Source organism: Tiliqua scincoides, chromosome 5, assembly GCF_035046505.1.
Source record: "Tiliqua scincoides isolate rTilSci1 chromosome 5, rTilSci1.hap2, whole genome shotgun sequence".
Taxonomy (NCBI): domain Eukaryota; kingdom Metazoa; phylum Chordata; class Lepidosauria; order Squamata; family Scincidae; genus Tiliqua; species Tiliqua scincoides.
In genome coordinates this window covers 121,378,770-121,438,020 of record NC_089825.1, presented here as the reverse complement: position 1 = coordinate 121,438,020, position 59,251 = coordinate 121,378,770, and the positions used below count along the sequence as shown (strand labels likewise).

Here is a 59,251-nt window from a genome sequence, read left to right as displayed (position 1 = left end):
ATCCAAGGTGATAGCCTCTCACTGCTTTTAATGAATAATAAATTGCCAGGACTCAAGGACTTGGGTGTCATTTCGGAGCCGCTATCAATTTATCTTGTTCTCCCCTGACCCAGGTGACCGGCAATGGGGATGGGGGATGGGAGTCAGAGCCAAGATTTGAACCATCACCCCCCTGAGAATAGACCTCAAAATCCTGTTCTCCCTTGGGTGCCTCTCTCTTCTCCAGGCTCTGACCAGCAATCTCATTATCCCTTACAAGTCATTCGGACTGGGTTTGGGCAGGAAATCCATCCCTAATGAAGCCTCTAATCCCATTGCCTTGGGAAGCTTATCTGGACGACTAGCCCTGGCATTTCGCCATCATGTCATAACCCCAGCGTTTTCTGGTCTATGGGGGAGCTGTGATTCTTGAAGCATCTGGGAGGAGAGGGAGGACAAGTGGTTGCATCAGAGAGAGGGCCTATACTGGGAGCCAGGATATTTCATTGACAAGCACTGAGGCTTAGTAGCATAGTTGTGAGTACTTTAGAGAACGGACAAGATTAAAATATCCAGAGTTTACAATATAGTGAATCAGAACCATTTAACCTGGGAAACAGGTCACCAGGGGTCTGTGAAAGGAGAGTGAGGCCTTGTGTTCATATCTATTTGCAGTACAGTATTTATTAGAGTTGGCGGAGGCGTGCTCTGGAGACTATGATTCCAGGCTTCTCTCGGGACTAAGGGCCAAATCCTATCCAATTTTCCAGTGCTGGAGCAGCTGTGCCAATGGGTGTGTGTGTACTGCATCCTGTGGAGAGGAGGCAGTCACAGAGACCTCAAGGTATGGGAACATTTGTTCCCTTACCTCAGGGCTGCATTGCTGGAAAATAATTATTATACAGTATTTGTTCTCTGCTGCTAGGTTGTGTTTTATTGCCCTGTCGTCTCAAGTATTTCATTATTTGGTGTTTTTTTAAAAATTGTTATCACATTGTTTTTAAGTTTCTGCAAGCTGCCTTGGACACCTCCCCATGGATGGGGAGAGGCAGTATATAAATATTTTAAATACATACATATAGTTATACCTCCCACAATGTGGCAAGTACGTTACCAAAAAAGTGGAGTGCTGTGTGAAATAGTGCTATAGGAGACATAGGCCCAAATCCTAACCAACTTTCCAGCACTGACATAGCTGTCCCAGTGGGATGTGTGGTGCACCCCACAGTTGAGTGGCACTCATGGAGGCCTCCTCAAAGTAAGGGAATGTTTGTTCCCTTACTTAGGAACTGCATTGCCCTTATGTCAGTGCTGGAAAGTGGGTTAGGATTGCACCCATAGTTAGATAACACAGAAAACTGGTGCTGATTGCACTGCTCCCATTGGCTAAGATAGCCTTTCAATCACACCAGGACAAAGAGCACTCAAGTGAATGCAGCAAGGAAGAAGCATTATGAGAACTTAGAGTCACCCATCTACTTCATTGGGTGACTCCAAGTTCTAGTGTTATAGGAGAGTGCCCTTCTCTGTCTCATCTCTACACACTATTAACAATTCCATAAATCTACCATTCCCCTTAATTTCATAAACCTACCATTTCCTAAACTAAAAAGCCTCAAATACTTTGGCATTTGGCAAAGTATTCCCTTTGGCAAAGGGAAGGTGCCTGAAACTGCCGAAACCACTTTAGATCTAGAGCGTTCTGGCCCCCCTAATGTACTCTGGAACTTTCTGAACAGTTACACATCATTCAAAAGTGTTCCATATTCATTTTTGTCCATCTGGACATCCACATCTGAGTATGTAGCCCAGAACAGGCAGGTTAATTGAATGCACTGGATCTGATTGAGTATTTTCTGGGCAGTTTAGCACCATTCAGAAATGTCTTGTAAAGGATATCACAAAGCTGCAGAAAGCACTAAAAAGAGCAAATAAAATGATCAAAGGCATGGAACATCTTCCTTATGAAGAAGGGCTTAAAAGGTTTAGAAAAGTGACGACCAAGCCAAAGGGGGATTATAACATTCTAAACATCCTAAACAGAGTGAGCAGAAAGAAATTATTTTTCTTTTTTTCCCCCCCTCAAAACTCTAGAACTCAGGATCATCCACTGACAGTGACGGGCACAAAGTTCAAGCCAAAAACACTACCCCACAGCACACTAAATTAATGGATGTAATCCATTGCCTCGAGATGTGGCAACAGCCATTTTAAAAGGATGACAGTAAAATTAGAGAGGGTCAGCAGATCTATTAATGACTTTAGGGCAGGAAAAATAGCAAATAAATTCCCATATTCATAGGCAAAACAACAAATTATCAGGTGGAGGGATAAACAACAGGGAGTGCCTATCTCCACGCTCTGCTAGTGAGATTCCTAGAGGAATTGGGTTGGCCTCTGTTGACGTCTGAGTGCTGGACTAGATGGGCCTTGATCTGATCCAACACTGCTTAGTGATGGCAATACTGGTTCAGCATGTGACTTGTTCCTGCTTGGAGTGTTGAATGAGATTTTGTGTATGCATGGTCAGTGTTTGGCAGGCATGGCACACCCACCAAGCCAGCTGCTTTGGCACATGCACAGAAGCACTTTTGATTTTAACATTAACACCTTACTGTCAATTATACTTTCATTGTGAATTATGTGAACTACATGATCAGACCAATCAATCAAGCAGCTTTTTGTTTGGCAATTATTTGGTATTTGGGTCAATTTTCTTACTTGCAAATGTGTATGTGTCCCAGATCTAAATCTGCCTCTGGTTCCTGAGCATGTTTGTTGGCAGGGGGAGAAAGTGTTGAATTTCTAAGTATCTTTCTGCCATGAATGGTGGTGTGATTTGTGTCCAGGCAGGTGGAACCAAACTACAAGTCTAAGGAAAGCATTGTGATAATGAATTTAAGCATGGCAGTACCCATATGGGTTCACCAGCATTTAAAACTGGGAGAGCTCATGGGACACTGACAAGTTTTCCCCAAATATGTTCTGAGAAAGCTTGCAAATATTGAGCCAATTCTGAATCTAGCTAAGAAAGTTCGCCCACCAGTAGCAAGACTGTTATTATTAATTCAATATGTTTGTGAGTGGCTCAGTTTCATCTCTGATTTCTCAAAGTGCAATCCAAAGCTGAAGATCCACTGGCACAGCGTCACAAACTTGCCTTACAGCATGTTTGCACACTCGGAGAGTAAGCAGCACCGGTGGGGAGTCCTGTACTGCCCCATTGATGCTGCATCCAGGCCTGCTGCTGGACAGCACAGGTAACGCCGGCTGAGAGGTGGAGGAGCAGTGGGACAGTGGTTCAGAGGCGGGGAGGGGACATTTTGGGGTGGGGAAGGGCAGAACAGGGGCAGATCAGGCCTAGGAGGGGGCAGGATCAGTACAGCAGTTCTCCGCTGTACTGAAACACCCTTTCTGGTCCTGTCGGTGTTATACCAGGCCATGCAGATTTGCGCATATTTAGCAGACGCGGATCCAAGTAGCCCCATAAGGCAGGCTGGGGCATTATTCTGGGTAAGAAGGAAAATTCTCTTTAACTGAGATGACCTCCAGCCTGCTTCTACACTGTGTTGGATACTGAGGAAGCCTGCTGCTTCATTGCAGCTTAGGACTGGGCTGCTCTTTGTAGAAAGAACTTGGATATGTTTAAGTATTGCTAGGTAGTTCACTTTAAACTTCTTTGGGTGATAATCACTTCTTGCATGTTTGGTTACTGCAGTAGTTTTCTAAGGATACTCCTGGGAACTCAAGTTGTTCCCAGAAGCTTTTCAGACATTTCTCAGTAAAAAGCTGGGTAACAGCAGAAAAAACATCCTGAAAGAGAGTTTATTCACCATTACCCATCTTCCCGTTCAATGTGACGTTTCAGAGCATCTCCCCACCTGCAGAGTGATGGCTAAGCTCAAGCTCCCAACAGGCCTGGCCAGCTCTTGGTGTGAACTGAGTGCACACCTTAAAATGTGCTTCAGTGTCCTTGAGTGCTGGCAAGCATATATATGTGGGAAAGGTCCCCAAGGGAAGCAACTTTGAAAGTCATTGGACTATAATTGTACAGTATTTTTCCTCACAGGATAATTTGCCCCAGTGTCAAATTGAGGGATGTCCAAATTTAGCTGGGTTTTCAAACAGATGCATCCATTCCCTCTCCCATTCCCTGGACATTTCAGACCATTTCTCTTACCCTGAGAGTCTAGAGAAAAAAAAACTTGGTTTGAAATAAGTCTTAAGAGCTCCACAATTTGTGCACAGAAAGCCAAATCAAATTCAGTTCAGCTTCTCTTTGTCAAACTCTGTCTCCCACCCACCCCCGCCCTCCTGCGGGTGACTTCTCTTTTGAATAATTTACACTCGCACTTAGCATGACAGAAGGTTGCTAGTCTGACAGTTCATAGGAATGAATGATGACTTTCATTATGTCAGGGTGGACTGCAAGAGGAACATGCCCCTGTGAGACCTCTTGCCTCCTCCCCTTAGGGCAGCACCCCCTTCCAAGTGCCCCCCCACTCCTTCTGCCCCTTCCAGGGTCCTTCACCCTGCTTGTCTGCTTTGTGTATCTCCTCACACACAGCCCCTCCCAACAGACGGCGTGACAAGTGCGGTTCTCATCTTGCTAGAAAATTTCTAATTAATTAGGTTTATTTATAACGAGAAACAAACAAACATCGTCCAGAGAAGAACAGGGCAGGGCATACGAGATTTGACAAACTGTACTGAGAGGCAGATGGTGCTGAGGCTGACAGCCAAGACACTGCTTTCTCTTGGGAGGCGACTGGTGGCCTGCAGCAGGAGTGGGGGCTCCCAAGTTTGTGGGGAGGGGAGCTCGAGTAGGACTGAGAATACCTGGGGCAGGGAGGGAGAACTCCTTGCAGAAAGAAAGGCTTAACGGGTTGGTGCAGGAACCAGGAGCCCCGAGTCCTCTGAGATGGATCGGAAGTCTCGTAGGTTAGGCCTGGTTTGCACATGTAGCAGGCCTGGCACCTTCAGAAGGGAGGAAAAGTCCATCAAGGGTTACACATCATGATAGGTGTGTGCAAGCTCCAGGCTTTAGAAGTAGGCTTCTCAGAATGCCAGATGCAGGGGAGGGCAGCAGGATGCAGGTTGTGTCTTGCTATCTTGTGTGCTCCTTGAAGCATTTGGTGGGCCACTGTGAGATACAGGAAGCTGGACTAGATGGGCCTTTGGCTTGATCCAGCGGGGCTCTTCTTATGTTCTTAGACAGCTGCCCAGGGTCCACTACCAGTTCTTGAACATTCTGCTTATCTTTGTGCAGCAGAAGAACAACTTTCTGAGGGAATTTTGGCAGGTGCAGTTTTTTAAACTCTTCCATGTTGAGCTGCACCTGCCCGAATTCCCTCTTCTATACAACGGTTAAAGGTTGTATAAGCACTCTGTTGTATAAGCACTTTGTCCACCTTTGCACTTGGTAACCCTATCCAGAGCACCATCGGGGGCAGGTAGAGCCTACTGTACCCTTGAGTGCCTGGGAGGGGGTAGTATAAAGGAGGAGACAGAAGTCCAGTTTCCTGGGTGGGTCCTCTGAAAGTGAGGCAGGATCCTATACAGTCTCTCCTTGGCCCCACTGTTTACAATTTGTAAGGATTTGCAGTGCTCTGACACTAACAACAGCATGGTAGGATGCAACAACAAATGGATGAAGTTGTTCTTATTTTGTATTTCCAAGTCAGGGAGGAGGAGACAGTACCTGTTTGATGTCTACCCATCACACAGGAACAAGAAACAGCAAGAAAAGTAGAGAGGGGAAAGTTGCTCTCTCCTAAAAGAACAACTAAAGCAAAATATCCATGAGAAACAGTTGGAAGTTCAAAATGCGCCACAATATTTTTTTAAAAAATGAGTATTTGATAGTACCTTGAGATGCTTTTGTCTTGTTTTGGCCACAGGCCGGCACAGCATGCTCGTTTCTGGACACAGTTTTAACAAAAGAGAGGCACCAGTCAGGAACCAACATTGCTGCCCCGTTTTGTGGGAAGGGTGTAGGGCCCAATAGTGGGTCAGGGCTGAGGGACTGAACTCCTGGGTTCCACCCCCAGCTCTGGGAAGCCTTAATCTGATTTGTCCATTCCACAGCCCAAGACCCTTATCTCTCAGCTACACAAAGCTAGCGGCTGCTTGGGCTTTCCTGTGCAGTTAATACACAAACCTCCCCCCCCCCTTTTTATGGGAGATTAGTACAAGGATTAAAGTCACATCACCTCCTACCTGCCGCCCTCCCATGTTCCCTAAACAGATTAAAAATGACCAAACCCCCTCTCAGCCACTGTTCTGAGCTCCTCCACAGCACATTCCCACCCAATGGCTCCCGTCACACATCATGCATTTTCTCCCCCTCCGCATCAATCCCATCAGGGGATTTTCCTGAGTATTCTCCCTCCCCCCTTCCCAGGACCCTCTCTTCACAGGATGTCAACTCCTCCTGTGCACCCCAGCACTCGCCCTCCCTCCTTTATTTGTTCCCATCCAAGGGCCAACAGGTCTTGTTTACTCATCTAGGAACAGAACATCTGGAGCAATTCGGTGCTTAATTACCGCACTTGTCACCGGCATCACCACAGATACGGGGGGGGGGGGGGAGTGAAAGATGGCCAAGAGAATGAGATAAACAGATTAGTGTGAGATGGAATAAAAGGGTATAAAAGGACCAACAGCACCCAATAAACATACTTCTCCCCCCAGATGTTGGTGTCCTTTAGCAATGGATCAAATGCCGTTGAAGAACTGTATCCAGTCCCCTGGCATTGGCTAAAAAGGATGCCAGCAGAGCTTATGCATTCAATTCTGAACCTCTTCTGAAAGTTGTTCTGGGGTGCAAACCCAAAGGACATTCAGAGCTGAATTCATAAGCCTCGGTGGAGAGCTTGGAGACTGAACTTCTGGGTTCTCTGGAAAAGCAGGGGGACTAAAAGTGGGCAGGGGCTCTACCGTCAGTTCTCTGGGTGATGGTTTTTGACTCCCAATTGTTGAACAATATCAACATTGAAAAGCCTTTGTTTCCCCTTCTAAATTAGACTGCTGAAAGGAAAAGGCTTTGGAGAAAACTGGGAGTGGATTGTTGTGTGAAAAGACTGTCAGCTCGGTTCCTGTAACAAAGTCCTGGCTAAGCATGTGCTCAGAGATACCCCGGTCCTTAATTCTAAGTGGATGCCTGGCTCCAATTAATGGTCCTCAGGATTTAAGTAAAAAACAAAATGGACTCCACAAGCCTTTAGTCCACCCACCCCTGGCCTAGAGAGTTTGGGGAAGCAGCTTAGCGCCTCTCCTGGGATCTCTGGCGAGGACTGCGAGAGAAGGAGAAGGCTTGAAGGCAGAGCTAGGGGGTTCTGGTTTCTCTGCAAGTGAGGTTTGATACTCTGTTACATTAAGGCAGCCTTGCTTACTTTTTCAAAATCACCCAGTCCACCTTTCCTTTCTAGGCCTCTTCAACTCACAAACCTCATTAGGTTTACCTGCTTTGCTCCTGTGTCCTTCGAGTTGCTTCTTCCCTGCTCGCCTGACTCCATGTACCTTGGTGCCATTTCTTTTACCTCATACATCTCCCTTTCTCCTTGCACCACTGCATCTTGGGCCTGAGATAACTGGGCCAAGTGCATTTCTTCCTTTCAGTGATCCCAGTGGAGTCACAGTCCATGCTTTGGGAAGCCAGAGCCTGGATTCTGTATATTATTAGTTTGACACATGCCTGTACCCCCACACCTTTTGCTTTCGGGCTGCCACAGGCTGGCCCTCTAGTTTGAGAAACCCTGGAGGAGAGAGTAGTAGAAGGCTGGGAGCCAGGATTCCTAGTTTTCCAGGAGTAGGGCTCCCACCCTTTATCCCAGGCATGGGTCTTTGTGAGAGGCACACATTCAACAGGTGATGCTTTTTATCATGTGAAGACACAATTACGACAGATGTTTCACCTGTTGACTTCAACCTGCCGTCGTTGGCAAAAAAGGCACAAGAGACCTGCCACGAAGAAAGGTGGGAACTCTGTGTGTGAATTATGTGCTCCTGGATTTAACTCCTTTAGTAAGCTAAAGACGACTCCTGGGTTCTTGGTGAGGAAAATGCAATTAAGAAGATTTAAGCGATGGGGGAAACGGTGAGCTGGGGTTTCTGGGTTCTCATGTAGTCAAACCTGAAAGATTAGAGCAAGGATGGGGAAAATGCTTGTAGTCAGGAATCATGGGTTCTCCACAAGGAGAACCAGACGTGGCAGGCAGTTTAATTTGCATTGTGCCTGAAGCTGTCGAGGGTCCCACCGGTCTAAATGGCTAACAGGAGACTGACGTCACCATAGCAACCATTACCGCCTGTCATTTGGGCATCTGACACTCTGTGTGTGTGTGTGTGTGTGTGTGTGTGTGTATGAGAGAGAGAGAGAGAGAGAGAGAGAGAGAGAGAGAGAGAGAGAGAGAGTGTGTGTGTATAGGTCTAAACCTGATAGTGTACATCACATGCAGCACATCCATATTTATCTGTGAGTGAACTGCAATTTGTGGGTTTCTTTGTATTTGTGAACCCTTGGGTTTTCCCATGTCTTTTGTGTCCACCTGCAGTGTCAGCTCCAGCTTTTGGGGCTCCTTGAATCTAAAGCCCCCAGTGGTGCACCCCCCCCCATGCTTTGGAAAGCACATGTATGCACCAGTTACTCCTCTCATGGTGCCTGGGAACCAGGCTGTGAACAGGTGACCATCTGCTCCTCATCGCCTCCTGGTAAGCCTCCCCCTGGGCTCTGGATCCTTGACTGGCTGGCTGGCTTACCAAATGATGGTGGGGAGCAACAGCAACAGGATTTGTGAAATGGCACTGAAGAAGAAAGAGAACGGTCCATTGCTTCTGCTGTCCCTACTGCCCTGCAGTAGGCCAACCAGGGACACAGAACCCAATGGGAAGGCTTACTGTGAGGCAGCAAAAGGCCGACAGCAGCAGAGGACCATCCCCAGTCTTCTTTTGGTGCTACTTAATTCATAAGTGCACCAACAGAACAGAACATCTGGGAATTGTAAAATGGCACTGCAGGAGGAAGATGGCCTGCTACTACCACGGCCACTTACAATTGTGCCTGGTAAACGACTCAGTGGACTCTGGCTTGCCTTGCAGCAGGCTGTCAACAGCAGGCTGCCTGGACCCAGGCGTGGGAGCTTGCATGGACATGGGTCCCCGGCATGTGACCCATCAGGCCCAATTGATGGAGCCACCTCTGTCCACATGTACACAATTCCGCATGGAGAATGATTGGCTCAAATTTTGGGAGAATCAGGAGGATGACGGGGGAGTGAAACCCCACCCCAGTTTAAATTATTTCACTGCTTCCTATTTTGCAGTTGCCCACCTCCCAGTGACAGGAGCAACAGCAGCATCAGTGATGCTCTACCTGTCCACTGGCAGCCACCATCTTTTAACCTCTTTGGCTCCCTGGTGAGCAGCATTATGTGATGATGTGCCAATGTAGGGGGAAAAGTGACAACTGCTGGCTGCTGAGAAGAGCCTCACTGCTGCTAGTAATGCCCCCTTTTGCTCTACTGAAATTTCCCCCAGATTTGTCCCTTGTAAGTGGAGCAGCAAAATGCAGGGGTGGGTGAGACTTCCATTCAGCCATTGCATGCCCAAGCCTATTAGAAAGGTGTACTTGAGAAGACACATAGATTTGTCAGTCCATAGCAGTACCCTAGAGCTGATATGCACAAAAGTTTTCTAGTCTTCTTTCTAGGTTGTTTTCCAGTGTGCAGATCAAACTGATTAGAGATAAATACCCACACATTTCCCTTCCCCAGACAATTTCCCTACCCATTCCCTAACGCACTAGAACATTTTCCCCCTTCCGCAGAAAAACTGAATAACCCTGTCTACCTGCTGTCATCAGAGAATATAACACTAATTCAGAGAATATAACACTAACTTCTAATTTTACCATGTACCCCCTCTCTAAAATCTCTCACAGATCATTTGTAGATCAAGGTCTAGCACACAATACCACCAAGAAATGCTGAAAAGTTGGTGGGTTGGAGGAAACCAAAATATCCACTGGTGACCCTTAATTAATTGTCCTCAAAGGCTGGTCAAATCCTACTCTTCCAGGAAGGAAATCTCCAAGAGATTCATTGGAGATCCTTTTCCCCACATCCCCAGGATATGGGGGGGATTTCCAGAAGCTGAGGTTTTCTTACTAACTGGCTGGCTGGGGGCTGGTAAGATGAAAGAAGCAGGGATCAGATTAGAGACTGAGATCAAAGAGAAGAGGGGAGAAGGGAGAGAAAATTGTGAACAGAGAAAGGAACCCAGGAATCCTGACTTCAAGCCCCTGTAACTTTAGCCCTATAGACCCTACTCTCAGTTTAAGAGCTAGAAGGTATTGGAATACCACCATTGTTCTGACTTTCTTTTGGCACTTAGAAAACTAAACTAATTATTTTAGTTTCAGCTTTTGTGAACTAAACTATAGCATGAGCTACAGTCTAGTTCATTAGATGCACAAATTGTTGTCCTGAATTTGCAGGTCCTGTATACTTGTATTTATAGATATAGAGGAAAAAAGAGGAAAATGTAAATAGTGAGGCCAAAAGGCCATGAAACGCAAGAGAAAACATCTGTGACAATTTTATGTAAATAAGTAAAACTGACAATTCACTATTGCAGTAACTAGTGATAAGAAAATCTTCCTAGCTCCATTACGTAATGTGATAGGAGCCGATTCAAGTCTCGATTCAAGTCTGTGCAAACAGATTCCACTCATCTCCCAAAGAACGCAGGAACCTCATTCCCAAACCTCACTGCTCTAGCCTTGACACATCATGCTTTTCATTTAAGAAAATGAGAACAAACCTTTTGTACCTACCTACCTAGGCACTTTTATCCTACTTTTCTATTTTAAAAATACTCAAAGCAACTATTTCCTCAAACGACATTTAATAAACAAATACAAACACCTTCATTTAAAACTTTGTCACAAAAACAATAGCATTTGCATCAAAAGACCACCTCAGCATTCCATTATAATATACAGTAACTATCTAATCAAATAAAATGCATCTGAAAAGGCTGCAAGAGTAAATGTTCTTCACTTTGACAAAAGGGAGCAAAGAAAGAGGCCAGAAGGCTCTCCTTGGTGAGGGTGTTCCATTAACCTTGGTAACAGAGGGCCCTGCACCTATTACTGTAGCTCCAGTGGCAGAGGGACACACAGCAAGGCCTCTTGCAGAGCAGTGTTGACCTCCACATCTGGGCAGGTTCACAGAAAAGAATTTTTGTTCTGGGCCTTTTAGGTCTTTAAAGATCAAAAACAGCCCTTTGAATTTGACCTGGGAACAAACTGGTGGTCAGTGAAGGTGAAGTAACACAGGAGTTGTGCAATCAGACCTGCGCGCACTAGCTAAGAAGTTGCTTCCTCAGGTGTCAGGAAGTCTTTGGCCCTGCATGTGTTAATAAAGAAAAAGAATTTTGGCAACAGCACTGTGACAGGAGAAGCCAGGACACTTGTAAAGGGACTGGAACTGTGCCTTCCTTTGCATCTGGTCATTTGACTTCAGCAGAATTCCCTTTAGAAGTGTCCCGTTATAAGTGTCCCTAATGCCTTAGAGCCCAATACAAATGCTAAGTAAAATAAATGCGTCTTCAGCTGCCATCCAAAGACAGGCAGAGAAGGAGCCTGTGGCAAAATTCTGCTACTGTCTGATATAAGGGAACTCCTTGTTAACATGGACTTGGAGGCTCCTTTTTAACCTGGAAGGTGGCCTTCTGTATGGGCTCCCTAATTTTGGCTGGTGATAGCAAGAAATATCTTTTCCCTGTCCATTCCCAATTAAAAAAATGAGACAGGAGGTTGGGTGCCAGTAGCTACCTAGTAGGCATTGCACCAACCCTGCCCTCTGCCTCTGTAAAGGTAGTTAATCTGATTTCCAAAGGCAAGGAGTTCCATATACAGTATACAGTGCTGCCATGGAACAGATCCCCTCCCGTTTCCCCACCAGTCAAACATCTGACAGCAGCACCACCCTAGGAAGGCTCCCCACTCACGAACCTCAGAGGATGTGTTGTTCTATTGGGAAGGCAGTCCTTCGCATATCCAGCATGGAACCCTGCAGTGGCTGAGTGGCATGGCTGTCGCCATCCAGAGCGCTCAGCAATGACGTCGTTGTCATTGCCAAGCTCTGGAGTGCCAAGAGGGAGAGCAAAGGGAGGAGAAGGTGACAGAGACCAGAGTGGAGACTCAAATGCTGCTGCTTACATGGTTCAGCCTGATCAAGCCCAAGCTCATTGGCTGTCAGCCATGGAATTGTGGCTGAACCAGAGATACTGGGCTGCTGCCATCGCCATTGTTCCTGCCCTGTTGTGGTGGATGGCAACCTTGTTCAGTTATATGGGGCTTCCATTACAGCTGCATGGCCACACAGCTTACAGGGAAGGCTGGTGATGGCCACTAAGGGAGTTTATCTAAACTCATGGAAAAGAGGTCTATCAGTGGTTGTTAGTCCTGATGGTTCTATGAACATAAGAACAGCCCCACTGGATCAGGCCATAGGCCCATCTAGTCCAGCTTCCTGTATCTCACAGCGGCCCACCAAATGCCCCAGGGAGCACACCTGATAACAAGAGACCTCATCCTGGTGCCTTCCCTATGGAATGCTGGAAGTGTGCCAGCTCTAGGGAGCAATAGAGCAGGTGGGTTGTTGGCCTGATGCTGACTTGTGGGCTTCCCAGAGGCAGGACCCTGGACTACATGGACTTTTGGTCTACCCCAATGAGGTTCTTCTTATGCCTTTTACCATAGATGAAGTTCAAAGTTTCACGGAAGGAGCAATAACCTGTCTCTCAAGAAGTTTCCTAAGGAAACAACCCACACATTTTAGAACTTACCTGGAAGCTTTTTTATTTGTGTGATTATGTGACACCTCACTGCAGCCTAAGGTTTGGCAGGTGCATTGATATCACTGGGTGAAATTCCATCACGTCCACTCCACTACCTAGCATTGGTCTCCCAGTATTATAGCATTTGTCCTGTGTTCCCTGCTTTCTTGCCTGTCTTTTGTCATGTTTAAACTGCATTGACTTTACATCTTTATATGGCAAATGCTAATTCTTAAAGGGATCTTGGAAAATGTTGCTTTCCATTTGGAGATATTTCTGTTCCTTGTACCATCACAGCCTTTCGCATTCTCACCTTATAACAGCTATTCCTTCTCTCACAATATTAGAACCAGAGGTCATTCTGTGAAACTGATTGATAAGAGATTTCATTTGGAAAAAAAAGGAGGGGCTTCTTCACACAGTGCATCATTAGTCTGTGGAATGCATTGCCACAAGATGTGGTGGTGGCCGCTACCTTGGATGGCTTTAAAAGGGGACTGGACAATGACATGGAGGACAGGCCTATCAGTGGCTACTAGTCCTGAACGCTATGTGCTGTCTTCAGGGGTTCGGCAGTGGTATGCCTATAAATACCAGTTGCAGGAGTGCAGTGATAGGTGAGAGGTACGCCTTTCTCTCCTGCTTAAGGGCTTCCTAGAGAGAGTGGTATGCCACTGGAAGCAGAACACTGGACTTGAGGGGCCTTTGGTCTGATCCAGCAGGGCTTTTCTCGTTCTTATTCACTCACTTGGGACTGCACCCTACGCTCCAGTTAGTGTCTAATTTTGAACGCAGTTACATTTGGAACTGAGCAAGAGCTTAAGAGCCAGTGGGCATTGGTTCTGTCTACGGACTCACTCAAGCCAAGACATTGGAAAAGGGTGGTATAAAAATGTGAAAAATAAATAATAATAAACTCACCTTTTCCCCAGTTTGCTGAGGCTTGCACAAGGCCTTCCACTGCTGTACCTCATTCGCTCACCATGAAAAGGCTCTAACTCCTTCCCCCTCCTCTCCAAAGCAGAATTGTGATAATGGAGAATTCAAATAAATATTGAAACAAGCAAATGGTGGGATTGCTCAGGTTATATATAGGAAGCAACCAATTAAAGCGCCACTCGTAGCTAGGACCCAATAGGAAATGACCAATTGAAGGGTCTGTAGTCAGGATAAGTGGACATTTGCTGAATGAGACCAACTTCTGAATAATCATACACATCCTGCCTGCGAGGACAGGCATTGTGGAACTGTTAAGGGGGGCATATGTATATATACATATGGTGCTATATATATAGTCCTATATTAAATGTCTTGTGGAGTCTCTTGTTCAGTTCTACTTACTGCTGATAATGGAAGTGTAGTGACTCTGTGGTTTCTGAATTACCTTAGTGTGGAAACAAGCTAACTACTGTACTGTATTCAGAAATAGAGCAGTACGTATATTTCTGCTTGTTTTAGCTCCTCTTCGTGAAAGCAGTATGGGAACTACAGTCTTGACGTTGTTGCTTTGAAGTCCCTGTTCATGTGAACATGAGCAAGAAACACTGCATTAAAAGTGATCTAGAGAAACAATCCATTGAGTCTGCGAAAACAGAACCTAGATCCAGAGTGTCATTCATGGAATAATTAAAAAAAATAAAACCCTGATGTGATTTTGTTTTGATATTTATTTGAATATCCCTAAGGAGTAAAAATTAGTGCACAGGCACCCTGGGAAAAAACGAGAGTGTTGATCCCATAGATCATGGCAAGATAAACACCCCGTCACACTTCAGTATCTTCTGCAATTGATTCTGAATGGAAGCGACAAGCACTGCAGGAAGCCCTGACCCTTTATTCATATGTGATACGTTATGGTCTTTGTCCTGCCATGCCCAGAGCACTCGACAGCCATACCCAGCCCTTTCTGCATTCTGTGGCACCAGGCCAGATCCTTGAATGATGGGAATGTGGAAGGCCTTCTCCCCTTAGGGAAGCACAGAAACTCCACCACAGTGGAGGTCAAAGAGGATGAAACTGTACTGAGCCCTAACACAAAGAGATCCTTTGCTAGGCATCACTGAGATGATGCAGCCACCTCTGGAGTCGGGTGGGGAGTGGGGCGAGTAGAGAAGAACCACTGTTCATACAAGGCTTCCTAAACCAGGTACTGTGATGCAGCCAAAGTCTACAAAAGGGACTTCTGGTAGCCTGATATCTGACACAAGGTCTTGGATCTCAGCCCCCAGTTCTGACATTGATGGGGACAAAACGAAATTACCTGTCGCTCAGCTTGGAGGTGTTCATTAAATCCAGAGGAAGGAGTGAAAAATCCACTGACAGGTTGAGAAAGTAAGAGAACTTGTTAGAACTGAGGGCAGCCAGTAGGCCAGGCCTCTGGGGAGCTCTTGGAAGGGAGTGAAGACTAGTGGCACAAGAATATGGACAGGGTGAGACACTGAGTTTCCAGAAATGTCTGATAGGTCAACAGAACACAAGGGCTGGGAAGTAGAACTCCCCGTGTTTGGGGGGAGAACAGCAAGGAGAGTGAGGGTCCAATCCTATCCAACTTTCCAGTGCCAGTGCAGCAGCAATGTAGCCCCATTGGGCTAAGGGACTTACCTACATTTCCTTACCTGGAGGAGGTCTCCATGACTGCTCCCCCCACTGCAGGATGCAGCGCATGCCCTATTGGCACAGCTGCACCAGCGCTTGAAAATTGGATAGGATTTGTCCCTCGGTTAAAGAGGAAAGTAAGCTTGGCTCCTATGTTGTCGGTGAGGGCAATATGTTCTCATGGGGTAGAGCAAACATACCAAAAGTCAAGGCTCCTGGATGGCTTGTGTGTTTGTTGAAAGGGGTGTGTGGTGGTGAAGGAGTTGCAGTATTGCTCAGAAATCCATGCATGACCTAGATTCTAGGCATCTTCTCTTTATGATTTTTGATGATGCTGTTTGATTATTGCTCTGTTTGTACCTCAGCCAGCTTACGCTTTTCAGGATGTCACAACTGCATTGTGTGCCCTGTTTCTCAATCTGCTTATACTGGGCTCACTTCAAAGAATGGAGATGGGTTTAACACTGAAACCAACACATCTTGATCTGAAGCTCCAATGGTTAGTGCTTGGCTTAAAACTGGAATGAGCAACAATATTCCTAACATTACCTCTTCTGAGGAAAAGCAAACCTTCTAACACAATTTGTGGGTAAATTTGAGATAGAGATGTAGGGCTAGAGCAAGGGGCTGTGGAATGAGGTGGAGTGAGGGCAGCCAAGCAGAGTAGGTCTCAACCCACTGCAATGGCACAAAGTATTTGGGGGCACGTGCTCAGTTTGTGAATTCTGCTTGTGAACTTGTTTACTTTATACAAACTGAATGTGCATCCCAGAATCTTTTGCATCATCACGTAATGTAGAGCGGCTATCCTCTGAATTTGTCAGGGATGGGCAAATCCAGTACTGCATGACTCCAGTCAAGAGTCTCCACTCCCTGAGACTCAACTTGAAAAAAGTCAAAACAGGGGCACTTTCCAAGTTGCCTTTTCACAACTCAAAAAGACTTGAGTCACGAGTCTTTTTGATACATGCGTCAGGAGTAGAAAACAAAATGGAGCTGCTGTCAGTGTGTGTGTGTGTGTGTGTGAGAGAGAGAGAGAGAGAGACGGAATCTTCTTTAAACACTCCTCTTCTGCCCCATCCCATCTGTAAACAAGGTGAGGGGGTGGAATGGATTGTGAGAGAGCCGGGACAGAAGCAGCAAGAGGGAGGAGGGTCATGCGCAGCAGCTGGGAGGCTTACCAGGACGACCCAATCCTTTGCAGCACTACTCAGCAGTAGTCCCACTGCAGCCAGTCATTCAATGGGGCTTCATCCCCCCCAAGTAACAACGGAGCTCACAGCAGCCATGTGATTGGAAAGCATGATTGCTACAAACCCCCCTCCCCTTTGTGGCTTCCCCGCCTCCCTTTTCTCTGGGCTTCTCCAGCCAGTCTTAAGGCAAGAGCCCCCTTGGGCTCCTCCTCCTGCTCTTTCTCATCCAAAGAAACACACCAGACTGCCCATCCTTCACCCTATAATCATTGGTTCCTTCCTATCAGAGACAGGTAAGAGATTGCACTCCAGCCTCCCCCCCCCCCGCTCAGATGCGTAAGCAAACAACAACCCTTCCCTTCCTCCGGGCTGGAACTTCCTTGCTGCTCACCCAGTTGGAATGATGGTCCCAGAAGGTTTTTCATGCTGCGAAAACAGTAAACAAACTCACCCAGACACGGACAGACTCGAGTCTGCATGCATGGGGATGAGTGCCCAGTCAAGGGGCCCTTGACTAGAGTGTTTTGCCGAGTCTTCCACTCGCATGACTCGAGTGTAAATGAGTCAGCGAAAAATGCTGATTTTTGTGACTCGGACTCAAGGCACCTGACTCGTGCTTCCATCCCTGGAATTTGTAGTGGGGGGATACCAGGAGTAGAAGCAGCATAAGAGCATTATGTGACCACTTCCAAAATAGATATCTAGTTCAGAACCCAAAACCAGTGTCTGTACAGAGTAAATCAGTACCACTGGAGCAAATGGAGAAGACCCTACACGTCTGCCCCTCACTCAGTAACCAGGGTGAGGGCCACACTGTGCCTGCTAAACCCCTTTCTTGGCTGTTACCAATGCCCTGCACTTTCCTCTGCTTCTCCCTATGACTGCTGATGCCTCAATTCTGACCACCATATTTTCTTATTATGATATCATGTATGTGTATACAAAATCCACACATAATATAATATGCCCCACTATGAAATTGGTTCACAGGATACAAGGGCTGGGGAAGGATGGGTTCCGGCATGGGAAAGCACCCCCCCTCCCCATTTTGGGCTGTGCCATTTAAGTCAGGAAGCTGGGCTTTCGGTAGAAGGAATTCCTTTCCTGGGTTCCTGGCAAGCAAGAAGACCTTTCTTTGTTCTTCCCTTCCTGGATGAAGGACTGATGCGAAATTAAATACATTTAGCACATGCCGTTTGCATAATTAGGGCGCTGATGTGTATATTATGTAAATTGTTTGGGCCTGAGGGTTAAGTATGTGGGCAGGAGAGCTGAGATGTCTGGGTTCTGTATGGGTTAGGGCAGAAAAGGGAGGTATCGCATGTGTGCATGTGGAAAGTCAGGATACATGTGCTCAGGGAGGGGAGAGCGGGTCCCATTGGCTTGAGCAGGAAGGAGGACCTTGGGTGTTCTTTCCTTGGCAGCACGCCTTCCGCTCCTTTCTGGATTTTTTGCTGTACCAGCCAAGGCACCAAGCAAATCACGTTCCATCATAAATAACCGAGGCAGAGGAGAAAATAGAAAATCAACACCAAGAGCTGGGGGTAGGGGGATGGGTGGGAATGAATTGGGAGGAGGCGGTGAGTCTCTTGATTGCCTAAATAATCAAGGGAGGGTTTTGATTATTGTGTGCCCCCTTTCAACACAGAGGAGTAGGCAGGGCTGGCACATGTATGTGCATTTCCCACCCTGTGTAGCAAAGCTACTCTAACAGATCCCCACGTATCTGGAATGGGGCTGGAGCATCCAGGCCCTACATATGGCCAAAAGTCTTAGGAAGAAGAGTGGGGGGGGGAGGGCTGACTGGCAGATAGCAGAGCTCCTATAGGCCTCCCCAGGGCCCGCCACTTTTCTCCAGGGGCCTGCCTCAGGTTACCTGGATCACTGCAATGGTTTACACGCTCCGAATGTGTGAAGCCAAAAGTGCTTAGAGCAGGGAAAAAGCCGGATGAGAAGAGAGCTCTCTCTCCGTATGTTGCAGAAGGCAGATGACAGATTGTGTTTGGCTTCACCCGCGTGGCGTGTTTGCCATGCTCTGTATGTGTATGTGTGAGACAGAATGAAAACAAGACTGCTTTGGAGTGAGACCTAATGGGCTGGTGCTGAGGGGCCTGGGAGCCAAGATCCCCTCTGGTGTCCCTGCAAGAGGAGTAGGATTGCCCCATCACTCCCTAAGCCTTTAATAGTAGCACGACGGGCAGCAGTTCTCAGCACTGCACCACCATCCCAGGGAAATGTGCTTCTTTACATGCTTATATTTTTTCTGTCGTTAAAGGCTCAGAGGTCCTGTCAGAGGAAAAAAATGAAAGCCAAGCTTAAACAGGAGCAGAGATCTGGCACCTGGACTCCTGGGGTCCCTAGGTGAAGAACCAGACACCGTGTGTGTTTTCTGGGTGACCAGGTAGGTAAGAACCAGGATTTTCAGGTCCGGATCCTAAGAAGGTGCTCATACTTTTCAAGAAAGGGAGAGTATCTGCAGATGTAATGAGATCGCTGCAGTGGTAGAATTTTCTCTTCCAGCCACGTCTTAAATGTTCAGGAGGCTGCCCAGGCCGAGACCTCACAACCTCCCCAAGAATGTTCTTGACAGGAAGGTTTTGTCAGATTTCATGCTGGGTTCCAGAGTAGAAAAGGGATCAAGACATAAGACCGCTGATAGTATATTGTCCTTATACAAATGTATAGTGCAGCCACATTGGAAGTACTGTAACCTATTCTGGTTGCCGCATCTCAAGAAGGACATTGTACAACTGGAAAAAGTGCCAAAGAGAGCAATCAAAATGATCAGAGGGCTGAAGCACCTTTCGAGGAAAGGCTACAGTGTTTGGGACTTTTTGGCTTCGAAAAAAGTGATGGAGGAGGAATACGACTGAGGGCCCAATTCTATCCAATTTACCAGCCACAGGGCTGACCTGACCTTTGTTCCTTTACCTTAAGGAGGCCTCAGTGACTGCCCCCACCAGCACTGCAGGATGTAGTACATGCCCTATTGGCAAGGCTGTATCAGCGCTGGGAAGTTGGATGCAATTGGGCCCTGAGACTTATAAAATTATGAATAGTGTGGAGAGAGTGCAGAGAGAGTTTTTCTCCCCACTGCTAGAATCAGGGGATATTTAGGATGGACAAAAGGAAGAGATGCTTCACACAGCACATAATTATCCTAGAATTCATTGCCACAAGATGTGGTGATGACCCCTAGCTTGAATGGCTTTAAAGGGGGATTGGACAGTCATGGATGTCATGCCTCTCGTGGGCTATTAGTCCTGATGCCTACGCTCTACCTCCAAGCTCAGCAGCTAGATGATTCTGGATTACTATTTGTGGGGAGCAGTGGTGGGAGAGAACTATGCCTGAACTATAGTCTGTCTTCAAAGTGAGTAGGGCCTGAAGAGTTAAAACAGAGAGGGGGCTACTGAGAGATAACATCCTCCCCCCCACCCCATCCAGTGCTGCAGCAAATTCTAGTTCTGCTTGCTCAGCATCACTTTCTGAGTTCAGAGGCAGGTGACAAATTTAGGAAATAAGGAGATGGAGGGACAAATGGCTCTGTTGCAGATTACTGGCAATTACCCTATATTAGAGGGCCTCTAAGTGGAGATGCAGTCAGTGCTGAGCCAGCAGCTGCCAGGGATGCCCGACTCTTTGCTGTGGAGTGCTGACGCTTTTCAATCCTAAACTTGCAACCCACTGTCCTCACCCAATAGTAGCTTCCCTGCTTCCTCGCCCCTCTCTTATTATCTCTTGAATGGAATCTCTTTGGTTTTCCAGTCCACTCCCCCCCACCCCATCTTTGCATGGCGGCTGCAGTCTGCGTTGACATCTGCTGAATATTTCAGAGGCAAAACATGAATGTTTAAACACAACAAGTTGCTCCTCTGCTCCGGTGAGACTTGTTGGGACCCTGCCAGTGTGAGGGGGTGGAGGAGGCCAAATGCTGTGAGGGGATGGGAGCTGCCCTTGTTGTAATGGATGCCTTTTTGGAGGCAGAGGGGAGCTTGAACAACATTTGGTTGCTGGTAAGCCATTTTTTTCCTCTGACAGTCTCTCTGACCTGTCAGTGAGGGGCAAAGTGGAAGGAAATTCAATGGGCATTGCTTTTCCCTGGCATGGCGACTCCAAGTGGGGAAGAATCAGCCTCTGCCTTTTATTCATGTTAAGCTCATAAGAGCTGCCCTACTGGGTCAGATCAAAGGTGCATCTAGTCCAACATTCCATTTCCCAAGAAGCTTCCAGCAGGACATGGAGGCTACAGTCCTCCCCATGCAGTTTCCCCTCCAAGTGTCATTTATGCCCCAGTCCTACAGCACAAGCAGCCAGCATGCTGGTGGGAAGACCAGAGCCACCTGGGAGTTTAGGTAGGATTGGGCAAAGCATGAATCTTTTCTGCATCCGAGACTCCATTTTGCAAGGGTGGGTTTCCATAGCTATATTTAATTCCCCTTTAAAGCCAACAAAGCCAGGGTCTGTTGCCACATCTTGAGCTAGCAATTCCATAAACCAAGCACGCGTTGTGTGAAGACATTGGGATGGGGCAATAACTCAGCAGCAGGGGAGCTGTAGATGCAGAAAGCCCCAGGTTTGAGCCCTGGCATCTCCAGGCAGGACAAGGAAATTCCCCTGCCTAAAACTCTAAAAAGCCACTGCCAGTCAAGGTGGACAGTAGCCACACAGACCAGTTTGTGCCCAATGGCAGCTTCCCTCCAAGGGCAAAGAGCAGCTTGGGGTCATGTGTTGTGAGGCTGCAGTGTGAGGGAAAGGGGTTGACCCTACTGTTGCTATTTACCCCTGCAAAAGACAAAGGACATCTAGTTTGCCCCTGACTCAGGATAAAGTTGCTTCTTTTTGTGTTGCTTCTGTCAGAAAAAGTTTGCAGACCAAATATGGTGTGCCTTGTCAGCTGTCAAAAAACTGATGGGGGTTCACATCTCCCAATGGCCTTGCTAATAACTGACCCTCCCTCAAACTCCTGTGGCGCACCTAGGGACCATTTGTGGCACACCAATATGCCACGGCACAGTGGTTGAAAATCCCTGCTAAGAAGACTAATCTAGACTTAAGAGGATTTGAAGAAAAAGGGTTGGTGGAGGAAGGCAGGGGTTCTGGTGGGGTTCTGGGATTAGAGTGACAAGAGGAGGATCTAGCAGCCAAAACCTCGGGATTCCCAAGTTGCCAACTGTCCAAAAAACAAACCCCACCAGGCCTGCTCCTGGGTCTTTATCAGTAGTCACTTTTACAGGAATCAGGAGGTGATGCTTTTCAGATCATGGAGATAAAAACAACCACCTAATTGCTACAGATAAAACCACAGTTTGGCACAGGCTCACTAAGAACTTGGCAATCACAAATAGGAGAGAGGACAGTAGATTGGAGGAGGGGTGCAATGGGAGCTGAACCCCTCAGGTTGCGAGTGAGAGCAATGTGGAATTGAGTGGGCCAGAGGAAAGTGCTAGGCCTGCTGGGTGTTCTCTCTCTCTCTCTCTCTCTCTCTCTCTCTCCTTTTCTGTGGGCTGCTCTGTCGCTGCAGCGACCGTCTGGAACTTTAGAGAAAGTTCATTTACATAGAAATGAAAAATTAAATTAGTGCAAATGTGTAATTCAGCCGTAAAATGTGATTAACGAGATGCGGGACCGGGGAAAGGGAGAGGGGGAGCCAGGGAGAGCAGGGTCTGCAGGAAACTGATTTTCCTGGCACACGTGGGCCAAATGCACAAGCTTGCCTGAGCACAAACATGTAGCCATCTCTCCATGCACACAGTCAGAACTGCAGGCCCCAAGAGATGCCACAGCTGGAGCGGCACACCACATTGACCAGCACTAGCCTGCATTTTCACACACCTTGCTGGGGATATTGCTTCTCTTCTCTTCTCCTCCTGGCTGTTATTTGAGGCTGCTGGCAGACGCAGGCAAACAGACAATGCTTATGAGCGCCTGTGCTTTTGGTGTTGATCAAAAGAAAAACAACATTTTCCTAGCCAAGGGATGGGGGAGAATCTCTACTAAGAAAACACATTTTTCATTTTATTAACAAAAAGCCAAGGCTCTGCTGTCTTCCACAGCCAGGCATCTAGACGAAGACGGATAACAAGATGAGCTTAATCAATCCATCCCATTGCCTCCTCTGTTGCTAGTTGAGAAGCGTTCTGTGCCCTCTCCCGACCCCTGCCTTTCCTGGGGTCCCTTGATGTGTTCATCTTCTTGATTTATGCTTTCCTCATCCTCTTGTCTGCCCATTAGGCCTTCCCTTTTCCCACACACTTAGAAAATCAAAAGGAAGAGTGGGAGTCAGAGGATTCCTGGATTCTCAGGCAAGGAAAGGGCCTGGAGACTGAGCAGAAAAACAAAGTCTGGAAGACAGGACTCATTTAGGAGGGCAGAGTTTCTTGAGTGAAAGATTCCCATGTTCCTGTCTAGTCTCTAGTTTCCGGAGATACGACTTAGGGCCCAATCCTATCCAATTTTCCAGTGCCGGTGCAACTGTGCTAATGGGGCATGCATTGCATCTTGTAGTGGGGCAGCACTCACAGAGGCCTCCTTAAGGTATGGGAACATCATCATCATCATCATCATCATCATCATCCTTTACTTACGGTCACAGACCCATCATGTATGGGAACATTTGTTCCCTTACCTTGGGCTGCATTGTAGTTGTACCTGGGCTGGAAAATTGGATAGGATTGGGCCCTTAGTTGTCAATGCTGGGTATGTATTTATGTCAAATCAACACACAGAAGTGTAATGCGCAGTACAATAGGACACCACAGGCAAGACTGCCTTGTTATGAGTTTGGTGTCTCAATCACTGTGAATGGGCTTATCACTGAGCATTGTGAACAACTAATGGGTGTTCAGGGACTTAACAAGAGAACATTAATGTTCCTCGGTGGCTGGAAATATCATTCTTCTGCTTTTGGAAGATGATACCTTTCAGCTAGAGGACGAGAAAGGGACATTGTTTGAACCAGAACAGAGGCAGAATCAAATCCAGAGTTTTTAGCTTGGAATGGCAGAAACGGACATGCCGTTTTCCTTTGGGAATGTGACGCAGGTGAGTGGCTGGGCTGGCTGCTTTTAGAATCTGTATGCTTCCAATACGCTCTCTGTATATTTGTAAATAAGTAGATGTTACAAAGACACCATCAGCCTCCAGTGCTCTCTCTTTTGCAGGAAATGATACCCTAAAGAGGTCTGCTCCTGGACATCTCACTGCTGAAGCAAGTGGGGAGTACCTTGCGGTATGCCTGCTGCACTGAATCACAACTCTGCAGCAGTGTCGTTTGTGTCCTGCCCCAAGGAAAACAGAGGTCTGAAGACTGCATAATTTTGGAAACCAGACATACTTGCAGGTCTTTACTTGTTTTGCAAAACTTACAGCCCACTCCTCTGCCTGCTTGCTCAGAAGTAAGTCCCAGAGAATTTCTTTATCAATTTTTATCCTGCCTTTCATTTATCATCTCAAGGGGTTCTGTGGGACTTCCATGGGAGTCACTGTGTATAAGTCTGCGGCCTTAATATAGATCAATGCCACGCTCTCTCTGTTTTCCATTTCTTTTCTCATTTTTCTTATTCTGTGGTTTTGCGGAATGGGGGTGTGTGAGAGTCAGAAGGGAGGTTTTCTTCATGACAATTAGTACAGGAAGAAAAATTGCAAAGAAAACACTGAATTAAAAATAAATACTACAGTGCACAAAAACACAGAGAAACCACACCAGGGCAAAGTCTGAGCGGGATAAAAAAGCCTTTATTTCTTATGAACTCCCTAAAATAGTATCGAAAACCCCAGCCCCTCCCCCCATCCGGATGCCTGGGTCCCTGCCCCACCCAAACCCTGCCCCATTCTGGTGTGGGGCGCTGCCCCATGGTCCCACTCCCCCCACCCACTCCAAGAAATACCACCCCCACCCACCTACCCCGCTCCCTAAAACAGCATTTCTAAAGTTATTACTAAATCGCCCCAAAAATAGGAAAAGGGACAAAGAGACACAAGGAAAGAGAAAGAGAAAGTGAGCGCAGAAGTGGGGGTGGGAGGCTGAGATTGTGGGGCTGTTTGTGGTTGTGTGTCTACATGTAAGAGAAACTGCATGTGGGCCTCATTCTGCACTTACAGTTTAATCTTTGTTCATGGGCTTATTGGAAGGAGGGGTGTTGTGAGTGTGTGCTTGCACACACACACATTCCTCTAAGCCCCTTCAGTGTGTATTCTGTTACATATTGCCATGTATGCAACTCTATGATATTCATGTATATCTTTGATGTCTGAGCCATTGATGGAATAACTAAGTAAGCTGCCTACAAACCTGTCAGATGCCATCACAGCCTTTGCTGCTCAGTGCTAGGTTGCTGGAGGCCCCAGCAGCAAAGCCTTGCACTGGGCCCGCCGTGACATCCACACCTATAGCACACTTGGTGCATCTGGCACCTATGGCTGCTACAGGTACTGAGGATTCAGGGGTTAACCTCTCTGATTGGTATGGGGCCTTGGCTAGTGTCTGACAAAGCCAGCTGACCTTCACCTCTTGGCTGCTAAAGCAGTCTGCTTTACACATGACATGGGTCTGTGTACAAGCAGCAAAGCAAACGTCTTAGCCACGCTTCACATGTGACCGTGTACAACATGGTTATCTCCACACATTGTTTGTGATGCAGCCGCAACATGGCTGCTCTTTGGGAATTTGTCTTTTGACACACTATCTATAAATATGTATTTGTGGGTTCCATTGCGATTCTGCGAGTATGTGTGCAAGAGAGACAGCAATCCTGTTGACTTGGGTCCACAATGGAGGCTGTGTGCTTGTGGTGGTCTTCAGCTGTGGTACCTGTTTGCAGTCTATGCTTCATTAAACTGCACTTGTATGAGAGATAGTGGCTTTTACTGATGGTGGCGCATTTCTCAACCTTTTGGCATGATTGTTTGCAGTGTGCTTGTATGCCTTTGTGCTTGAGTGTGGCTCTGTGATGCGGCGTGGCGGATAGTTTTCTTGCAGTTCAACATTGGCAGTGTGTGCACCTGCTTGGGAGCAACAATGTGTTTCGGGAGGCATGCACTTTGGCACCTGGGGTCGTGCTGCTCTTCCTGCCACTGTATTGGAGAACTTTTAGAGTTGGGAGGGACTCAACAGACCCTCAGATCCAACCCCAGCCCTGAGACAGGACATTCTGGACACATAAAGCATCTTAGGTAGATGAAAGGAGACTCCACAAGGCCTCCTGCCAGCTTGCTCCATTGCTGAAAGGTGAGGACGTGTCCCAGGGTCAGCTGGTTTTCCTAGAAACAGTCTGGACTTTACCCTGGTAGTATCCTTCATCCTTGCAAGAAAGCTAGTACATCATGGAAGAGGGAGATTCACTTCTGCCACAGTGTTCCTACCATTCATGAACAGACAGGGCCAAGTCCATCCCTCCCTCCTTTCTCGCCTAACAGTCCAGCAGCTCCAGTTCAGTCAAAGCCCATGGTTTTGTCACCCATGTCACCTTCCTGTACTCTAATTTCATTGTTTGCCATCTTCTCAAGCCCCTGTTCTCTCTCTTCCTTCTAACATGCTTTAAATATTTGAAAACTGTCAACATACCCCTTCATCAGCTTCCTTCGTCTTATTTTTCTCTAGGCTAAGCAGACCCAGTTCCTTCAGCATTTCCATGTGCGACTTGCCTTTCAGACCTTTGATCATCCCTGCAGTTCTCCTCCGAATCTTATTCCATTTGTCAACATCCTGCTCAAGCTGAGATGCTCAAAACCAAACACAGCACTTCAAAGAGGGCCTTGCTGGGTGAGTGTTCCCTTACTAGGAAAGAAGGCAAGGCAGTTTCAATAGGTCAGACCCACAGTCTGGGAAGCCTAGCATTACCTCCAGGCCTACTTGCTCTCTTTGCAAAATGAAAAACTGGACCACGTTTTCTGACTGCTATGTCAAGAAGTTAAAATCTGCAATCATTTTAAATTGGGTCCACAGGGAAGGACTAGAAGCCACTCAGGCACTTAACCCCCTCCCTGCCTGCAAATTTGATTGAGTGTAGGAGGCTTCTCCAGAAATCACCTACATATTGCAATGCCTAGTTTGACAACCATAAGTGCCAGAAACTTGAAAGCTCAAGTTTTCAGAATGCAGAATCTTGTGCCTAGTACCAAATGCTACACTTCACAGAATGGTGGCAACACACTCACAGCTCTGCTTATGTTTCTGCGAGTGGCCAGTGGAAGACTGTGGAAGTCACTGTGTGGCCAGTGAATCACTACTGGCCCAACAAGGCTCTTTCCTTGACACAGTCTCTTCGGTTTCCCTGCAGGAGCCTTGAGTTAAAATTGACGTGATAGCCTTATGACCCGGAAAGTGGGTCATGCCAAATAAAGCTGAGGAGAGTAAAGAAGTAATTTACAAGTGCAACATGGGAGGGGGGATGTTGAACATCTCCCTTGACCACGCCTCCATCATTGTATCCTCCCCCCCCCAAAAAAAAAACCCTTCTTCTCCCCATCTGTTTGAGTGGGGAAGATTAAGTGTGGGTAGAGAAGGGTTCAGCATTCCCTTCCCACTGTTTGTCTTAAATCACCCATTCCTGCTGCTTTTTATGACTTTGGCAGTGACACAAGTGTCTCACATGGGTCTGCCACCACCACATCTACTTTGCCCTGGAAACTTGAGTTAACCTGAAATGCTGCCCAAGGGTTTTACATTTCCTGCCCTTGCTTTAGAAAAAGTGCTACAAACAAAATAGTGTTCCCATTATTGTCTTCCAGGCTCCAGGTCTCTACAGTTTAAGGCCACACCAAACATCACCCTATGTTATCACCCCTTTTAGCCATTTATATTGCTGCCTTCCATGAGCTTATCTAAATCTTCTTTAAAGTTCATTTTTTAAAAACCCACCTTTGTCACTGGTGGTAGCCATATAAAATTTTAGACTCCTAGAGTTGGAGGGAACCTTCAAGGTCATCCACTCCTGCAGCACTCCTGTGCAGCAACTGTTACCCTGCACATGCCTGATCTTGTCTGATCTTAGAAGCTAAGCAGGGTCAGGCCTGGTTAGTACTTGGATGGGAGACCGCCTGGGAATACCGGTTGCTGTAGGCTTATACCATAGTCTTTCGAGACTGAAGGTTGCCAGCCATCTACTCCTGCCCACTTAAAGCTTAAAGCACCAAAATCCTCCCAACAGCATCTCCAAAAGGTGATTGTCATTCCTCTATTTGAAGACCTCCAGTGAGGGAGAACCCATCACCAATGTTCCCACTAAACTGCAACTGCATGACTGTGCAGCTCAACCGAGCTTTGCGCAGCTTGGAGCTTGGTTGAAGTGGAAGTTGGTGATGATGCAATAACTGAATGCCAGGAATATGCTGCTGTGCCACTGGACAGACATGGGAGGGCTCCTCACAGCAGCACCCATTTTTGGAGGAAACTCTGCTCATCATTTCTCTTGGTAATCTGTTCCATTGCTGAACTACTCTTACCATTTAGAAATTTCTCCTGATATTCACCTGGAATCTCTCCTCCAACAGCTTAAGCCATTAGATCGAGTCCTACTCTCTGAGGTAGCAGAGAACAAATCCTTGCTTGGTTTCCTGTGAGAGCCCTTCAAGTATTTGAAGAACATTATCATGTTCCCCCCCCCCCCCTTAGCCTTCTCCAGGCTAAACATACCGAGTTCCTTTCCTCAACCTTTCCTCATAGGATTTGTTTTCCAGACCTCTGATCATCCTCGATGCCCTTTTCTGAACCTGCTCCAGTTTAGTTGCATCCTTCTTAAAGTATGGTGACTACAACTGGACACAGTACTCTAGATGAGGGCTGACCAATGTGGAGTAAAGTGAAACTACAACTTCCTGTGTTTTTAAAACTGTGGTTCTATTAATGCAATCCAGAATTTTTGCAGACACATCACACTGCTGGTTCATGTTCAGCTTGTGATCCACTGCAACACCAAGATACCTTTCACACATCATGCTGCCAAGCCAGGTATCTCCTATTCTATACTCTTTCTATACTTGTGCATTTGGTCGTTCTCCCTAGGCACAGAACCTTTTATTTGTCTCTGTTGAACATTTTTTTGCTAGGATCAGCCCACTATTCCATTCTATTGAGGTCCTCCTGAATGTCTGCGCTGACCTTTGTCACTGAGTTTCGCAGCTCAATCACAAGCTGGATGAAAAGGCAAACAAACCAACTGCTATTGTGTTAGTTTCATCAAATACACTTGACTTCTCTTGTGATGCAAAAATCTTCTTTAGAAACTTTCCAGATTTCAAGCCTGAGCAGTTCCTGGACACACTGTAAGGCTCTGGGAATTGGGGCTGGCCTTGAGGACAGGTTTGTAATCTTCTGAGGGTCTTGCACAAAGGGAGAACTCGTGCCTCTTCTTCATGGGAAGATGGGTGAGATGTACCTGCATCGGGAGCACACTCATCTTTCCCACAAGGGAGAGCATGATTCACCCTTCACTTAAGAAACCTGGAAAGAAGACGTATGATTCACTTGTAGATCCTCGCTGTTCCTGCTTCTATGGTATATGCAAAGCAACTCTGAGTGACTGGCTTTAAGACAGTGCATGGCAATGTCAGTTCTAATTTTATACAAAACATTTTATATATTGAATAAGTTTTTATACTATTGGCTTCAGTTGGTCTGAAGTTTGGATACCTTGTCAATATACAAAAAGGTCTTAAGATCACATTTTCGGTCATTTTCTGCTGTAGGTCTCTGACACCAACAGCTACAGTGCACCATGAACATGTAGCAAAAGACTGGTGAATATATGCCCTTGTGGACTTGTTCATCTATGTGGGGTGGGGAGGAGCATGATTTTTTCTTGCCCATCACAGTGTGTCAGTTTGCATTTCAGTGTCCATGATGTGTCTGCATGTTTTGCTATCTCCATAATTATGAGTATGTGGTTGTAAGATTAAAGCAGGGGAAAAGGAGAAAGAAGGCAGATGGGTCAGAAGAGCAAAGAAAGAAGGGAGAGAAGAGGAAGAGGAAAATGTGCAGGAAAAATATCACAGTTTTCTGTTGAACAAAGTCACAGTTTTGTCTCCTAACATCCCCTCCCACCCAGAAGTCCAAACAGTTGTGTGGTTGTTGTCTTCTAAGCCCCCCCTCTTGCCCTTGAGCCTGACCAATGGCACTTTGCCTCCCCCCCATTGCCAGTCTGTATAGGGACACAGATTCTCTTGATATTCATGACTGGTTCATTGTTGTGACACTCTCTTGGAACTGGTTCAGAGAGTAACAGCCCTGCTGTTGCAGTAGCCCATCGTCACTGGCCACAGGAACCCACCCCATCGATGTGCTACAGGGTGGCAGGAAAGCCCTTTTTTCTGGATATAAAAGGTCAGTCGTGGAAACACAGGAGAAAACAACGTCCCTCTACCTCCTGCTGTAAAATAGCTGGTGGACCGGCCATTTTGTCACATTGAGCTATTCTGGCGGCACTTGGGATAGCAATAGCATGGTGTTGTCCACTCTGAGACATCACCTCCACTCCCCTTCACTCCAGCTACATGGGATTCTCAGTGGTTCCAGTCCCCACTGTGGGTTTTTATGTGTGTTGCTCTTTTGGATTGAATAATTCCTGTTTTGTGGCAGGGAGATTTGGCATTATCCCATCTCTTCCTGATGGCACCTTTGTCCTGGTAGGTTCATTTGTGGTATTGTTCTGCTTTCCCCCTCTCCGTGGTCATCTTCATGGCACTACCTCTGTTCCCTGGGTTGGGCAACAGTGCCTTTACCACCATCTTGCCCCCCACTCTGTGGGTTGAACAACCATTGTCTTTCCTCTCTTGACCCATCCGAAGCCTCTTTCCCCACCCCCACCCCACCCCCACCCCACCTGTTGCTGGTCATACCTCCGACTCCAGACTGGAGAAATGGGCAGAGCCACGCCGAGCAAAAAGCTCCCCACTTCGGCTCACCCTGCGCGGCAGCCAGTCGGGTGAGAAGCCACCTTGGTGTCGGTGGGAGGCTCCACAACGCATCATGTGGCAGGAGCTGAGGTCCTCCAAGCTGCGGGAGGTGGGATGAAGGACTCCGCCGGCTGGCCCCAGCTCGCAGGAATGGTGGTGGCAGCGTCGGTGAAAGCCATGGCGGTGCCGAGGAGGCAGGCAGCCGTAGAGGCTGCAGTGGTGATGCTCCCAGTCCAGCCGGCGTTCCAGACGCTCCTCAGAACAGCTCAAGTAGCGCAAGGCCTCCTTGCGGCATGGAGGGGTGGGTGGTGGGAGCATTTCCAAGCTCAGGCAGTGCTGACAGGGGCCATGGCACCCATGGCATTTTGCCAGCTTGTCAGCCGACCAGTAGTGCAGGGGCTTGTGTGTGGCAAACAGCTGCCTCTCCCGGGATGGGTATGTGCAGAAATAATCGGGGGACTGGTACCAACAGCTATGACCATCACTGTCCCTCTCACAGATGTCAGAATCGGAGTCAGAGAAGTCCATGTAATGACTTTGGCTGCGCAAACTGGCACCTACAGCAAGGGGGTGAGAATGGCTGCGGCAGATGTGAGCCCGGGAGCCCCTTTCTCGGCTGGCTGATGTGGAGCACTTGGCTTCTGGCTCTGCCCGTGGCAGAGGTGGCTCTTCAGCATGCCGGTAGCGGGGAACAGGTGGTGAGCGTTCATCCTCATAGGACAGCCGCGTGTAGCCATAGCGACCCCGATCTTTGCCAAAAGGCCGGCTGCTACCCCGTTCCAGATCACAAGGGCTTTTGGCTGCATAGCCACTCGACGGACCATCGTATTTCTTCACCTCTGAGGTGCGGCCAGCTATTTTCCCAGCTTGGAAACTTTCGTACAAGCCACGGAGGGATTTGCGTTGCCAACTCGATGCTGGTGGCATGTCAGGTGTTTCTTTCTCACGCACAATGGCAAAATAAGAGGGAGGATTTTCCAGTCCACGGGAAGTGGGGGGTGGCGAGAGCTGACAGGGTGCCATCTTTGTGCCACCAATGTGATCAGATAGCCCTTCAGGTTCAATAGGGCCATAGAAGCGGTGGAAACCATCAGAGAAAGGGCTCTTGAGACTGTGGCGTGGGGGCTTGGTTGTGGGGAGCTCTGCGGGTGTTGGAGGGTAGAGGTCCTTGTAACAATTGGGGCTGCGGGCGTGGCGCCACCGTTCCACAATGCGTCGTTCACGAGGTAGGAAACTGGAACAGGGGAGTGGAGGGCCAGGGGGGCTGGGCAATGCTGGGGCTCCACCTCGCGATGGCCCATAGGTGTGGTTAAGAATGGGTAGCTGCTGCTGGTCTGGGACTTTGGGATCTTCACTGCTGCAGCAGCTGTACATGCCCTGGAATGAAGAGAGAGAGAGAGAGTAAGGGGGCTGTTGGAACTCTGGTAGAGTTGCCCACATGCAAGGAAGCACCTGGCTGCTGCAAAACAATAGTGGTGGGGAACAGACTGGTGCACAATATACCTCCTCAGGGGAGAATTTGTATTGGGAAGAAAAGCTCTTTGCAATGTAAGGGACACATTGCAAACCGGTGCTTTGGTGATGTTTCTGCATATTCTTTATATGATATCATAAATACTGTTTGTTGGGTATTCTGCTATTGTGCTCTTCTGACAAAGCTACAGGCACTCACATGGGGGGACAGTCACCTGTTTTCAACACCGTGTATCATCTTTTATGATATGAGGTTTTTGGGCTGCACTGGACCACTGAGGTCCACCCAGCCCATTATGGCCTCTGCTTCAACTGGCAGCATCTCTTCCAGGTCTCAGGCAGACAGAGGTTTTTCCTCCAGCCCATTACCTTTTTAATAGGAGATGCTTAAGGACTCAACCTGGGACCTTCTGTGTACTAAGCAAGAGCTCTGGCCTCTTCCTCACTCACTCATTCACTTCTTGCACCCCTTCTATACCACCTCACCCATCTGCCCCATTTCTATGCAGGGTGTTTGACCCACCCCATTCTACCCTGGCTGCTGTTACACAGCCTCTTCCCATTAAGCACAGCTAATTAGGCTCATGGGTTCCTCACCCCACCTCATCCTTTTCAGCCTTTCCTGTGGAGTCCCAACCTACACTATGGGAAATGCTGAGTCTTGAGGATTTGTGCCTCCAATACGAAATGCCATCCTATAGAACTATTGTATAAAGCCTGATTTTCAGACCCAGGATGGATGCTCTAGGGCACTGGGGGTTATGGAGGAGCTGCAATAACTTCCCTCACATCCTTCACGCACACCTCCAACCTGGACTTGAAACCAGTTCAGTTTCCAGCATGCACAACCTCTTACTATTGACAAAGAGTGCTCTTCCCTCCCGCCCTGTGTTGTTGAGACACCCTTGTCCTTCACTGTAGGTCACTGATTTCACAGGATGAACACTATGACAGCAAATGGAGGGAAGGAGAGAGGAGGAGAGAGTGAAATAAAGTAGGATGAATACAGGTGGACAAATTGACATGGCAAAGATCAAAATGATATTGAAAGAGATGAGGAAAATCAGAGGGCAGGGTGGGAATTTTCATCACCTGGCTGAGTGCTTTTATTATTTTTTAAATAGCCTCAATGCTAGATTGCAAGCAATTTTTAATCTGCATTTGAAGTGATCAACATATGCAAATGAGAACTGTACAGAACTCAGTTTGTGCTATGGCTCACCAAAATTTGTCCTGAATGCCAGGGGACAGCCTGGTAACATGTCACAACTACACCATAAATTTAATCCAGTTTGAAATCTATTTTAATTACTGCTGCTATCACCAAAACCCTAAGGGAACTGTAGTCTTCAGAGTGTGATGGCAATTCTTTGTTGGGCATCATAAATCACACCAGAGAACTATAATTCCCAAGTTCTCTTGGTCAGGAGACATCTCAAAGGCTTGGAACTGGTTTAAATTTGTAGTGTAGTCAACATAAATGCACTCTTCCCTCACAACCACAGCCCATCCACCCAGGATCAGTCTGATGTTAGCAAACAGGGTTTTCAAGGATTGTGGCTTGAGGCTTGGGATCCATCTTTTAGACTAAATCACTAATCATCCAGACAGGAAAACAAGAATATGGAGGCAACAGGTATTTCACATTTCAGACCTAAAAAATGCACAGGTGTTTGCTATGTCCCCTACCTATGTACGGGTTTGGTTCCAGAAGCCTGTATGGAACTTGAAACATACATAGCTCAAAACATCCAGCTCTTGCTGGCCTGGTACTATAGCACCTGTGCAAAAGGATATACTGCACCTGCACGAAAGCACTGCTGCAGCCATCGGTAACTTGGATGTCCGTAACTCAGGGACTTAGTGTACATTAAAACAGGACTTGCTGTGTTTTTCCTCCTAAGAAATGAGCTCAGCTCTGCCCCCCTCCATACTCTTGCACTGCATTTGACAGATATACTGTACTGCCATAGCTAAATGCTGATTCAGTGGTCTGCTTGACAGCTCCTCCCATTCTTCATGCAGGATGCCCCTCATATTCTCTTAATTTTTAAAAATTTACCATATTGCATTCATTTGTCACTTTATTTTAAAAAAAAAAACAAATCCGTCAACATAATTTATTTTTTAAACTGACCCAGAAAGGCAGGTTTATGATGTCAAAGATGCCAGCCAACTGTGCACAGCTGACTTCTGCTGTAGCCAAGCAGGACTTGCTTTCCCAAACTCAGAACAAGAGATTGTTCATGTGAACAAAATGCACCCACTGCTCAAGTAACATTCATATGTATTTACTCATAAAGGAATAGTCAGGAAGAAGGTACATATACACAGGGTTGGATAAGCTAAGCAAATCACATTCTTTGCCAGAGTAAGGGTAACCTAAATCCATGTAAATTAAGCAAACTGCATACATTGACTTGTTTTTTGTAATTCAGTCACAGGGAATGGCTGAGAGCTATGCAGGCATTGGATTCCCCCCTCTGACCACTGGAAATCTTGCGCAGGCCCTCTCTTGTGCAAGAGTTCACAAGTCATTGCCCCCACACACATACTTTCAGGTTTAACTTCCCAGCCATAAAGTCTAGAAAAATATTTTGAAAGAAAGAAAGAAAGAAAGAAAGAAAGAAAGAAAGAAAGAAAGAAAGAAAGAAAGAAAGAAAGAAAGAAAGAAAGAAAGAAAGAAAATGAGATGAGATTCATCATACAAAATATGTTTGTGTGGTGCGATTGCAGAATGCTCATATCCCTGGGTGGAAGACGGAAGAGTAGTGGTTCATGGTTTGAACAGAGGACAGTTGCGAATATATGTCTATGAATGGTAAACCAGCTTAGTGAGTGAGTGGAAGGATGAATGCAGGGTCGGCCCCTCCTTGTCCTGCAGCCTTACCCTGCTGAAAGCAAGTAGGAAGTCCAGCCGTCCTGTGTGCCTCATACAGTGACGCAGTTTCCAGTAGATGAGATGTTCCCAGGCAAAGACCAGCAGACTTAGCCCCATGGCCACCAGGAGCATATAGAAGACCCCAGCCATGTTGTCAATGTCCAGCTTGCTACTCATCACCTCTATTTTGTCATTGTGACAAATCCCTGACAGCCACAGACGCTCCAGCAACTCAATCTCATCTGAAAAAGAGGAGGGTGCGGTGGGGTGGGGAGGGGAGGGGAGGGGAGGGGAGGAAAAAGGTGGAACCCAAGAGATGCACTTTTCCCCAGATATTTTCCTCTCCCAGTATGATCAACTTACCATCACTCCCCTCCTCCCAGAAAATGCATAAACCCTCTTGCTGAGTGATACTGGTTGACTCTGTGGTCTCACATGCCTGAGAAATTGTGGCAACATGGCAGAACCTGGGTGTAGGAGTTGGGGGATAGAACACAGGTGGGCCAGCCCACCATAGCGATACCAAACACACATTCAGGCACTCATAAAGACACATGATACATACCCGTCATCCTACAACATGTACATATTCAGCATATATATGTACATCAACACAAAGCAACACAAACTATCTCTGCCATATATATTATATAGCTTCTTCCTTGCTGTCTCTCATGCACACAGAATTCTATACTGAGAAGTTCTTAACTATTTGTGAGCCAAAAGTGAAAATTCTGCAACTAAAGTTTTAAATATTGATGGAATTTGCATAAATTTATTTACTGTAATGTGTATGCTTCATTTTTGTGCACAGTTCCTGGAAGTCAAAATGTACAGACTACTCTCAGGTCAACAGATGCTCCAATATGCATACATTACAGAGAGTGTCTGACGTTTGGTCATCTATGAACAGTGACAGTCCCAGCAAATTTTGTGACTGTTCAAAACTCAGGGAGAACCCTGACAAATGTCAACATGCTTCCCTGAACAATGCTTATCACCTGAGTTTGAAAAATGGTGAACTATCTCTCTGTTTGAGGCATGTGGGTTGTCAGCACTGACATGTCCATGCCTCAATTCACCCACATTTTGAGCAGTCACTGTAATAATATACATGCACACTCTAAAAAGGAATTCTGCCTCCTATAAATACAGTCTTAAACCTCAAGATTCTTGCAGGATGATTTTCATAAGCGGAACACAGAACAGTATCATGTCTGGACTGCTTCACTTCTAACTGTGGTTAAAATGTAGGACAGAAAGCTAGAGAAAGCTGTGTACCTTTGTCATTATAATTAAAGATGTGGGAAATACAAAATAAATTAATGTGTCATGAATACTATGTGGCCCATTTGAAACACTGCCCCATCCTCCACATCTGTGGGCACACCCTGGTGGGGTGGGGAAAGCCCTACGTCCCATTCTCCAGGGTATTCCCACAGTCAGTCAGGATTATTAGGAGAAGGGAGACTGCTGGCTAACAGCAATTAGAGCCTCAGTCTGAGCCCATTAGCAGCAGCAGAGACAGAACCCAGGTTTCTTTGCTCAGATCAAACATGCCAGAACAGTGTCTGTTCATTATCCCTGGAGCTAGAAATAGAATGCATGATGTCTGTTTCCTGTTGCCTTAACTCCAAGATGAGCCCACTGGGGCTTGCTTCTTGCCCAGGAGCCTTGGGAATGCTTGAACTAACTGAGCCCCACATCTCTCCTAGGGGGCTTTAACTCTGTATAAAATTAATGTGGAATAAAACACCATGTTCAGGTTGCATGTTCACATTTATCAACCCACTGGGCTGCTATGAAGGAGCAAGAAGGAAACATTGTGACATGGATCTGGGCCTTTGGCAATGGAAGGACACAGAGACTGGTTTTCAGGCATTTCTGCAAAGTCATATTAGGCCTGGGGCCCACAAATCCTTTCAGCTACCTATAAACATAGAAATCCACCACCACTACTGCATATGGAGAAACATGTACAAAAACAAGGGGAGAGAAGTCCCCACTATTTCTAGTGTTATGAGTTTGGCTGGCAGGATTAACATGAAGGAGTTTATCACTATGGTTTGTCTTGGCAAACCGATGGGTGGTCAGGGATTGACAAAAGGGCTTTAATAGTCCTTCAGGACATTAAATCTCTCTCTCCAGTCTGAGTCTGGGGGTGAGATGGCCAGAAAGGAGGCATCTGCAGTTTTGAAATGGAATGCAGAGCTTTGGGCTGGCTGAAGGTGAAATACCTTGGGTTCTCTCTCTCTCTCTCTCTCTCTCTCTCTCTCTCTCTCTCTGGGCTCACTGAGAGGTATGTACATGGTTCTCCCAGCTACATAAACCTCACAACAACCCTGTAAGGCGGATGTAGCTGACAGCCAGAGGCCTGCCCAACGCCCCCCAGTGAGCTTCATGGTTCAGTGTGAATTTGAACCCAGTACTCTTGTTACTAGGCCATTTGAACACAGTAAGTCTACAGTACTCTCTCATTCAAAGAAACTAACAGCCCAATCCTAACTTGTGCTGGAACAGGGAGGCTAACAGGCCTGTCTCGTATCCAACGCGAGGTTGGGGCCAGTTATGGCTCAGCCCTGGGGCAAGGGGAATCACTTCTCCTTACCCCAGGTAACACAGGAGCAACCTCAATGGGGCTACTCGGATCTGTGCCACCTCTTTAGATGGTACAGATCCGAGCAGCCCAGAGCATAGGATTCAGCACAAGTGTTGGTTCCTGACCCTGCCCTCATCCCCCACTGCCCATTCACAGGTCCGCCTGCTGCCTGCCCTCCCCCACCCCAAAACATCTCCTCCCCGCCCTGCCCATGCCCCCCAGAACTCACACCATCCTGCCAGAGTGAACATACTCCGTCCCATCAGCATGGAGGCTGGATTGGGCCTCCGTGGACCGACGTCAGCCAAGCTGACATTCATGCTTTATGGCATTTTTGTGACACTCCCAGCATAAGGGACTTACTCTGACCCAGCACAATCTCAGGATTGTGCTCTAAATCTTATAGCATTACCTTTGGACACTTCACTGCTTGGGGAACAACTGAGCATGTAACATTGCATTCTAACAACCCAAACTGTGTTAAAGGGAAACTAATCTTACCTAACCTTTGAAGTGAACTTCAAAATCCTGGTTGTCTATTCCTGGATCATAGCCCATTTTCCAACTAATGAAAAAGGACATTCCTGCTTTCCATAGCTGTGCCCCAGCAAAGGTCTCTACCCCATGTATTAATAGCAAATAGGTGAAGAAGATTTCTGTTAACTATTCAGATCAGAGAACACAGACTATTTCGAGGGGCTGGGCCAGGCTCTCTAGGAGTTTGAGGAATTATTTGAAACAAGTGGAGATCTGAGGCAGAGAGCCAGGTACCCCTTTTGTGGAGCAGGTGCTTATCCACTGTATGGAGATAGGATGTTTCTGCCTTGCTGTTAGAGGTGGGACAAGATGGGCCAGGCTTCCTTTCCAAAGCAAGTTATTCAAAGCAATCACAGAAAATAATATCCTGCATTTCAGCCACCACTGCTCCAAAATGTCCTTTATGTCTTAACTTTTTCCTGCTGACTATCTTTCAGATTTGATCTTTCAAACATTTTAAAAAGAAGAGTGATCTTCACCCCCACCCTGTTTCTTATACTGCTGTGTACTTCTCTTCCTCAAAAAACGCAGGGATGTGGCTTCCCAGCAAGCATTGTCCCAGTCCTGTTCCCAGAACTTGGCATGGGAGTGGCTAGACCTTACCGTCACTCAGGAACTGGAGTAGGGCCAGGTCAATGGGCCGTTTCCACTTGGAGCCTTTCTGCAGTGCAATGCCATAGCCAGTGGTGGCAAAGACTTTCCCACTTCCTATGGTGACAAGTTTGCAGCCTTCTTCCTTGCGGGCCATGTAATTGAGGACAGCTGCGTCGTAGATGAAAGCGTCCAGTTTTCTGCAGTCGGTCACAGACGAACAGACATGGACCAAGACAGATGGATGAGGATTAAGATACAATATGGTATTTAACATAGCCCCTATAGGAGTGTGGCTGGGTTATATGTAGCACTGATTACTGATCCAAAATGTCTGTCTCTTTTATTTGTCTTGGTTTCAATTGATTCATTATAATTCTTATTGCTTTTGCAAATAAAGTGAAGACCTTTTTGAGAATCTTTAGGCAAAGGGACAGCTTCCCATAACTGAAAGATAGCTTATCACTTAACAAACCAACGCTACCCAGCAGTGTTAGAAGGAGAGGCCTTCTTTAATAGTTTATACTTTTTACTGTAACAGCCTTAGTACAGGAATACTACAGCCAATAACCCCATTAAATGGGCAAAGAGACTTTTTTAGAGTGCTGGCTATCTCATACTGAGCAGGGAGAGCCCCTCTTCGCCCCAACACAGTGTCTCTCCCAGTGACCGCTGTTGGTGCCTGCCTTGTTGAGATTGGGACCCCCTTTGGGACTGGGAACTATATTCTCTTTCTGTTTGTTATCTAAACTACCTTTCGTTCTCATATAACAACACACCAGAGTCAAAACAGCTACACAAAGATAAAGAAGTTCAAGATCCATCAGTATTATGGAATAGTCAATTCTATTACAGCACAGTGATGTCAGTAGCGTACTCTCCACCTCAGTTACACATTGTTCATATTACTCTGGATTATTCCATCAAAATTCATAAGATTAATCACTAAGGTTTTTTTTAACTGCGTGATGATAGCCCAAGAAATGATAGTTTTGCACTTGCTTGTTCACATTCAAGGCCAAACTAGATGAGATGTAAACACACAATCAGCCTCTGTATGTTTCTTTCCCTTTAAAATACCAGCGAGGCAGGAGGTGATGATATTGTCAGGGATTTGCCAAGGAAAGGCACAGGCTGAGGGCCCACATCCATCAGAAGGCCTACCTGGCTGGACCAACCCCTGAATCCTCAATATCAAGGGCAGTAGAAGTGTCCAGTGTGCCATCACCCATGATGCTACCTCTGGGCAAGGTATGCATGGCACCTACAGCAACCCAGAGCTGGCACTGGTTAGATGGAAAGCCATATTGAGAGGTAACATTCTGGTCAGAAAAGCCAACTTTGTTTCCTTCTTTCACTTTGAATCTGTTACAAACAGGAGGGAACTGGGAACATCTGTGTGGCCTGCCCTGCAACGTGCCCTTCCCTAGTGCTGGGCCTTTGCTTGTTCTCAGCCTTAGCAATTAACCAGGGTGCAGAGATTTTATTATGTGATTGATTAATTTTCCAGTTAGAACTAAGCTTTCAGCCAGAGTTTATCTGCTCTGGAGATGCACTTGACAGGCCTGGAGGGAGTCCCTGCTGCAAGAACTATATCCCAGCCGTTACCTTACTTCATCTTTGTCATGGTGTGTCCCCCTTTTATCTTTTTTAAATTGTACACACAGCTACCTATTCTCCAACCTCCACCTAAACACTTGGGTTCCAGGTTTTCCCTCCGACAGTCAGACAGTGTTTCCTTTAACAGACCACCTCACAAACTTACTAATGTCCTATGCAGGCTGACTTGCACCTAATCCCACTGAATAAATAGAGGTCTGTAACCACCCTTCAAGGATTTTCCAGGTCTTCTTTGTCTTTAAAGGAAAGTCTCTAACCCTATTACTTGTGAAAATACATAAGAAAAAAACATGTAAAAGCAACATTCTACCCAATTGCTCACAAAGAAGTAAGCTGACTCCAACCTCCTGATGTTCCGACCAATGAATTCAAAGATGCTGAGATAAAGCACAAACAGTGGCACCTTATTTTTCAGTTGTATTAATATATAATCCAATTAACAACTTAAAACAAGTTATGCCAATTATATTTATGCTCTATCTGTTCTTCAGTGATTCTCAGCCTTTTTGGGACTGCTTACTCAAACTTTTCTAGTCATGGGCCTGAATGGGCAATTAGATGTTTCCAGATGCTTCCCTGCTCTATCTTGACACACATGCACAGTTTAGTAATGTCTGTGACGCTATAATGGCTGTGAACACATTTAGTGCCAAAAAACCAAAATTCACTCAAAAAATTTAAAAAGCAGCTCACCAATTAACAGAAGAGGAAGCACCTAGTCTGTTCTAATGCTACATTGCTATTTTAAAAGAAAAGGAAAAAAATAATTTAAGGGAATTAGTAATCCAGTAGGAAGGAAAAACTGATGGGGCAATTCATAGAGAAAGGGCAATAAAGCAGCTTCCAAGTTTGGCTAACTGAAACAATAAAGCAGGCTGAACTGCAAGCAATGAACTTTTATTTGAAATTGCCTAGGACCTTTGATGAATGGCAATTATTTGTGTATTGGACTTCAGCAGCACTGAAGTACTCTAGTGTAGAAGCACCCTGGCTTTTCAAGAAGGTTCCAAATTCCATATCCCCTGGGGGCTGGGGATAAGAATAGGCCCTCAGTTTGGCTGTACTTGTCGTAAGAGGCGACTAAACAGCCACTGGGTAGATGGGGCTCATCAGCCTGGGAAGGCAGCTCATCTGAGAGAAGGAAAACTCTGATCCCAAACCTCCACTGCCTTGTGGCTACATCCAGTTATGGAAAAGGCTTCAGGAGTCAACCTCGAGGCAAAATCTGGAGCCGGAGTCCCTGAGGCAGTTCATGGCTGAACACAGTCACGTTCTGGCAACTCCTGCGACGCCGCTGGAACCAACCGTATTGGCTTCTGCCTTTCCATTGGACCATTTCAGCAACGTGGAGAGGGGGGATTTGCTGCATGGGTAACAGTCTGTCCTCCATATGTACTTTACCCAGGCGTCGCGCACTGGAGAGAACACTCTGTTCCAGAACCACTATTCAGAGCGCAATACCAAATTCCATTCTTAATTACCTGACAATCCTGTTTGTACAACTAAAATAGTAGGTGGTGGGCTTGCACTCTACATGCTTTAAGGCATATATTCACATGACCAGTTCAGACACATAACAGAAAACCTTCCTTCCCTGATACAAAAATAAGGCTCTTGATTTTGTGAGCAAAAGGACAGGATTTAACTTTACAGTTTCAGTTTAACTAAATCAGTTTCCTATTACATATGAACTGAGAGAACTGTGGGTTAGTCAAGCCACAGTTAGGCTAAATAATCCAGGATCAAACCCTGGTTTCAGATCCTGATTTGTTTCCTAAATGTGGTTTGAATAAAGCCCAGTTCCCTCTATTCATTTGTAATGAGAAACTGTGGTTAATTCAAACTAAAAGTGGAAGCTTTCACTCAACTCTTCTTACATGTGAAAGAGGAGGACATGCACAACCCTATCCCAGGTAGCAGGAAACCACAGTTTGCCATTATATCTGACCAGCACTTGCAAACCCAATCCTATCTCCCACCAGTCCAAGGAAAGTTGGGACCAGATCCAGGCCAAGAAAGGGGAACAATATGCTGCTGCTGTCAAGGTTCACCCCCCTCTCACCCTTAAACTGTTCTTCCCTCCAACTGCCCACAACCTGCTTCCACAGCCACCTTACCTGATCCAGTGTGGCCAGGGTAGGCCATTGTTGGGCATGCAGAGACTCCAACCATCTCCACCAGCAGCTCTGGCGCACCCAGAGCAGCTTGCCTTTCACACTGCCATAACTGGACTTATGGCAGCAGATCATGAGATCCCACTGCTATAGGCCCAGGGTTGGCTTGGGCCAAAAGTAATCCCAGCATGGATTTGTTCCTACTTTCAACCTCTTGATTGCAGGTGTGGTTAGAAACAGCAGCTTTCCTTTCATTTTTAAATGCATGTTTATAGAGTAAGGATTTTAACACATATATAAATGGAACAGTGGTGAGTATAAAACCAGGGGGTGATAGTTATTCTAGGTTAATTAGCTGAGTGTATGGGTGTGAGTTTCTGTATGTAAGGTTAAATGGTAAGCTGGATATCCTAATTCAGTTGGTTATGTTTTTAAATTGGCTACAGGCTTGGCAGCAGTTCTACCAGCAGTGAGAATCCTCCTCCTGCAAAAGCCTCTAAAAGAGGCTGAGCCATAGCACACATCTATAAAAATTTAATACTAACATCACAAGAGCAAAACCTACACATTCGCGTACAAAACTCTAAACGGAAGTCTAGTTCACAGCATGGTGATGGTGGAACTAAGCCCAGCATGGAATGTGTAACTGTGGATTTGTTTTGTTTGGCTTCATTGTAAAGTGAGGCAACAGGAGTTCACAGAAGTTCACAGAGGAACTGTTGTGGCAAACAGCAGGAAGACTCTCTTGCTGGTATGCATTGCTACCAAGTCTACACAGCCCCATGTTCACTGGTGTTATACAGGGAAGGCATGCATAGCCATAGGTCTACAATGCTTACAGCATGATCCAATCTATAGCTACTAGAAAGCATGTCCTACTCTATTCAATAGGACTTTCTCTCAGGTAAATTTACATAGAACTGTAACCTTTCAGAGCAATCATACTTAGATTTACTCAGAAAAAAATTTCACTATGTTGAATGGGGCTGACTCCCCTGTAACTTTGTGTAGGACTGCAGCATTAGTTGATTAATTGGTTAGATTAAGCAATTAAAAACATTTTGATTGACTAAAAAAGGACTGATTAATATGAAGCAGAATTTTTAAATATGTTAATTGTTTTTAATACGCAGGAAAACTCCAGGTGATAAGTGCCATTTTCAAAGAGAGATCCCCTCCTGTGAAAGAGAGAATGGGAAACTCCTCTTGTCAGATGGGGTCTACTGTGACACAAGCATAAGCATGCATCGCATCACCGAAAAACAAAAAGATTATGATTTTTTTTCCTCCAGAATGATTGTTTTTTCCTCAGGTGCTTATTTATGCAGGTGTAACCGATTAAGCAATTAAACCTCATATCCATGAAAATTTATTTAAACAGGTGACAACCCCAATAAAGCATTATTAATAAACACGTTGTTACAAGGTCACAAAAATAGTGTGGGCATGGAAGCCAATGACATCACAAGCAACATCCAACAGCAGCCTACACTACTCATGCCATTGCATTCCAGACAGCAGTTAACTTGCACCAGCAGCCAATGAACCATCACAGAGATGGGAAGGGTGGCATTTTCTTCCATGTCATAATATTGCATCTCAAATGCAAGCACAAGGCAACATCTTTGCAACAGAATTGCAGCCTTGAAGGAGGGTGCATAGAGTATGGATATAAATGAAAAACAACTACAAGTTTACTGTGTCAAAAATGCCTGGAAAGGCTCTAAGGGTGTATGTGGCATCCCTGTATGGAACTGCCAGAGAACATATGCTCCTGGCAACAGAGGGTTAACAGTGCAATTTAATCTATTTAGGGAGAAGAGATTTCCGTCTTGGCCTTGTCCCAATTTCCGACTCCTCCCTGCCAGCGCCACCTCCTCCACCACCATCACCATTTTTCCCCCACCTACCCCATCTTCAAGTGTTGAAGTGCATCTTCCACACTGCGCTGGTTGTACTTCCCCATATATTCGTGCATCTCCCCATAGTTGTTCCGAATGTTTTTCTCAGTGCTCCCGTTGGGAACAGTGCCAAATTTCAGAGGTGGATAGTGGTTCTGGGGTCTCTGGAACTGTCAAGGGAGGCAAAGTGAAATTGGAGGATGAAGAGCACTTAACTGGATCTTTCCCTTCCCCTTCTCACTTTGCTCCCAGAAATGATAGCTGTGCAAGGATAAGAGGAGAGAGACTTTTACTTGGGGGCGACCACTTGGCTGAGCAATCAACCTGAAATTTGTCTAGCAATCAGGAGGATGATCACCTCCCCAAACATTGTGATTTCTAGATGCGAGGAAGCTCTCTATAAGGACAACAGGCAGATGGATAAAGAGGTGAGTGGATGGATAAGAAGAGGAGAGAGTGTATAGTGAGAGACAGATAAACAAAGAGAGGGGGCTTTTTCTTAGGATGGATAAGGCTGCAATACTGTGCACACTGTCCTGGGAATAAGTCCCACTGAACGCAATGGGATACACTTCTGAGTAAGCATGCATAGGATTGCACTGCCAGTGATTGGGGAAGATTGGGAAGGCTTTCTCTCTGAATGGGATCATAGACTTTTCTCTTCACCTTCCTCTGGGCACTGGGAAGTACAACCTGCATGAAATTCTGGAAGTTCAGTGAAGCTACAGTTTTTCTTGGTGAATGAGTTTTGCTCATACCCAAGAGCTAATATGCAAATATAAGTAAGCCCCAGCACCAGAACTTGGGAAGAGGGAAATTAAGAGTGAACAAGTGAACACACTTTTGCAAACCCATAGAGTAAAAGCAAGGTGCACAGGCATGCGCAAGCGCAGGAGTGCGCAAGACCTAGAGAAGAGAAACAGCAGGGATTCCCCCTCCTCCTCTTATACTGTTAGACCACTGGCTCATCTGTCTCAATGCTGTCCTGCTGTGACTGGTGGTAACTCTCCAAGGTCTCAAGCAGGAGCCCCTCCTGAGCTTCTTTTACTCTAGATGTCAGGAGCTGAACCTGGGATCTTTTGCATATAAACAGGTTCTCTCATCCCCTCAATTCTCTCAACTTTTTTTTTTTAAGGTGTTGGAGCTTGATACACATTTGTGTGTAATATGCAGTTAGTCCCTCAGGGCAAAACTAACTTAAAAGGAATTTGCCCATCCTCCTCCTCAGGACAGGTTGTCACTGCTGTGGGGTGAAGGTGTTGCGGATCCTGCTTCATTTTAGGGAGGCCAGTCTAGAGACCTTGTAGTTCCTTCTTGCTCAGTGGGAAGGCCATGCTTTGCATACAAATTCAATCCCTTGCGTGCAGATTCAATCCCCAGCATCATCAGGTAAAGGATTTCAAGTATAAAGGCAGGAAAAGGCTCCTGCTGAAGACCTTGATGAGTTGTGCCCAGACAGAATAGCTTGCACTGAGACTGATGGACCAGTGGTCTGACTCAGCTTAGTGGCTTGACATATGCATATGCAATAGTACTAGGACAGAAAAGCAAGCAGGCGGACTGTGTTTGGAGATGGATGGATGGCTGGGGGGTAAGCTAAATGAAGATGAGAGAGTGAGTGGACAGTTCTTTAACAATCATACGTGATGACTGAGTTTCCTTTCTCGAATTCAGATGATAGAGAAGTGCCTTAGCAAAGGAAGAGATCTCTAGAAAGAGGATGACACATGCACAAGCTGTGTAAGCCATCAGGTACAAGTGAAATATCAAGGTAGGAAAAGATACACTGAGACACATTAGGAAATACAGACATGGGAAGCAGGCAGGAAGATTCAGTGGAAAGTGGAGCTCAAGGCTGTGTGAGATTAAACATTTTGAGAATGTTCTTTACCAGCAGTCACATTTTGTTTTTTGTCCTTGCTATCCTGCTACATATCTTTGTGCTATTCCCAGGCAGGCATGTTGAGCTTGGTTATTTGTTTCATTTTGACTGCAAGTACTTCAGTGGTAACCCTAGGATGCAGAGGGTCTTACCACATGCCCCAACTCAATTTTATCAATTTCAAGATTCTCCTGCAAAGCATTGTCTTAGCAAAACTTTATGGCCTCTGCCTGCATATAACAGGCAGGCAATCCAAGGGAAAGAAATGTTGGGGGGGCGGGGCATGATGACGATGGACTTTTTAATCATTGCAATGAATGTTTGTGATCCCCTGCAGCAGTGTGAGCACCGCATCCTATAAGAGTCCTCCCACCAAGCAAAACTCCCAGTATAAATGACTAACAAAAGCCACTAAAAAGCTCCTGCCTGGCAGGCTCTGTGATTCTGCAACAGGAGAGGTTGTGACACTTTTCAGGATATAACACTGCAGCCCATAGCAGGGGGAGGCAACTTGCACAACTACAATTCACACAGCAATGACAAGAGAATTTTACAAGTTAGGGCAGCATTTCCCCAGGTACAGATTTTGTGCTCTGAATTCTTGGAAAAACACTGTCTCCCACCAAAAGAAATGCTGCCTTAAGAGAAGACATGCAGGCTGAAGGAAAAGGCGGGTACTTGTTTTAGGTTTGTGTGCCAATTTTGATCTTGATCAGGAAAGTGGCATGGCGGAGAAGGGTTAGACCCAGCACCACCACTCTGAGCCAAACCTCCTGCAGCCACTTTTAAAAATCCTGAAAAGAAACTAATCATGGACTGTAGGTTTGCTTCTATAGACTGCTCTAGGCAGAAAAGAATCACAGCAGAATATCTGGAAATGTATATGACACAACATGGAAATAATTGTAGAGAAAATGTGAATAAGAAAGAGATCTAGAAACTTCTCTCTGATCCCTGTGCTTATTTTTATAAAAAGACAGGGCAACATATTTACAAGGCAGAGAGAGAGACATAAAGATGGAGATGGACCAGAAAAAGGGGGTGGGGGGAGGGCAAGGCATGAACTCACAAGTACGCAGACACAATGAAAAGATAATTCTGGCTCTAGATGGATTCAGCAGTTGGCAAAAAAAGGTTGTTGACAGAGAGGTGCTCAGAGAGAGATCAGCGATACTGAAATAGACAGGGACACATTTAGAAGTATGAAGGGCAAAGGCAGCCTGTTTTTTCTATTACTGAGGCCACTTCAAGAGAGCCGTGGGCAGAGAAAAACATCTTTGGCATGTTTCAAGAATTGTGGAATTGACTCCACACAAGAGCTCTCTGAGCCAGATCAATCTGTCCTCTGTATCTGTGGGGCAACTGAACCTGTTATGGCAAAGGGAAGGGAAGAAAAATGTGTCTGTGCAGGGACACACACATACACACACACACAAAATCAAGCACAACCCAACTTTAGGAGAAAAATCAGAGCGCAGAAAAGAGTAGATGGATTTCCTGCAAATAGAGATAATGGAAGGAAGCTGCTAGGTGTCTAAAGGCTTAGAAGCCATTAGACAGACAAAAGCTTCCGGAGAAAGAGAGAAAGGAAGTCAGGAGATTGGCACAGTTTATCTGAAATGCAACAGGGGAATGTGTATGACAAAGGAATGGGAGGGGAGGAAATGGAGAAGAGGCAAATGATAGTAGACTAGAATACAGGGGAGAACACAAGGGTGAGGGCAGAGAGCTGAGAAACTTTTATCAGACTAAAAGCCAAAGAAGTCTTGTGGTACCTTATAGGATAGCACATGCATTGAGACATCAGCTTTTGTCACCCAGAACCCACTTCATCAGATACAGAAAGGGAACAGTTCTGTGGTTCTAAGTGGCTAAATACGGTACTTTCCATAGTAAAAGGAGTGGCCATTTAGGTAGATTCTAGTCCCCAAAAGCTTCAGCCTCAATTAATCTGTTCACTTTCAAGGTGGCACAAGACTCTGGTTTGCTTGTTGCAATAGACCATCATGCTCCCCCTTCTAGATTTTCACAGTACAGTACAAGATGTACTTTGTCTGCAATACACGCACTGCCTAGACTTTGTCCCTCTGCCCTCCCTCCAGTTGCTCCCTACTCAGGGAGAGTTGGTTAATCTGAGCTGTTTAATATTTATCTGCAATTGTGTTTCGTGTTGGACGTTAATTACGCCCATTAATTACATCCCAGCGCGTTAGCTGTTAACGAAAAGGATTCAATTGGAGCCAGGCTGCCTTGCCACAGCTGGTCCAGTTTGTGTGCCCCCCCCCTTCTCCACAGCTGTGGTTGTTCATCAGGGGCTAATTACCAGGGGATAATCAGCCACGTCCTAGTTTATAAATACACACAGTGCATGCTGGGCACTAGCAAGGCTTCCTGGTTCGGTGGTGTGTAGAACTTCCAAATGCAGTGCCTTGATGCAACAGGGCAGGCTATCAAGCCCCTCTTCCTGCTCCCACGCGTGCATGCACACACATGCACACACCCTTCTGCACATTCATTGCAGGGAGACACAGGTTCTGTGCCTGAAATTGGGCAGTGGCCACAAAAAAGGCCACATAATGAGCAGGAGGCCATGTATCACATTTTTGCCAAATAGCATGTTTGCAGTATTGGGGTCTGTGATAGGAAGCTCTAAAACATGGCATGGATGCTTTAGCATGAGTCAATCTCCTGTTCAGCAGAAGGTCAGCCTTCCAAGCCCTGCTAGAAGAGTCTGAAGACTCTTCAGTGGTAGATCATGTGTGAAATGTGGCATCAGTACTTCTGCTTGGTATGTAGGGAGTGTCAGGTTCAATCCCAGGTCCCCCCTAAGCTCCCTGCAAATCACACTTTCCTTTACCCTTCCTTGCACTTTGAAGGGGGAGTTGTGGTGTTCTACAGCCACCTTTCTCCCTTCCTTTCCACTCTAATCGCCTGGTTTTGCCTTTGCTTGGGACAGTTTCACCTTCACCGATATGTCTGAAATGCTATTGGCACTTATGTTAAGCTTTCAAAGAGCTGAGCTTGCTTGATGACAGCCAGGCAGCGCCTCCACAAGCTGATGAAAAAGACACCGTGCCAAACAGTGGCTGCTTGGTCAGAGGAGAGTTGCCTTGCAAGGCTCGAGCTCCTCTGAAAGCAGAGTCAGAGCCAAACTTTGCCCAGAGCCTGACTTATTTGCTAAGAAAATCTTTCAGCTGAAATGCCATGAGCAGGATAACAGAGATTCAACTGCAGCAACAGGACACCTCTTCCTATTTTTGTTTTTCCTCTAACACCCACCTAGAACTATAGATTCCTAGTCCTAGATTTCAAGCTTTTTCTTGCTTTCCTTTCATCACTAGCCAAAAAGGAGGTCGGACTCCACTATCAGCCTAAATCTTGGCGTCATATTTTCAAAAACAGGCAGGGATGGTGAGATGTTTAATTTGCCCTGAGGGCAAGCTTTACTCCTGGGGCCCTGCTTATTTTTGTGGTGGTGGAATGAAAAAAGAACTTTTTGAAGAAATGAAATAAAAATTAGAGTGGTTATGATGATATTGGCGAGAGGATTCCGCTTCTGGTCTTCCATGGGGCAGGGGAGCTGTCCAGCAGGTCAGCAGTCAGTCAGTGTGCTGCTGGGCAGAAGAGGAGCTTTCCTGAAGGTGGTTAAAGCAGGTCTGGAGGTTTTCACACCAGCAGATTCCAGAAAACAGCAGCTGAGGCTTTAAATATAGATGCCTGACTAGTCCACCTTTCTTGGTGTACTAGAGGAGCTTTGATCCTTACCCCCAAGATCAGGATTCCTCTTCCTGACTTGGGTGCTGTAGTGGGGATGCTACACATGGTCAAATGGGTGCTGTGCCATTGGGTCTGAGTCTTGGTTCAGTCTTGCTGCTGTTTCCATTCTAGGGGTCCCAGTGGCAATTGGGAGGGTAAGAAGCTGGGAAGAGAGTCCAGTTTGGGCATGTTGGGCCCCCAATTCAACAGGGTCCATGAGTTGGGTATTGTCTTGAGGTATGGTCTCAGGAGTTCTCTCAGAGTGCCCAGCTTTCCCCTGGTCCTGAGTTATGTGGGTCCTCCTCCAATAAAGAGGATTCCCACTTCGGGAACTAAGAAGTCCTGATGGAAAGTATGTGCATGTGGTGAGATGGATTTGGAGGGAAGGGGGGAAGCAGATTAGGCCAGCATCTGTTTTTTCCCTGGAGCCCTCCCTTTTCCTCACCTTCTGGTCACTGAGGCCAGACACTGTGTCTACATACTCTTCCTGGATCATAAAGGCAGCCAGGTTGGCTGTATAGCTGGCGAGGAAGATGACAGCAAAGAAAGCCCAGATAAGCACCATGATCTTGCTGGTAGTGCCCCGAGGATTCTCCACAGGCACAGAGTTGTTGAACACCAAAGCCCAGAGCAGCCAGATCGACTTCCCAATGGTGAACTTGGAGCCTCCGGTACCTAACAAACAGATAGGGTGGGGAATATAAATCAAACGGTGACCCTCCCTTTGAAAATCTGAATGAAAAATGCTGTCCTGTGCACTTGCTATCCCTTCCTAGCTCTGTAGATACCCATCTCACCACCCGCACCTCTGTCAACTTTTGGTGCACTTACGTTTACTGGCGCTGAGGCTTCGATTGTACCCCACTGGGCTGAAATATTCGAAGATGAAGACAGTCACAGCAACGACAGTCAGGCACATGACAAACATCATCACCCAGACAGCAGGGCTGTAGGGCTCTGTGGGAAAAGAAATATGGACCACAGTGGTGGTGTGCCTGGAATAGCTGGGATTCTAGTGGGTGAAAGCAGGGATCCTGAAACTTTGGCAGGAGCCCAATGGAATACCTAAGACAAACATGGAACATGGATCTACCATCATAAGCTTCCCCCGAGACCTGTGGCTTTGTGAGAGTGCTGAGGATCCTGGAGGCTTATCTACACAAGTACAGACTAGAGCAAACCATAACTCAATTTTGGAATATCCAAATGTCTTTCTTCAAAACCAGCATACTTGTTAACTCAGGGTGTGGTGGTCCAGATTATTTTTTGTAGGAAAGTGCTTCTCTTGCAAAGAAATTGCATTCTCCTAACATTCAAATCACATTTTGCCTTTGCTTGTATAATGCAATCCCCAGCCTCAACCAGCATAGCATATGTAATCCTGAGTACAGGTCCCTTGTACTGGCCCATACATATGGGCCATATATGACTTAAGTCACTTAAGGACTTATGTGACATAAAGCACATTTGCACCTCCTCTAGAGTTGTCTGGGTTGGCAAAGGGACACGCGCCAGCTCGCAGAGGTTGAATCCAGCCTCTGCACTGAACTTAAGCAGGCAAGCTTGCATCAGCTGAGCTCGACTGATGCAAAGGTCTGGGGTGGGCGGGAGGGAGGTGTTCCGGGGTGGCGGGAGGGTGGGTGAGGAGCAGGAGGCAGAGCTGGAACCCAGCAGGTATGCCGGATCCTAGCCCCCATTCCTGAGCAGCGCAGAGCGGCTGTAAGCCTCTCCACTCTCCTTGGACTTATGCCACCTCTGGAGGAGGCACACGTCTGAGGAGATCTACTGGGACTGCGGTGGCTTACTTGGGCGCAAGGGGAAGAGTTTCCTCTTGCCTCCAGCTGAACCACTGTGGGCCCCTATCTTGCTTTGGATATAGTGTAGACCTCCTGGCCTGCCTGTTCCAGAGCAAGATAGGATTGCAGCTGCACCTTGCCCAACTTGCCCTCCTCATTTAAAGATTTGATTTAATGTGCAATGTATATCTTCTTTATCTACAATAGGCTGGTTTGGATGATATTTTAGTGCCCAAACTGGCCCCATATACAGTAATTAATGTGTTCACTCATATGCTGTGGCCCCTTTCCTCATTTCCGTGTTAGTCCTGCTAATCGTGTATGCTAAAGTATCCAAACTGGCCCAGTATTTGAGATGGCTTACAAATACTGATCATCAACAATTTTAAAAAATTCAGACTAGAACCTCAGTACTAAAGGGGACTTTGGACAAGGCCCTTCTCCCAAGATTGTGTGGGTTCCTATGTAGAATCAAAAGATAAGAACAAGGAGAAGATCAGAACTCTTGAATTCTATCCCATATGGAACCAGAATATTCAGGGGGCTCCTCACATGCCTCAGGCCAAGACTCCCACCCTGCTTTTGTTTCTTTCTTTCTCCTTCTGGGGCTAGGAATTCACCTAGGAAGGCAGATGGTGAAACAGTTCCATTGCTACGGGACACCATGACACTGATTCCCGTCTCAACGAAGGGCACAGAGAAATCTATTACTTCAGCTCTCTCCGCATTGATAGTCAAGGATCCAATTGCCATATCAGCTCGCTGGTAAAACACCTGACAAAGAAAAAGAGAGAGAGAGAGAGAGAGAGAGAGAGAGAGAGAGAGAGAGAGAGAGAGAGAGAGAGAGAGAGAGAGAGATGGAATGCCATGTACCAAGATTCCTGGATTCTCTGTGGCAGCCTCCAAGTTCACCCTGAGCCAGACTTGAAGTCTATCACCTCAAATGTATATAGGTTTGTGTTAGAAAAAATTGAATCAAAGGACACAGTAAGTAATAAGGGCTAGAGAATAAGAACATAAGAACAGCCCCACTGGATCAGACCATAGGCCCATCTAGCCCAGCTTCCTGTATCACACAGCGGCCCACCAAATGCCCCAGGGAGCACACCAGATAACAAGAGACCTGCATCCTGGTGCCCTCCCTTGCATCTGGCATTCTGACATAGCTCATTTCTAAAATCCTCCCATGACCCATGAAGCAGACTAACCCTGCTAACACTTTCTCAGTGCACAGGTCAAATAGTTCTTTCCTTCAAATATAAATACTACACTGCCTATGGCAGGACCACTGGGTCCTCTGTGGTTCTTTTGGGAGGTGGCTGTGTCTCTTTTTTTATTTATACATAAGTATGTACAGGCACCAGTTTCCTGAAGTTGGTCAGGAAAGGAGTGAAGCCAAGAACCCTGGAAGGGCAAGGGGTTACCTCTCCAATCATGCCATTCCACATCCCATTGACTTTCTTGCCATGTTTGCCATTCGTGACTAAATAGAGTTCATAGGTGAAACCCAGAGTTTTTGCCAGACGCTTCAGAATGTCGATGCAAAACCCTTTGCAGCATCTCTTTTCAGGATGATTGCTGTGAACGGAGTAGAGAAAGAAAAAATGGACTCAGTGAGTGTTTTAGGTAGGGCCCTGATCAGAATCTGAATAGAGCAACATGAGCTGCTCTGGTCTTTTCCAAAGGATAGAAGAGACACATCTGTCTTAGTCTACCTTTCCCCAACTGTGGGGAAATTCAGACAGTGTGGTGGGAATACCTGTTGGTGCGATTGAGGGGGTGAAGGCAGGGCACGGAGTCACGGATGCAGGTCTTTGTTGCAGGATCAATGTCATCCACAATGACAAAAGGCCTCTCCTCCAGAGTTGCCACCATGAGGTGCTTGTTGTTGTCCACTGGTTGTAGGAATCGGTTGTACCGTGACATGCTAAGGATCTTACGCTCCCACCTTCCCACCTGCCTCCCGAGGCATAGAGAAGAGGTTAGATACACCCCAAATCTTTTCCCAAACTTTTGCCAGCCTACCAACATTACCCCCAAATTCACATCGAGTTGAGGAAACTCCTCCCCAAACTTCTCAATCCTGAAAGCCGTCCCTCAGCCACATTTTGCTCCACATTTACATCAAATTTTGAGTCTTCTCATCTGAGTTTGATGAGAAGTACTAATCCTAACCCTTAAAATTGCACCCACACTCAACATTATCCTTCTGATTCCACCTTCTTGCGTATCCATGATCAACACAGAAGCAGGATATTGTGTGGCCAAAAGCCTATTCTTTGGGAGAACTCAATGGATGAGCTTTGCTTACGCTCAGGATCTGAGTGATTGCCATATCTGGGATTTTTAAAATGCATCTGCTGCCCTCTCTCATCATCAGAACATAACATAAGAACAGCCCTGTTGGATAAAGCCAAAGGCCCACCTAGTTCAGCTTCCTGTATCTCACGGTGGTCCACCAGATGCCTCAGGGAGCACATAAGACAACAAGAGACCTGCATCCTGGTGCACCCCTTTGTAGACTGGCTAGTAAGTCCCTGGGGTTACCTTCCTCTAGGGAGGGGGGTTTGGCTTGGCTGGCTTCACTGAGAAATGTGGAGCTATTTGCTCTGCAGGCTGTTGTCTGATGATGATTCCATCTGCTATCCTGATTGTGCCATGCCATCATCTAGATCAGTCATTCTCAACCATTTTTTGGCTACTTTCCCTTAGGAGCTCATCTCAGGTTCCAGGGCTTCCCTGTCAAAGATACAACATGAACATGTATGCATATGGCTCCCTTCTCACAGTTTTCAGTCTCTGGCCCCCTTCAAATGTGCCAAGTCTTCCCAGGAGGCCATATGGCTCCTGTTGAGAATGGTTAAGATTGTGTAGGTGGATGGCAGGAGTGGCCGGGGTGGGGTGGGGTGGGGTAGAGAGACTAGCAAATGAATGCCTGTGCATTGTAGCAGAGATATACACAACAGTCTTTCAGCCCTATGTGTTTGTGATCCCTGGATATTTCTCCAAACCTGCTCCAACTCCCAAGCATATCCCTAAATTTGTACTTGTCCCATAAACCCCTAAACTCACTCCTTGCCAGTCAATTATTACAGTTCCACCAACTCACATTGATCCCAAATTGCCACCCTTTCCCAATCCATCCACCTGTTCCCCAAACCTCCCTTAAACTCACCACCTCCCAGGTCCGTTCTTTGCTGCGGGAGATTACAGCCAAGGATGGATTGATGAGGTATCCATCCTCATTAAAGGAGAAATCCTTCTGACCCCAAGTAACATTCATGAAGTACCTGTGAAGAGGCATGATGGAAGCTCTTCAGTGTCAACTTAAAGCCCACCGTCCATAAGCTGTCACCCCAGTTTCACATTTCCCCCTAGCTTTGCCATTGCCTTCTATGCATGGTGCTTAGGTCTGACACCCAGAAACTGCTTAGCTATACATGAGGTCTTATAACACCAAGAAGGCCCAGACCCTTACTGAGATTGGAAGAAGAGTTGAGTCAGGATGATGAAAGGAGGTGGTGGCTAAGAAATACAGCTGTGACAGACTGTGTGGGGAGGTATTGATAGAAAGAATGAAGGAAGGAGTAAAGCAAGGAAAGGAACAGACGTAAGGTATGTGTGTGAGGGCTGGTGAAAGTGGGGATGAGATGAACAACTCAACAAGGTTGAGAATTCATTTATGGAAATAATTCATTTATGGAAGATTGAATTCATTTATGGAAATAAGGAAGCAGAGAGAAATCAAGATGGATGGATGGAAGTAAAGAGGAGAGAATGTTGAGGTTATTTAATGGGTTGGATGGAAGGAAGGAAGGAAAGATGTTTTGAGGATAGTTGCAAGGGGGAAAGAAAAGGCAGAAAAGTGCAGTCACGGCATGCAGACAAATCAGATCCCCTGCCTGTTCCTTGTGGACAACAGTCTGTTCCTTTTCCTATCGACTCCACCACCCTTCCAACTTCACCACCTTTCCAGCAGAAATCCCCCCAGCCTCTTTCCCTGCTGACCGATGCAAGTTCTCGTTGATCTGGGTGAGGTTGGGTGCCCGGCAGTCATTGTTGAATTTTGGGATTGAACCATAGACTTGGAAAAGGGCCTCAGCCCCCTTGGCAATGATGGCCACACCATTTTGCACCCTGCTGTGGAGATCATCTTTCCATCCTGCTGAAAGCACCATGAAGAGACCCTCAGGCAGTTCATCTGGCATATACTCAGTTCTGCCAAAGGTGGCACCCACCATAAACCAGATGTACCCAGGGCCTGTGAGCTTGACTTCACGAGCTGCACGGAATATGGTTTCTGCTTCATCACGGGAGCAGTAGAGAAGGCAGATACGGGCATTTATTTCCTGGAGCTGGCGTTTGAGGCGGGCCCCATCTGGGTCATCAGTGAGGTTAAGGGTCACAGTGCTGCGGCGCTCCCACCCGATGAAACTGCTGTCAGTCAGAACCTCAATGTAATCTATAAAATCTTCATAACCAGGAAACAGCGTTGTAATGACAGCAAAGGCTGTCCAGTCATACTGTTCCAAGACCTCAAACATCACCTGCAACTGCTGTTTTGTGGATGAGGCCAGCTGTAGGAAGGTTGATCCTTTCTCCTGAATATGGGGAAGGAGATGAGACAAGGTGAAAATCTGCCTTATTTGCAAATTGTTTTACGCTCAGTCACTAGATTCTAATGGCCCAATCCTAACCAGCTGCTGCACTGGCAGAACATGCATTTTGCCAGAGCACACTGTTGCAAAAGCACTGTGAAGCTCTTGTGAGAGTGCTACTAGCTGGCGCACCAGCAGGGAGGACAGAGTCTTCCCACATGCACTGGCAGAGAGGATGTCCATCGGACCAGGTAAGTTCAGTGCAGGGGTGGGGAGGTGGTGGAATGGGGTGGAGAGGGTAGCAACTCGGGGTGAAGGTAGGCAGATCGCACCTGTGAGGGGGACAGGATTGGTAGCGCTGGCACATGCTGTTTCCTATCCCCTTTTCCAGACCCAGTCTGCCTGCACGGATCAACTCAGAATGCACCAGTGATATTGCTAGCGCAGATCTGAATCAACCCATAGTAGCTGCTTGGGCTTACCCTGGGCTACCCCAAGCAGATCTCCAGCAGCCAAGATTCCTCCATGGATACTTCACCACTGTGTCACTGCACAGGAATTTAGTTAGGATTGGGCTGCCCATGTCTCCTATTACAGGAGAGCTTTTAGAATGATTTTAAAGGAAGGTTAATTTTTAATTCGGATGAAACATTTGCCTCCATACCATTCCAAAATTGTAGGAAACTATGCTGATTTCCTTGAATGAGCAAACTTCTAGGATATTTTCAGGTGGCCTAATTTGATTTGGTGCAGAATTTAGATTTTTAAATGTTCTTATTATGTTCTAGCACAGAGAAAAAAACAGAGTGCAGTGTGTCATGGATACTAGAACGGTCAGAGGATGTAACTTTACCTTGGGTGTGAGAACAATGGCTGATCCTCCATTGATACCGATGATGGGAACAGAGGTCTGTGCTGAAATGAAGTCCAGAATCTGAGCCACAGCCTCGGTACGTGTATCATCCTCAAAGACCACGCCATGGACGTGCAGAGAGGAGAGCACATCACAGAGGCGCACAATGAGGCTGCGAGGGTTGGTGTCATTCAGGACCAGTGGGATGGGGTTGATCTCCATGGAAAAGTTGCGGAAGTCTTCAGGTGATAGCCGGGCACTTTCAGGAGTGTACGTTGAGCCGCTGAAGATGATGGCGACGTTGATCGAGCGTGGCCGCAGGTCCAAGAAAGGGCTGGCACAGGCCAGAGCCATAACAAAGAGCATCCTAGCAGCGGGGGTGCCCGGGGACAGGCTCATCTCGCAGGGCCTCTACGTTCCCCCTGCAAGGGGTTGTGGGAAGAAGAAAAGGGTGGACAAGGAGGAGAAGATTTGAAAGAAGGAAAAGATCAGGGCTTGGCTTCTACAACTTAAATTGGCAGGCCTCTGGTTGACAACCAGTTTTGCTGATAGGCCACTTTGAGTGGAGGGTGGGCCAATTCCTCTATCCAACTGGGGTGTGTCAGGAAATACAGCTACTGTCCATCCTACCACCCATTGTTTCTTCTTGCTACTCCCCACCATGTGAATCAGCTTAAGATTGTAACAGAAAGGAGAACAAGGGAGGCCACTGAGCTTAGAAAAGGAGGAGATTTCCCCTCTCACCTACATGCTTCCCTGCTCCTTGTCCCTCAAGAAGGACCACAGCTTGTGGGGCAATTGGGCAGATGGCACACCTCAGGAGCTGGATACGGTCTCTTGGTCAACAGTTGCCAACATCTATACCTGACTGCTTTCATGGAACAGTGGAAAGGACCTTGTGCTCCATTTTTGGATGGAAAATAAGCTACCAATCAAAAGTAATTTGGGCTGTAGCTCCTTGAAACTGGTCTGGGGGTGGGGTGGGGTGGAACCTACAACATGACATACTTGCATGCAATATTTCACACTGCAGCTACTGTGGCATGCACGCACTTTCAGGGGTATCTGCCAAAAGTACATCCATCAGTTTTTAAGGTGTCTCAAGGTCTGTGGTCACTTTGGATACAACATACAAATATAGCTACTCCTCTGGAAGATGAAACCAACCATGTCCTATTCCTGCCTCCTAAATTGCTCCCCTTCCCCACCCTTGTGCTCCCAAACCCAAATACATCCCATCATTGCAAAATATGCTGTCAGCCTCCTCAATTCCCTTTGTTAAATTGGGCTACACTACAAGTTACATTAAGCCAATAGCTTGAGCCTTTTATATTTTTTAAGGTTAAATAGTAGGTGGAAAGTGAATAAAGATTAAGGACGCAATCCTAACCCCTTATGTCAGTGCTTTCCAGCACTGGCATAGCAGTGCCAATGGGACGTGTGCTGCAGTTGGGTGTCACTCACGGAGGCCTCCTCAAAGTAAGGGAATGTTTATTCCCTTACCTCAGAGCTGCATTGCCCTTATATTAGTGCTGGAAAGCACTGATTTAACCCTGATGAAAATCACACCCCACAGCTACTCTTAGCCCTGGAAGAAAACCTTGGTTCCCACAGAAGCTTCCCTTCCAGGGCTAATAGCAGCTCTGATCGCCCTCCCCCTGAGGTTGCTGTTTAAACAGACAGACAGGGCCCAACAACATGCTTAATGTAATGTTAGTCTGGCTCTTAGTTTTGGCAGTTGGGTGATCCCCAACACTTGAGATCACAGGCCTTTGGGGGAGTGATATTATAACACCTGGCAAAAAGATTTGGAGCCTTGAAGAGGCCAGTTGGACTCTGGTGCTGGAAAGGGACGGCAGAAATAGGCACATCTCTAGCTTGGCAAACTCACAACTTTTTGCCATACAATAATTTCAGCAGGCCAGTTCACAAGATATAAATGACCCCAAAACCACAAAAAAATTCCACCATGGGGATCCTTTGATTGCATGTGGCACCAGGGATGTGAAATGGGTGGGGAGGCAGGTAAGGCAGAGCCTTCCAAACCAGAGTCCTTCAAAAAGCGCCGCCACCATGTGAAGTGCCCAGGTATCCACAACCCACACACAGAGCACATGGGTTGTGGCTGCTTGGGCACCTCACAAGGC

At 46.6% G+C, this 59,251-nt stretch overlaps 1 protein-coding gene and 1 pseudogene across 1 annotated transcript; one reads left to right on the top strand and one right to left on the bottom strand.

Annotated features, from left to right (window-relative positions):
• Window positions 1–27,556: 27,556 nt before the first annotated feature.
• On the top strand, window positions 27,557–27,674 carry LOC136654475 (5S ribosomal RNA; annotated as a pseudogene).
• A 2,766-nt stretch (window positions 27,675–30,440) lies between these two features.
• Window positions 30,441–57,503, bottom strand: GRIN2D (glutamate ionotropic receptor NMDA type subunit 2D). Its single transcript, XM_066627525.1, has 12 exons — window positions 57,105–57,503; window positions 55,662–56,254; window positions 54,829–54,943; window positions 53,413–53,609; window positions 53,078–53,231; window positions 52,274–52,427; window positions 50,689–50,814; window positions 50,303–50,532; window positions 44,229–44,389; window positions 38,597–38,784; window positions 34,867–35,099; window positions 30,441–31,880 (listed from the first exon to the last, which is right to left on the bottom strand). The coding sequence occupies exons 1-12, from the start codon at window positions 57,501–57,503 to the stop codon at window positions 30,441–30,443; spliced, it is 3,990 nt and encodes a 1,329-aa protein (XP_066483622.1).
• Window positions 57,504–59,251: the final 1,748 nt, after the last annotated feature.

What these genes read in the sequence shown, in the direction of transcription:
- GRIN2D (XM_066627525.1), bottom strand. Translation starts at nt 57,503, where the DNA reads ATGAGCCTGTCCCCGGGCACCCCCGCTGCTAGGATGCTCTTTGTTATG. An exon ending in ATCAACGAGAACTTGCATCG is followed by an intron (nt 54,944 to 55,661) that starts GTCAGCAGGGAA and finishes GCCTCTTCACAG; the next exon opens with GTACTTCATGAATGTTACTT. An exon ending in CTTCAACACTTGAAGATGGG is followed by an intron (nt 38,785 to 44,228) that starts GTAGGTGGGGGA and finishes GACCGACTGCAG; the next exon opens with AAAACTGGACGCTTTCATCT.